The 72,089-nt window shown below is 41.5% G+C and overlaps 1 protein-coding gene across 1 annotated transcript; it reads right to left on the bottom strand.

The window, feature by feature from the left end:
- Nucleotides 1-19,488: 19,488 nt before the first annotated feature.
- On the bottom strand, nt 19,489-29,357 carry LOC148517305 (uncharacterized). The gene is given in 6 exon segments (XM_088478858.1): nt 19,489-19,601; nt 23,738-23,856; nt 24,158-25,072; nt 25,329-25,817; nt 25,994-26,109; nt 29,235-29,357. Coding segments are annotated over 6 exon segments (1,875 nt in total).
- Nucleotides 29,358-72,089: the final 42,732 nt, after the last annotated feature.

Genomic DNA, 72,089 nt, shown 5'->3' on the forward strand with positions numbered 1-72,089 from the left:
TTATGATACCTGCGCTTTGAGTTGCTTTTATTTTGTTAAGGAAAGCAGCTGCACGTGTAGGTGACCAACCTATTACGTATAACAGTAGTGTAGATATCGTGCTGCGCTCTTGCTTTTGGTAATGTTTCATATATTTAAAGTGTGGTAAGTATTCATATAGTGAGAATTGTATCACCTAATTCAACCAATAGTTAGTTATGACAACCAATAAAACATGAATCACTTGTACTGATCTTATTGGGTTAAAATGCAGATTCCAGAATTATTCATGTAGCATGCATGTATATTTACATATACAGTATATGGGAAACAATATCAGTCACAGTATAAATTTAGGCCCTCATTCAGAGCCGTACGCTCTGAGCAGAGCGCACGCTCTGAATGAGGGCCGGGCTCCATTTTCATGGAGCGTCCTCCTGGACGCTCGTATAGCTGTGGGTCACCACCCACAGGCTATACGAGCGTGCATTTTAATGGCCGCGATGGTCGTGACCATCGCGACCATCGAAATTGTGAGCCGGAGCCTGCGGTTGAGGTTTTCAACCGCAAGCTCCGGAGTGATTTTGGCTCTATCAGAGCCAAAATCACTCCCACTGACATCACTAGTGATGTCAGTGGGCCGGCTTCTGACGGGAGGCGTTCCCGTGGGAACGCCCCCGTCAGGGAGGCACGCCCCCGGCACGCCCACCAAAGGGGGCGTGCTGTCAATCAACATTGACAGCACGCCCCCTTTGATCGGACACAACGAGCGAAGGAAAGTCCTTCGCTCGTCGTGTCTGGCGCATGCGCACGACGGAGCTCCCTCCGTCGTGCGCATGCTCAGTGCAGACCATCGACCCACTTGCGAGCGGACAGCCGCTCGCGAGTGGGTCTGAATCAGGCCCTTAGTGTCTATATGCACAATAAGTTCAAATAGGGTTAAAGGTGTGCTCCAACATCTAATTCTTATGGTGATATGCTGTTCTTTGTAAAACCCAAATGAGTGGATCCGCAAAAATAGAGAATAAAAAATATTTGAAAATTTCTATATAGAATAAAACTACTCACATCCACCATTTTCCTGAAAGTATTTGTGTAAATCTGGTTGTCTTCTATGAAAATACTCAAATGAAGGAATTCTACACTGGTTTTGCTGTGATTAGTGGTGAATATCAAGTCGTTATTGTTTTGATTTATGATATCTATGAAGTTGAGTAATGACTTCTCACTGCCCCTCCATATGAGGAATACATTGTTGATGTATCTTTGCCAGAGTACGAGGTTTGCCTCAATCTTGTCATTGGACCATATCACATGGTCCTCCCACCAACAAGTTGGTGTAGCTTGGGGCAAACCTCGTACCCATTTCTGTCTATTTTTGTGGATCCACACATTTGGGTTTTACAAAGAACAGCATACCACCATAAGAACTGTGGTGTTGGAACACACCTTTAAACCCCTTTGAACTTATTGTGCATATACTGTAGACACTACAGTTATACTGTGATTTATATTGTTTCCCATATATATGTAGATATACATGCATGCTATAAATAATTCTGAAATCTGCATTTTAACACTATAAGATCAGTAAAAGTGATTCATGTTTTATTGGTTGTCATAACTAACTATTGGTTGATTTTAGGTTATACAATTATCACTATGTCAATACTTACCACACTTTAAATATAAGAAACATCACCAAAAAGAAGAGCGCAGCACAATATCTACACTACTGTTATACTTTGTGTAATGTCTATGTACCTATCACGTACCTATCACATATGAAAATGCTTTCTTTGTCAATATCACTAATAAATTGTATTCCTCTGCAAATTTTTAGAATATTATGGGTGGAAACTTTAACCATGTAGCCTCTCCAATCCTCGACAGGAAAGGTGTGTCTTCTGGCTCCCCAAGACTATATTTAGCATACACCTATTTTTCTGTGACCTATAATGTTTCTTTTGTAGATTGGCTAATTTTTATATTTCCAGTTCACTTTATCCAAATGTTTTCTACACTAATATCACACCTAGATCTATTTAGATTGTATTACAAGGATAGTTCATAATAGCTTACCATTTCACTGGCACTTTCCTGCTAAATTTGCATCTTCCTTAGAATTCCAGTCCATGCTGGAAACCGCTTGGGTAATAGTCTATTTATCAATTGGGAACATGTGGAAAATCACCATCTATTTTGGAAATCAACTAAATATGTGTTAAAGAAAGAAATTATTTATTTTATTCAGAAGTTTAGAAGGGATCAATAAGTTGCCCAAACCCTCCTGGTATCTTCCTTTCAAGCCCTTTGGGATTTCTCTTCTCTGGCCAGCAAAACCACATACCCAGAAAGTAAGCTTCATTTTGATCAATTGTAACACAAATGTATAATAGATTTCTAGCAACAGGCAAATACCATTTATTTATTAAAAGTTGATTTTAAATCGATCTGTATGGACCAACACATGTTGTATTGTACATGTTACTTCATACAGTGTATACTGTAGGTGACTTCAATTTAGGTGTTATGAATCATTGCATTGCATTACTGTCACTTATATTTCCTTCATTTTGCAACACATTATCCCAGCTTAAACTGTTTTTGGTTACTGACCTAAGTTCCTGGTTCTAGACTGTTGACCTTTGGCATTCTGCAAGAGCACCTAAAAATATAATAAAAAGTCTATGTGCAGCAACCAAGACCCATTAAGGCAACCGATTTATAGTATGAAATGTGTAATAGTATTTTATTAATCATTACAGCTATTTCTAGTATATTGTACTGTATACACTCATCAGCCATTTCATTAAAATCACTGACAGGTGAAGTGAATAACATTGATTATCTGTTAGCAATGGCACCTATCAAGGGATGATATTTACAGTACAGTATAAGGAAGCAAGTGATCAGTCAGTTATTGAAGCTGATGTGTTGGAACCAGGAAAAAATTACATAAGTATAAGGATCTAAGTGTTTTTAACAGATAATAAATTAGGATGCCTAGAAGACTGGATCAGAGCATCTCCAAAATGTCAGGTCTTGTGAAGCGTTCCCATTATGCAGTGATTAGTACCTACCAAAAGTGTTCCAACTAAGGGCAATCAGTGACTAGTGACAGTGTCATGGGCATCCAAGGCTCTTTGATGCACATGGAGAGGGAAGGCTAACCCATCTGGTCCGATCCCATAGAAGAGCTAATGTAGCACATCTTGTTGAAAAAGTTAATGCTGGCTATGATAAAAAGGTGTCAGGATACACAGTGCATCACAGCTTGTGTGTATGGAGCTGTGTAGATGCAGGGGGTTAGAGTGCCCATGCTGATCCCTGTGTACCACTGAAAGCACCTACAATGGGCATGTGAGCATCAGAACTGACTTGGAGCAAAGAATGAAGGTGGCCTGGTCAGAAAAATCACATTTTATTTTACATCATGCGGATGACAGGGTGCATGTGCATCATTTTCCTGGGAAAAAGATGGCACCAGAATGCACTGTGGGAAAAAGGCAAGCCGATGGAGGCAATGTGTTTCCCTGTGCAATGGTCTGCTGGTAAACCCTTGATTGTGGCATCCATGTGGCTGTTACTTTGACATGTTTCACCTACCTGAACATTGTCCTTCACGGCAATGGTATTCCCTGATGGAGGAGGCCTCATAATAATAATGCCACACTGCAGAAATTGTTCAGCAATAGTTTGAGGACCATGTCAAAGAGTTCAGGGTGCTGACATTGCCTCCAAAATCTACAGATTTCTATCCCATCGAGCATCTGTGGGATGTAATGGAAAAATAAGTCCAAACCATGGAAGCCACATTTCACAACTTTCAGGACTTAAAGGATCTGCTGCTAACATCTTAGTGCCAGATACCATAGTAACCCTTCAAAAACATGTGGAGTCTATGGGCCAAATGTAATAGGGTGAGAGTTTACAAAATGTGAGAGTTTAGCAGTAATCTCTCACATTGGTTGAGTTTTATCTTCAAAATGGGAAAACATCTGAATGAGATTTTAAATCTTGAGAGTTTTTTAAGTCTGAAAAAACATGCAAGTTCACTCTGTTACTTTGTTTTTGGACTCTACTACATTGGCAAAGTTTAAAAAGTGTCAGAAACTCTCACTTTTCTAAACTCTCACCCTATTACATTTGGCCCTATGTTTAAATGAATTAGAGCTGTTTTGGTAGCACGAGGAGGACCTACATAATATTTGGCAGGTGGATTTATTGTTATGGCTGTTGGGTGTAGGCATCTTTAAAATGTATTTAAATACTGTAATATCATTGTTATCTCATAATAGATGCCACTGCACAGACCCCCAGATATTGCCATTGTTACCTCATAAAATATGCCACTGTAAAGACACCCAGCAAATACCATAGTTACCTCATGAAATATGCAATTGTACAGACACCCAGATAATAAAATTGTTACCTCATAAAATATTGCATTGTACAGACACCCAGATAATACAATTGTAACCTCATAATAGATGTCACTATACATACACCCAGATTTTACAATTGTTATCTCATAATAGATGTTACTGCAAAGGTACACAGACAAAACCATTGCTACATCATAAAGAAATGCAATTATACAGACACCCTTTAATACCATTTATATATCATAATAAATGCCACTGTGAAGACACTCATATAATACCATTGTTACATCATAACATATGCAATAAACAGAAACTAAGATAATACTATTGTTCCCTCAAAATAAATGTGACTTTCTTGATACACAGATATAAACATTGATACCTCATAAATAGTTGCAATTATACAGACACCCACATAATACCATTGTTACGTCATAATGGAAGCCACTATGAAATAACCCATATAATATCATTGTTACCTCATAATAGATGTAATTATTCAGTCACCCAGAGAATACCACTGTTTCTACACAATAGATGCAACTCTACAGACTCCAAGTTAATACCATTGTTACCTCATAATAGATGTAACAGTACAGACACCAAAATAATACCAATTACCTCATAATAGATGCCACTATACAGACACCTATATAAAACCAGTGTTACCTCATACAAGATGACAATATAAAATCATCCAGATAATACCATTGTTACCTTATTATAGATACAACAGTACAGACATAGAAATAATACCACTGTTACCTCATAATATATGCAATTATACCGACACTGAGATAATACCACTGTTACCTCATAATATATTGCACTGTACAGACACCCAGATAATACCACTGTTACCTTATAATGGACGCAACTGCACAGCCAAACATATTATACCATTGTTACCTCATAATCCATGTCACAGTACATCAAGCCTGATCATGCTAATGCTACATCATAATAGATGCAATTATATAGACAGCCTGATAAAACCATTGTTACCTCATAATGGATGCCACTGTACTGTCACCCAGATAATACCCTTGGTACCTCATAAAGGATGCCAATGTACAAACACCCACATAATAAATAATACCATTTTACATCATAATATAAACAATTATGCAGATACCCAGGTAATACCATTGTTACCTCATAATAGAGTTATTTATACAAGGACCCAGTTTTATGTCATAATAGATACCACTGTAAAGCCACCAATATAATACCATTGTTACCTCATGATAAATTACATTGTACAGACACCCATGTAATAACTTTTATACATTATAAAATATGTAATTATAAAAGACATCCCGATAATACCATTGCTACCTCATAATAAATGCCTCTACATGGTCACCCAGATAATACCATGTTAGTTTATAATATACGCAATTGTACAGATACATAGATAATACCATTGTTATATCATAATAGATGTCACTATACAGACACCCATATAATACCATTGTTACATTACAACAGATGTCACTGTAGAAGCACTGTAGAATTATATATAATATAATTTTTAACTCATAATATATGCAATTATACAGAATCCCAGCTACCATTGTTACCTCATAGTAAATGCTACTAACAAATCACCTAGAAAATACCATTGTTACCTCATAATAAATATCACTGTACAGACATCCAATTGCAGCATTACATAAGATTCAATTATACAGAATCCTAGATAATATCATGTTTACCTCATAATAGATGCCACTATACAATCGCCTAGATAAGACTATAGTTACCTCATAATAAATGCTACTATACAATCACCTAGATAATACTATAGTTACCTTATAATAGATGTCACTTTGCAGACACCCTTAAGATGCCATTTTAAATTATAATAGATGCAATTATACAGATATCCAGGAAATACAATTTTTACCTCATAATAGATGCATTTATTCAAGCACAAAGATAATACCATTGAGATAAGCGGTTTGGATTTAAAAGAATCTGAATCTACCCGAACCAGGTCTCAGGTGTTCCCGCCAGCCTAAAGCTGGCCACACACTAGACCAACTTACATCCAACCAGCCAACTTGTTGATTGGTTGGAATGAAAATCTGGTAATGTATGGGAGTAAATGATGATCAGCAATTTGCTCCTAAATGCCAGAAAGCAGATGAAAATGGTCGTCAGACAAGTTTGTTAAATGTTTGATCTAAACAATTTGTTCAAACAACAGTTTTTGTCCATTTTCCGGCATTTGGGAGCAAATTGCTGATTGTCATTTGTTTTCATACCTTACCAGATTTTCATTCCAACCAATCAACAAGTTGGCTGGTTGGACAGATACTCTTTAGATGTGTGGCCAGCTTTAGATTCTAGATCAAGGCAAAACGTCATACTCCAGTCATCAGATTCTTGTGGGTTTTGGATTCTATATAAGGGACCCTTGGTGATGACTCTGTGCCATTTCATTCTGTTCTCAGGCACGCTGCTGGGTGCTGCAATGAACGCTACCAGTGCAAGTGGATGTGCTGTGTCCAGAGACTCCGGAGTCAATACAAGCGGCTGTGCTGTGTCCATGCAAGTGACTGTGCTGTGTCCAGACTTCAGACAAGTGGCTGTGCTATATCCATACAAATGGCTGTGCTGTGACCAGATTCCATACAAGTGGCGGTGCTGTGTACATTTAAGTGGCTGTGCTTTGTCCAGACTTCAGACAAGTGGTTGTGCTGTGTCCATACAAGTGGGTGTGCTGTGTCCATCCAGAAGTGGCTGTCCAGTGTTCATCCACTCCAGTGCTGCCAAAGCACATGTCTAGTGTCCATCTGCTCCATGCTGCCAATGCACCTGTCCAGTAACCATCTGCTCCAGTGCTGCCGACGCACCTGTCCAGTGTCCATCTGCTCCAGTGCTGCTGACGCACCAATCCAGTGTCCATCTGCTCTAGTGCTGCTAAAGCACCTGTATAATGTCCATCTGCTCCAGTGCTGCCAACACACCTGTCCAGTGTCTATCTGCTCCAATGCTGCCTGATGCACCTCTGCAGTGTCCATCTGCTCCAGTGCTGCCAACACACCTGTCCAGTGTCCATCTGCTCCAGCGCTGCCCGATGCACCTCTCCAGTGTCCATCTGCTCCAGTGCTGTTGATGCACCTGTCCAGTTCCCATCTGCTCCAGTGCTGTTGACTCTCCTGTACTGTGTCCATCAGTTCCAGTGCTGCTGACACCTGTCCAGTGTCCATCCACTTAATTGCTGCTGATGCACCTGTCCAGTGCCCATCCACTCCATTGTAAAAAAAGTTTTAAAAGTTTTTTAAAAATTTAAAGTCAAGGAAAGTTAAAAAAAAGTTAAAGTTTACATTTTTTTCTGCTGTATCCCACTGTATCTATAATGTACAAGTTCTGTGACTCCACAGGCCATACCCCACTGTGTATCCAAAGCATACAAGTTCTAGTTTTTGACTCTACAGGCTGTACCCCACTGTGTTCCCATAACGTACAAGTACTGTGACTCTGCAGGCCATAGTGCAATGTGTATCCATAATGTACAATTACTAGTATGTGACTCTGAAGGCTGTACCTCACTGTGTATCCATAATGTACAAGTACTGTGACTCTGCAGGCTGTACCCCACTGTGTATCCATAAGGTACAAGTCTGTACTAGTCTGTGACTCTGCAGGCCATATCTCATTGTGTATCCATAATGTAAAAGTACTAGTCTGTGACTCTGCAGGATATATCCCACTGTGTATCCATAACGTACAAGTCCTAGTCTTTGACTCCGCAGGCCGTACCCCACTGTGTATCCATAAAGTACAAGTACTAGTCTATGACTCTGCAGGCCATATCCCACTGAAAATCCATAATGTACTAGTACTAGTCTGTGACTCTGCAGGCTGTACCACACTGTGTATCTATAATGTACTACTGTGACTCCACAGGCTGTACCCCACTGTATATCCATAATGTACATGTATTAGTCTGTGACTCTGCAAGCCATATCCCACTTTGTATCCATAATGTACAAGTACTGTACTAGTCTGTCACTCTACAGGTCATACCTCACTGTGTATCCATAATGTACAAGTACTAGTCTGTGAAACTGCAGGCCATATTCCACTGTGTATCCATAATGTACAAGTATTAGTCTATGACTCCACAGGCCATACCCCACTGTGTATCCATGACATACATATACTGTGTCTCCACAGGCTGTACACCACTGTGTACCCATAATGTACAAGTACTAGTATGTGACTCTGCAGGCCATATCCCACTGTGTATCCATAACCTACAAGTACTAGTCTGTGACTCTGCAGGCCATACCCTACTGTGTATCCATAACAAACCAGTACTAATCTGTGACTCCGCAGGCTGTACTCCACAGTGTATCCATAACCTACAAGTAATGTGACTACTGCAGGCGGTACCCCACTGTGTATCCATAACATACAAGTACTAATCTGTGACTCTGCAGACCATACCCCACTGCGTATCTATAATGTACAAGTCCTAGTCTTTGACTCCGCAACCTGTACCCCACTGTGTATCCATAATGTACAAGTACTAGTCTGTGACTCTGCAGGACATATCCCACTGTGTATCCATAATGCACAAGTACTAATCTGTGACGCCACATGCTATTTCCCACAGTGTATTCATAACCTACAAGTACTGAGACTCCGCAGGCTGTACCCCAATGTGTATTCATAATGTACAAGTACTGTGAATAAGCAGTGAGTCGTGATTTTCAAAAAAAGTTCAAGTAAATAAATAAGTTTTTTAACTGTAGTTGTTTTGTACAACTTGTGTGTTTATAAATATGGATCACGACGATCAGTCAAGAGAAGAGAAATACTAGTGCTGTAGCTGCCACCACCAGTCATGATGACAATGCTAGTCCTTCAATGTCATCTACTAAATCTGATGTTCAAGGGCATAGAGGGTCTAAGCGCCTGATTCAGCAAGGAACACAGTTGCTAATATACATGCAACTGGCCAATTGTTGCATACTGCGCATGTGTATGCATCACAGTGCCCATGTGTGAACTAGCCATTGTGATCAGGACTGCAATTTCAGCAGCTATGCAGACCCATTGCAGAGTGATTGACAGGAAGTGCCATTTGTGGGTGGTAATGCGGGGGACATTGGCTGAATGCAGGAATGCCAGTGCATTTCAATGCCATTGCAGGGGTGTGCATAAGTTATCCACTGCAAAGGCCTATGCAGCCTGAGGCCTGACAGCATGCATGAAAGTTATCTCTATCGCTATTGCTTTTGCAGTTGCTTTCCGCAGTGAATCAGGCCCTAAGTTATAGCATCTAAAATAAGAAAAAAAAATATATAGTGGTAAAGACAAATACACCTCTAATAAAGGGAAACTTTGGTGCAGACAAATATAAAATTGACAACATGCCATTCACCACATTCAGTGGCAAGGAAAGAGTTTTCATTTATGAGTTGTGGTTCTGCAACTATCAGTAAGGCATCTTTTTCTGCCTGTCATGATGATGCAAACACTTTTCACACTAGTCTGTGACTCTGCAGGCCATATCCAACTGTGTATCTATAACATACAACTACTAATCTGTGACCCCACAGGCCATACCCCACAGTGTATCCATAACCTACAAGTACTGTGACTCTGCAAGCTGTGCCCCACTGTGTATCCATAACATACAAGTACTGTGACTCTGTAGTGAGTTGTGATTTTTTTTTTTTAAATTCAAGTAAATAAATAATATTATTAAACTGTACTTGTTTTGTAAAAATTGAGTGTGTTCATCAAGATGGATCACTATGATTAGTCGAGATAAGAGCAGGAGCAGCAAGCAAATACTAGAACTGTAGCTGCTGCCACCAGTCATGATGACAATGCTAGTCCTTCAATGTAATTTACTATAGCCAATGTTCAAGGGCATAGAGGGTCTAAGGGCCTGATTCAGCAAAGAATGCAGTTGCTAATATACACGTAATCAGACGATTGTTGCATACTGCGCATGCATATGCAAAACACATTTAATCTTCTACTGTCATCTAATTTAAGTAACTTCTTGTATAAAAATCTTGTTTAAATTATTCTTAAATCTATTTTGGCATGGTTTTGCACCTATCCCACATGAAGTAGAAAACCACAATCTACTCACCATTCTGTAAAAAATTGATTTACTTGCATAAAAATGCATCTGTGTACAGTTCTATAGTCAAAGGAAAATGGTGTGACCTACATCTGTCCATTGTGAAGCCCAGTACAAAAAATCAGATGCAGAAGTAAATATTCCTGCTTGTTGTCATTAGATTTTGACTGATCTGAAAACAATAAAGACATGAGTGTTCTTATGGGTCTCTGTGGTGTAATCTCTGGGGTATAATTCAACATCTCTTATAGCAAATTGAGGCCCGTATTCAATTTGGAGTGAAAAACCGAGATCGGCAAAATAGTTTTGCGGATGACGTCATTTCGCCAGGTGGAAAAGTATTGCCATATTCCATTTGAAAGACTTTCTGCCTAGGCAGAAAGTCAATGCAATGTAATAGGCGAAAAAGGTTTGCTTGTGAATAGCATGCGGAAAAAAGTGCAGAATTGGGGTTTTGGGTGTGCAAAATTGCAGGAACCCCCGTGCAGCCTTAAGACAGTCCCCCAAAGATAAACTGCGTCAAAAAATTTTGTAAAAATAGACTTATGAATACTCCAAAAAATTACTTTCATTTTGGGGGCAAAAGAAAAAAAGTTTGGGGACAAAGTTAAAAACTAGTGAAAAAGACCCCAGAGAGGACCCCAAGTATGCCCCAGGTGTTTTTTTTAATTGCAGGTGTTTGCGGCAGGTGGATTTTTTATGTAAATTAAAATAATACTTTAGCACCTTTAAAATATGTTCCCCCCACATTTTCAGGTACCCCAAATTTTCAGGTACTAGTTATTTTCTCCAGAAAATAAAGCAAAATCCTATTATTTACCACTTATGCAAATATGCAAAACAGCGCCTATTGAGACCATTTAAAAATACCAAATACCTTCAGCAGGCCAATTTGGGGGTATCCATAGTTATTCCCCATGTCAGTGCATCTTTTGGGGGGTGCCAGGCTGATTACCCCATTTTGGAGAGGACTTTCTGCCTGTTCAAGCATGCACAGGTTTTACTGCAGCCTCCCTTGGAGGGAGCTGATTCCACCAGAATGTGGGTAATTCAGGTGATAGACAATCCCTCTCACCACACATCTTAATACCTACTTGGAGGAATACTCTTATCATCAGAACATTACAAGGACAATCCATTCAACAGATTAATGTCTCAGGGCGCACCACACTATCATTCAAATATCACAGTATGTTTGGCGGCATATTACCTCAAAGTGAATTTACCCCTTTGAAACAAGGATCTGATCTTGTATATACTGTATATACTGTATAATGGTTTCATTTTCACTTTGAATTCCTAAAAATGATTGTCAATTTTCTATATTTTTCTCTCTAGCAATTAAACATATTTTAATTGCAATTAATAAAATGTATTGATGTACATCCAGACAGTGCACCAATTAGTGGTAACCTTCCTTTGTGTTGTTCACTTGACATAAAACCTACCTAGCTGAAAGTAAGACATTTTGACTAAAAGGGCTTAAGAAGACTCTTATCTGAAATAGTTATTCTCATTAATAGCATAGAGACAGTGAAGCAGTGAGTGCTAGTGACGGAAATTGGTAACATATGATTGGTTGTGTGTGCTGTGTAAACACATCATATTGTAACACTCAAAATCCATCTTGGCCAGGAATGTTGCCTGTTTCAATAGCTTGTTTAAATATTGTAGCAAAATGGTGAGGTCTGTCCAACTTCATTAACCTAATATAGCTTCCATGTGTTTACATATTTATTTATTTTAGTAATACAAAAGCTGACAGTGCCTCTACAAAGATATGCTTTAGGTTTACTGATATAATATAAAATACCATGAAAGAATAATATTGCACAATATGTTATACCATTTTGAATATACAACTTCCCATTATTGAAAAATACAATGACGTTAGGAACCATGAAGAGCATTCCCATTTGATTGGTATGTTTCTTTTAGTTGCTTAATGTGCTGTGACAAAAGGATTGAGCGGCGTGTCTAATAACGATCAGTTCAAGTCTGAAAAAATACAATTTATTTTTTTTAGTCTGCTGATTCGATGAATATTTCTACTGTTTTAAAGCAGCAGGGGAACTGACTCATTTGAACATTACTACAATAAAAGTGAATTAAATATAAGGTGAACTGGGAAAATATGAAATGTACCAGCATTTTAAAAGCATTCCGCCAACAACAGAAGATAAGTTATTATTCTTCATTTTGTTCTAAATAATAGCCCAATTTGGAGCACTTGTATATCTAGCATAAAGTACTAATAGAAAAAAAAAGTGTTCAGACATAGAACTTAGAGTTCAGCCTCTACTTAAAGCATAACTAATTTACCACTTTCACAACAGACTTTTTATATACAATATACTCTATATGTGTGTGCATAGAACCATATAAAATTATACTCTCATGATATCCATGTATTTAATGCCTTCAGACTTCTCATAATTTAACTCTTGACGCTTGATTCTTTAGAGTAAAGATCCTAACACAGCAATCAAGTGACAGAGAACTTTCAGTATATGTGGGATGAGATGACCTGATTGTCGTTCTTCTAGTAAAGTATGAAGTAAATGCATCTATACACATTATTTGTGAAACAGTGATTAAGGGGCATATTTATCATTTATTGGTTTTAGACCAGAGAATTGCAATTTCTAAACACTGCTATTCATGGCAATTAGAAATTATATACGTTATGCAGTCAGAATGCCGACCGTCTAAATGCCGACCGTCAGCATCCCGACTGTCTAATCCTGGCAAGTGTCTAATGACAGGCATTGAAATCCCGACGCCTGTCATTTTACCTATGCCAGGAGCCAGACACCCAGCATCCCGATCGAAGGCTGGTGGGGTAGGGTTATGTTAGGGCTCCCGAGGGGGACTTAGGGGTTGGCACCCCCCCTGGGAGACTTAGGTTGCGGGGAAAGGGGGTTTAGGTTTAGGCACTTACAGGGGGGGTTAGGCACTTAGGGGGAGGTTAGGGTTTGGCACCCCTCTGGGATGGTTAGGGTTAGAGGGGGGGTTAGGTTAGTAAATAGTAAATATACTTACCTGTAGGGATCTTCACTGCCGGTCTTCTAGCATAGGGATTCGAACTGCCGGAAATGCATACGGCGGTATTTCATACCGATCCTTTATATACTGTACCACCTGAATGTATAAAACTCACACACAGGGACAGTGACTATGAAAAATGCCCATATATGTAACATGGGCCAGATTCAGCAAGGACCACAGTTCCAAAGCTGCACGCAGGCAGCTTTGCAATTGCGATTCTTGCAATTATGGTTATGTAGCAGGAGTCATCACGCCTTCTGCTGCATTATGTATCCGTGCTGCATTGTCCAACACAACATCGGATACTCTGCGGATCATCGGCCAGCTGCGTGACCCATGGGTTCCCACAGCCGGCAGCCAAAGATTCGAGTAAGAGTTTGGGAAAACTCCATCAGCCTCTTTCCTCCCCCGTTTCAAGAAACGGAGGTCATCACCACCCCCTCCCTGCCCAGAAATGCCAGCAGACTGTCAATCACCCGTTCTGCACATGCGCAAAATGGGTCTGGTGCCTGCGCAGAATACAAGATCAGGAATCTGCGTTCAGCAGTGCACTAGCAGGCACTGCTGAATTACGACCTGTGTTCCGATTAAAATGATCATATCAGTGATCATTTCACTCCTCTATTCGAACATGCACAGCGCAACTGCACATGGATGGACTACTGACCACACATGTGCAGAGGTCATGGCCATGGAGGGTTCTCTTGGTATGTTTTGCAAATTTAGCCCATAGCCTACATTGGCTAATGCCATCTTCAAATGCTAAGCATTCTGAAACTTGGTAAATCTGACAGTTTCCCAGACCCCAAAACCAGATTTTGGTGGTATTTAATATTCCAGGTATTCCCTAAAAACAATTGTTTTTTGGGTGATATGCTGCAATTATTGAATGATAGATTAGCATTTTAAATCCCTAACAGCATATGCCAGCTATAACAATAATTCCATAAATGGGACCACGGTGACTATATCTTCTAAAGCTACTTTGCCTATATGCAGTAATCATATATGACTATTTATTCTTGTCTATTGTAAGGGCATTGATGTATAAAAATTCCTATTTTAAAAGGATTACTGCACTATATTCTATTTCTTTGTGTCTTCCCTGACCAAGTTCAACAAGGGAGGGGAGACATTTGCTTTTGCAGATTTACAGAGAAAATTAAAAGTGGGATCTTCTTGTATAATATTACAAATCCATAAACCATTGCTGATTATTGTTATTATACTTCTTGCCTGTTTTCAATGTGGTGATATTATGTAATAATAGAAAATGTGATAACCACTGAGCGCTCTCTATTTGTGGAATACTTTTTTCCTTAACATTTGTTTTTTGCCTAGAGATGTGTGCCGACCCCCGTGTTTTGATTTTGGCTTTGGATATGTATCTCCTCTGGTTTTGGATATGGATTGGTTTTGCCAAAACCGCTCCTCCGTGTTTTGTTTTTTGTTTTTAGATCTTGATTAAAAAAAAAAAAAAAATCATAGAAACAGGTAAAATCACCAAAAATGGGCCTGTTTTTGTTCCAACAGTAATATTAACCTCAATAACATTTATTTCTACTTGTTTCCAGTCTATTTTGACCACCTCACAGCTAACAATATTGATTTTTTTCATCTATTTAAGAGATAAAAGGTTGCATCCAGCTAGCTGGCTGTCACGATTCCTAGGCAGAATCAAAACTGATTGATAAATAGAGTTGAGAACTGTGCAAAGATGATGGCTGGGGTACCCCTTGAGAATTGAAGAATTTATAGTTGATAATTGATACAGTCACTGACTGAAGGAGGAATTGATAGTTGATAATTGGTGCAGCCACGGGCTGAAGTAAGAACTGAGACTTGATAGTTGGCCCAGACACTGGCTGAATTAAGAATAGTTGATAGTTGGTGCAACCACTGGCTGAAGTAAGAATAGTTGATACTTGATAATTGGTGCAGCCACTGGCTGAAAAACGAATTGATAGTTGGCACAGCCAGTGGATGAAGTAAGAATAGTTGATACTTGATAATTGGTGCAGCCACTGGCTGAAGTAAGAATTGATAGTTGATAGTTGGTGCAGCCACTGGCTGAAGTAAGAATAGTTGATACTTGATAATTGGTGCAGCCACTGGATGAAGTAAGATATGATAGTTGATAGTTGGCACAGCCACTGTCTAATTTAAGAATAGTTGATACTTATTAGTTGGTGCAGCTACTAACGGAAGTGAGAATAGTTGATACTTGATAATTGGTGCAGCCACAGGCAGCACCCCTGCCCAGCTATGTTGTTGATAAGTGTGGCAAACATGCATACACACAGAAAGAAACACTTTGATTTATTTTTTGGTTTTATTTTACACTGGGGAAAGCACCCCTGAATGAGGCAGCAGCCACTTTATAGATGACACAGGCAGCACATTTGCACAGCTACATGTTGATAAGTGTGGCTAACATGCACACACACAAAAAAAAACCACTTTGATTATTTATTTATTTTTTACACTAGGGGAGAGCATCCCTGATTGAGACAGCAGCCCCTTGATAAATGACACAGGCAGCACCCATGCATAGGTACATTGTTGATAAGTGCGGCTAATGTGCACACACCTACAGAAAAAAAAACACTTAATTTTTTTTGTTTTTTTTTACACTGGGGAGAGCACCACTGATGCACAGAGCACCCCCTGGACAACACAGCACCCTTTTATGGACTGCAGTGACACATGAGCCACTGAAGCCCCCCTCTTCTGTCTGCAGCACAGCTCCTATAGAGTATAGAGTGGACAACAACACAGCCCTTATGGACAACAGCACAGCTCTGGACAACAGCACAGCACAGCCCTGGACAACAGTCAGCCAGCCCCTATGGAATACAGCCAGCAGCTATGGAATACAGCCAGCCCCTATGGACATCAGCCAGCCCCTTTGACAGGTGACAATAGCAATCAGCCCCTATGCACAGCTAGTCATCAACAGCACAGTTGCTATGAACAACAAGAGCACAGCCCCTCCCTTGCTTCTTCACTATCCACAGCCAGAATGAAGATGGCAGTGAACATGGAACATTTTGTACAATCCAAAACCCGTGAGAATCCGACAGCGGGATGATGACATTTTGCCTCACTTTGAGATCCAAATCAGGTGGGAAAACTTGAGCCCACTTGGATCCGCAAAATTCAGGTGGGTTCAGATCTCTGAAATCCGAACACACTCATCTCTATTTTTGCCTACTCCCTCTTATCATATCTAATGGATGTTCCACACAGCCAGGTGGTGAGCAACCCCCATTTACAGTATAAGTCAATTTATGACCTTCTAAGGAGAGTACTGTATGTCACTGGTAGCATGACATTTCTGATCTGATGCTCACTATTGCCACTAGTAAACAAAAAAAATAAGGGGGGAGTTGAGGTATTAAAAAAGAGGCTCCAGTTGGGGCATATACTTTAATATAGACATTTTAATCCTAACCCATCCCCTTACATGTGACAGCATTAGTTAGCTAAATACCCTACTCTGGTAAAAGCTAGAGAAAATGTAAAAGTGGTTCATGGAAACCCAGTAGAGCCTGATAGTAGGTTAACATTATGGCAAGATTTATTGTACCATGTGTCCAAAAAGGTGAGGAGATTGTGGAACAATTAGTCTTTCCTTAGGCATATAGAACAACATAGTTAGGCATGGTCACATAACTGCAGGATTTATAGGTAGAGTGAACTTCTGAGAGAATTTTATAGCAATTTTTCTGGTCTGGAGTCCATAGAGATGTATCTGAATAGTGTGTATCCAAAACTGAATGTCTGTACCATGTACCATTCTCCAAGACCATAATAAAGTCTTCCTGGGGTCATCACTATATTTTAGTAGTAATAGATTATGGTACCAGATACTCAGAAGCAATACCATCAAGACAATTGCTAGGGAACTAGTACATGTTTGTAGCAGAATGGGAAAACCTAAGGAAATAGAAACTGATCAGGGTACAGCGTTTATGTAAAAATTATTTAAAAATATTTAGCTAAAAACCTCTGTTTATCATCCTCAAACTGATGGTTTGGTGGAGAAGTTTAACAGAATTCTAAAAAAATATGCGAAAGAAGGCGGTAGATTAAAATGGGAAAGTTATGACTATTTATTACCCTATTTATCACTGACTTTTATACAATTTTCAGAGAGAAGCCAGGGATTTAACTTTGATTTTACAGGGGGATGCTTGCTGGGCTGGAAGTCCCCCTAAGCCACTGGGCCCCATAGCAAGTGTAAGCCCTGCACCCTCTATAGTTATGCTACTGGGTGCAAGGTTAGCATTACCTCATGACCTATTATTTATTCACTATGCTTTGCTTTTTCACTGTACTCTCATTGGTGTAAGAATATGTCCCAGATGGATCCTAGCCTAAAGCAAATAAATTATATATGCATACAAATATCAATCATATTGTCACTCTCATTTAGTCACAAGCTGCCATCATGGCTTGTTATCTTCTCAGATTCCGGGAGTTACTGGACAACCAGGGCCACAGGGTCCAGCAGTCTTGCTGGCTGCCAGGCAATATGAACACTGAGCTGGATTGGTATCTGCAGTTGCTGGGAAACCGAGATGCTAAGCTGCCACGAGTACTGCTGTTCTGAAGGATAGACCAGCAGTGCTGCAGCTTTTGGTTATTGTCTATTTGGTTGTCTGCATTGATTGTTTGGTCTCTGTCTTGTAGTAGAGATGTGCGTCGGACAATTTTTGCTGATTTAAGTTCTAATTCGTCGTCTGGTTCTGGTCTGCCAAAACACCATGACTGGTTTTGGATTTTTTCCAAAAATTGGTAAAAAAAACCCCTAAAATTACATAATTTAGGCCTTTTTTGTTCCTAGAGTATTATTAACCTCAATAACATTTCCAGTAATTTCAACTCAATTTTGATTACCTCACAGCTCACAATATAGTTCACCAAAATAAGCCAAACTCTCGCTTGCTAAACTAAGCAACAGAGCAGCAACACAAATACTGTACACGTCAGTTATTTCTGCTTAAAAAGGTTTTGCAAATTAGTTTTATGATTAATGTATTAGCAGTAAGCAATCAAGCCAACTCACAAGTACTTTCAATAAAAAACAATCCATCACAGAAATTTACTAAGAATTGTGCATGGAATATCATTGCTCTAATGTAGTAAAAACAGTAGAGTTAACAAACAGCAAAGAAAAAACCTTCCGACCTTGGGGACCTGGACCACTGATGAATGGCACTCTGTGCCCATACAAAGCCCTTATCAATCAACCTATTTGTTGAGCAAGATAAAAACAATGATCTGCGCTATGTAAGAAAAGGGGAGGGAAAGGGGGAGGGGGGGAATAATGTAAGCAGCTTGATAAAAATTGGTAAATTTGAATAAAATATTTAACAAGCGCTAAATAAATAAAAGTAAGAGAAACAATGCATAAATTAAAACAATGTTTACAGCCCCTTTGGGGTAGTATGTTTGGAGCAGGTTGAAGGGAATGGGGACGCTATTTTCCATGTCCACACAATAAGTTCCAGATCTTGGCTTGGTGAGTAATGATCTAACACTTTCCCTACCTCTAAGTCTGCCTTCCTCGCAGACCGGGGATCTGCCAGCCAGATAGTGTGTTGCTGTGGTGCTGTTTGATGATGTCAGATGCCCGTATCTTGTGCGGTAAGCGGATGGTTCTCCCAAAAGGCTTCTTTCCACTCTGCTCCTCACTGTGCCAATGCATTTCACGCCACTGTCAGTGCTTTGTCAAGGATGGTTGGGGCGTTCCCCAGAGTGCTCCTTAAATAGGATAACTTTATTAATCAATTAAGTAGTAAACACCGGATGTACAAAACCGGAAGAGCCATCCAAAAGAGCGGCAACCACATGCTAGTGGGAATAATGCATTTTTTCTCTTACTGTTGTGAAAAATAATAAATAAAGGGAAAAGGGAAACAAGTAAAAATTATGTTCCTGGAGGGGATATATTTATAAGAAAGCTTTCAGTTCTATATCAATATTAAGGCCATAAGGCTCCAAAGTTTCAAGATTATGTATCCATTTTGTCTCTTTTTGTAGAAGTTTTTTCACAAGGTCTTCACCTATCCAATGTGTAGTGATTTTTTGTATACCCATAAATTTTAAATATTGTGGGTTGCAATTATGGTATTTAAGGAAATGTGCTGATAAGTTATGGGTGGCCAAACCTCGTCTTATATTGTATAAATGTTCAGAAATTCTTACTTTGAGTCTTCTTTTTGTCTGGCCTACATATTGAAGGCCACAGGGACATTCAATTAGATATATAGCGCCTTCTGTTTCACAAAAGATGTGATCTCTTATTTTAAAATCTTTTTTATTTTTATTTGAAATAAAGTTTAGCACTGCTTTTGTTGCTGTTTAATTCTTGCACCCTTTGCAATTAAGTCAATGAAAAAAACCTTTCATCTGATGTTCTTTCATCTTCTCTATCGGTAAAAAACTATTTGTTAATTAATTTTTCAGATTCTTTGCCATCTTATAAATGACTCTGGGTTTAGTTGGGAGTATTTTCTTCACCTCCTCATCCAACATCAGTATGTGCCAATGTTTAACTAATATATTTTCCTTTTCCCTTTATTTGTTATTATTCACAACAGTAAGAGAAAAAATGCATTATTCCCACTAGCATGTGGTTGCCGCTCTATTGGACGGCACTTCCGGTTTTGAACATCCGTTTTTTACTTAATTGATTAATAAAGTTATCCTATTTAAGGAGCACTCTGGGGAACGCCCCAACCATCCTTGACAAAGCGCCGACAGTGGCGTGAAATGCATTGGAACAGTGAGGAGCACAGTGGAAAGAAGCCTTTTGGGAGAACCATCCGCTTACCCCACGAGGTCCGGGCGTCTGACGTCATCAAACAGCGCCACAGCAACACACTATATGGCTGGCAGAGATCCCCGGTTTGCGAGGACAGCATACTTAGAGGTAGGGAAAGCATTAGATCATTACTCACCAAGCCAAGATCTGGAACTTATTGTGTGGACAAGGAAAATAGCGTCCCCATTCCCACCAACCTGCTCCAAACATACTACCCCAAAGAGGCTGTAAACATTGTTTTAATTTATGCATTGTTTCTCTTACTTTTATTTATTTAGCGCTTGTTATATATTTTATTTTATTGAGCAGTTCCCCAAAATCTCCCCAACCATAAAAACAGTGTTCCATACCTACGGGTCAGATACAGTGCAGGTTACAGTGCAGGATACATACCATGTGGGATACAGTTTGGGTTGGATACAGCATGAGCTGAATACAGGAGCTCATTTAGACCCATTCGCAAGCAGCCACTTGCTCATATGCGGCTGATGGTTAATAAATGCGCATGCGCACATTTCGTTAGTGTGCAAACTACTCAGAGCTATTTCAAGCCTGCTCACTCACCCAGCAAAGACAGCCCAGTGAAATGAATGACAGGAGAGGCCGTTTGTGGGTGGTAACAGGGGCAGGACACTAATAGCAGGGGAGTGGAGGAGTGAACGCAGGCGTGCCTGAGTGTTTCAGTGCCATTTCAGAGGAAGTCATAATTAACTACCAGCTGCATAGTACATGTCACCTGCCTGTTTTTTACACTGAAGACCTCGCAGTGCTCGAGGTAAGGTAAGGCAACCACAAGCACTGCAATCCCTTCTGATGGTCCTCAATGTACCAATATTTTAATACACTTCCTGCAGATGACATGTGCCAATGGGCGTCTCTACATATGCTAATCAGGTGTGCCTGAAAGTTCAATGCTGTTTCAGAGACGTGCATAAATAACACCCAGTGTCATAGTACACGTCACCTGCCTGTTTTTTACACAGAAGTCCTCACAGTGCTTGTGGTAAGGTAAAGCAACCACAAGTACTATGATCCTTTCCGATGGTCCTCGATGTACCAATGTTTTAATACACTTCCTGGAGATGACGTGTGCTAGTGGGAATCTCTACATATGCAAATAGGAGTCTATAGACACAAAGTGATCGCTCGCCAAGACAAAGTGGGCGTGCTTATGCCTTTCTGAGGGAGTGCCTGCCATGAGGTCACTTAGCTGAATTTGCATACGCTGGGGGTGAGCAGCTCTGGATGAGCTCCACAGTGCGGATCACATACAGGTTGGAATACAGTTTGGTTTGTATACAGCGTGAGTCAGATACAGCATGGGTCGGATACAGTTCAGGTTACAGTGCAGGTTGGATACAGAGCAGGTTACAGTGCAGGTTAAATACAGTGAGGGTTGGATAAAGTGCAGGTTGGATACACCAATGGTGCACTTACTGTTGTCAACAGTGTGGGGGTGCTGGTGGTGTAAGCAAAGTAGGGGTGATGGTGGTGTCAGCTGTGAAATCCTGTTTAAATCTCTCTATGGCTGTTGACGCCATGTGGATTCCCTGGCGTATGGCGATATGCAAATGAGGATGCACAACGTATGCAATGTTTGATGCATACGCAATACTTTCCTTTATTGTAACACCAACAGTATGCATAATAGTTGCTATCTTCATATCAAAGTACAATGTGAATTACAGTGAAATATATATATATATATATATATATATATCTCACAGTATAATAACCTTATGTGAAAGCAAGTGAACACACACACCAGTTTTTGTGGTCCAATGCACAAAAGTATATATTGTATTGAAAGTTTATATAACATTATTACTACAAGTTATATAGTGTTACAAAACAGTTCAGGAGAAAGGTCAGAGTTACAAACCAGTATACATACGTTCGCATGCGCTCCCTGGATCCAGAGTACAGTTGTCACCAGATGACTGGTACAATACAGCTACTGCTCTCTTGATCAGGGGAGCCTAATTTATACATTAAATTATGAGTGTGTATAATAGCAGGCTGTGTCTTCTTCCACTGGTCCAGGTGCGGGACATTTCTAGTTCACTGGGGGTCATTGGTTGGTTCAAACAACGGGTGATGCCTAGGCTCCTCCTTTTACAGGAGTTCACCTCTGGGTTCCCTCCAAAAAGCTAGTTCAAATCAACCATTGTTATATGCTATGTTAAACAAATCCGGCATTGCTAATATCTGCTTGCCGCAATTTGCGACAATCTATTCGCAAACACCTGTTTACTGCTAACACAATTCTGTACATTATGACCCCAAAAACGATGTTAATATGTGGTTCCATCCCTGGACTATGGGTGTCATTCAGACCCAGTCATTAGCGCCGATGCGCTCGGACCGGGTCGATGGCCCCCCACAGAGCACGCGCATGACGGCAACGGCGCCGTCGTGCGCATGCGTGAGACCCGCTACGACTGACAGCGCCAGTCGTAGCGGGTCTCGATCCAAATGGGGCGAGCTGTTGATGTTGATTGACAGCTCGCCCCGTTTGAAGGCGGGCCGGGGGGGTGGCAACCCAAATGGTGGTGCTCCCATGGGAATGCCTACCGTTTGAGAGCTTACGGCTCAGACAGAGCCGAAAGCTCTTCGGGGCTTACGACAATGGAGACCCTACCCTAGGGTCTCGTCGTAAGCCCCGATGGTCGCGATAGTCTTGACCATCACCTTATGCTGTCGTAAGGCTGTGGGTGTTAACCCACAGCCTTACCACCGCGAAGGAGGACGTCTTGAAAATTCAAGAGGTCCTCCCCTCTTTCAGACCGACCACACGCTCTGTGCGACCGGCTCTGAATAAGGTCCTATATGTATAGCTGTTTTTCTTCTCTTCAATATATATTTGTATTGTTGTGTAAACCGTTGCTTATATGTGTGACTACTATGTGTAAGTTATTTTTATAGACTGTATATATATGTATATTAGGGCCTCACTGCAAAGCTTAGTCAGTGTGTGGGAACAGGTTTTATTGTGTATGTCTGTTTGTGTGTGTGTTTGCATATATATTAAGGAACTGGGTAATGTCTGCATACAGATACAATATGTCTGTAACAAATAATTAAATCTGGCAGATAAAGTCAGCAGGTCACCTGGCTTAGATCACTTAAAATGCACACAGATAGTGATATGTGTGGGGAAGTGTAAATACTTCAAAGGCCACAGAACTCTGCATACCCTTAGCAATTGTATGTTATCTGGCCTATTGTTCAGAGGAACTTACAACATAAGATCAATTGAACCACAAAACAAGTCCCAATTGTTGATGTTTACACTCCAAATAAGCAAAGGAAAAACCTTTGATGAATATCAGATTGTACAACTCCTTGGAGTTTAACTGGCTAACCTATAATTACCTATTGCATTTAAATCTATGAGAATATGCCAGTTAATGTTAAAGTCTGGGATATAAGTGTATTTTAATATTTTTGACTTCAACAGTCCAGCCTTTGGTAGTCTCCATAAACTATCATACCTAAACAAAAAAACATATTAAATACATACAAACACTATTTGATCTAAGGTATATGAATACATATCTATATTGCAAGTCAGACATCGACTATTCAATTTGTGTTGGGGACTACAGGGGTAAGGGTAAGTCAACCTTTATACACAATCAATGGATCCTCTGGGGATCATTGTTAGAACATGGAAACTCATCTAACCTATAAAGAATGCTTGGGGAAATTAGGACTACATTTTCTATGATGTCTGGTGTAACATTTACTATACATATAATTAAGCATGACTAAACCTATTCACATTTCTATTACTTGATTGTGCTGTCGATTTCAGGATTATACACCAAATCTGCCACATTTTCAACACTGCCTCTCCTCAGACTCATTAAATTTGTATTTCTGGTTGCCCTCTTTTGCCGGGTCATAATTGGAACACATTTGAATATCATGCTGATAAGTATGATGACACCCAGGATACAGAGTAGAAGTTTGCCTACATTCGTCACCATTTCTTGTGCCCACTCTCTTAACCCAGAGAACCACTTGAGTGGGTTCAACCAGATGACCTATTAATTAGTTAATTCCTTGCCCACGACCACTAAAGTGAGGTTGTGCTTCCTCCTAAATTCCCATTTCAGCTGCAGTATTTTGTCCATTTTCTGCTCAATCACCTCCTTCGGATCATCTGTACTATTGGTGATGTAAGTGCAGCATTTTACTCCATACTGAGTATCTAAAGTTACACAGTACCCACCCGTTACTGCCGTGATATAGTTCAAAACCATCCTGTGTTGCACAAGCTCTTTTTTGTAGGCTTGCAACTCCCTACCAGTAAACCTGAAGGTGTCATCATACATCTCAGTGATATTATCAATCAAATTCGCCAATGTTTGCATGTACCTATAATTTATAACTCTTCTGGCCGTACGGGTGATATCTAAGGTGATGAGGAATTGAATCTCGGTGGATTCCTGTATCAAATTTGAGGCTAAGGGGTCTCCCCTGTCTATGAGGTGTCTTTTATAAATATGTTCATAATGAGTATGAGTATAAGGAGGGGGAGAGTTGTAGTGAAAGTCTATCATTTTATCATGTGTAAGGGTCATGATTTCTGGTAGTTCCCTTCCAAGATAGCATAAACCTTCAGAGTTCGGAGAGAGCCACTTATATGCTTTCCGTCCACATATGAAACACACATCATCTGGGAGAACATAAGGAACAGAGGGCCTGATTCAGAGCCGGACGCTCTGAAAGAGTGCTCGCTCTGAATCAGGGCGGTTTTTTTTGGTGAAGCGTCTGGGCCGCTCGCATAGCTGTGGGTGACCAACCACAGCATTAGCGAGTGGCCAGGTGATGGTCATAATGATCTCGACCATCGCGACCATCGGGGCTTGCGACGAGAACCTTGCAGCAGTGTCTCGTTTCCGCAAGCCCCAGTGAGCTTCTGGCTCTTAATAGCAGGTCTGAATCAGGCCCAGAAAGCATCATTATCATTGAACACATTATTCTGACAAAGAATCCTGTCCCCGTCTCCCCCATTTGACTGGTACATGTTTCCGGTTGCATAATATTTGCACAGTACCCTAGTGAAACTCTGCCAACCATTACTTTGTCATATCTATGCATGTACTTATATCGGAAGTATCTCCCACTTGCAATAATTATGCATACAAGTTCAGAATCGATAGGCTCATTATCAGCTCTGTGTGAATAGGTCATTGTCTGATTGTTCAAGATCACCTCCCAATTTCCTACTTTTCTGAAATTGGTTAGATTTAAACATACCAGGGATCTATTTACATGGTACTGGTGGAGCTTAAGACTAGCGGGTCTACTAGACCTCTTACTTATTCTGGCTTTGATCAAAGTGATATACCGATCCTGGGATTCTACTAAGTTCTCATCCTTTCCATCAGAACCACCTCCAGACCCATACTCGACTTCTCGGGGCCTCTCACATAAACATAATTTCCTGATAAAAATAAAAGTACAAAGGCAAAACAGGAACAAAACAATTATTGATTGAAGACACTCCATCTTGAAATAACAGTCCTCCAATAACTCTCTGATATGTTCAGGTATAGTTCAACAGTGCTATCTTTCAGTCCTCCCAGAACAGGTTCTCAAGCGATATTAGTGCGGATTCACCTTCTCTCTGGGTTAGCAACCTTCTTGCAATGGGAGGAGTGGACCCAAGTCTCTCTCTCGGCTACTTTCATTGATGTTGTGCTGGTCAACAAAACTTGGTATGGTCGCCCACCTGTCTATTAGGCAACCTGAGTGTAAAATTTTTTAACTCATAACATAGTCCCCTGGTTCAATATCATGACAGTTAGTGTTTGGTAGGTCAGGAATCACCAGCTTCAAGCTTCTTTGCTGATTTCTCAACTGCTGACTCATCTCGACAAGGTTTTGCACTGTCACTTCACTGTTACACTTCAAATTGTCCTGGGGCTCTATCATTATGTGTGGCTGTCATCCAAAAAGGATTTTGAAGGGTGATAGGTTAAGCGGGGATCTGGGAGTGGTTCTGATGCTATACAATACTAGAAGCAGTGCCTCTGGCCACAAATAATCCCGTTTCAGCCATCACCTTGCTCAATTTGTTCTTAATAGTGCTGTTCATTCTCTCCACCTTCGCACTGGCTTGGGTCGGAAGGGAGTATGAAGTTTACTATTAATGCCCATAAGCTTAAACATGACCTGAAAGACTTTACCAGTAAAATGGGTACCCCTGTCACTTTCAATAATCTTAGGGATACCATATCTATACACAAATTCTTGTACAATTTTCTTTGCGGTAAACACGGCAGTATTTGAAGCAGCAGGGAATGCCTCTACCCAGTTTGAGAATACATTAGTGCACACCATATCTGTACTAAATCCTCCCTAACCAGTGTTTTCATCCTCCACCCTTTGTGCATTGCAAGGCACACAAACTATAAGGTATTTTTAGCAGTCATACAAGATCAACAGTAAACTGTTCTACTTTATACTATTACCCAGTCCCAGTACAAAAGGTAGTTTAAACTGTTAATAGATGGTTATATGTCATCATGCAGAAAGTGTTAACATTTACTTCAGTTCTGTGGAAACAAAGCAATAATGTTATATTTTTTTAAATAAGGCATATAACAAACATTCATATAACAAACATGTTTTTCTCTGGCGTAAAGTTGGGAAAAGAAACCTTGATCATGATCATATAAAGGAAAAGAAAGAAAAGAGGAAAAAAAATATAGCGCTTAGGTTTATCACGCTTTTAAATACATCTTAACTACAGGTACCTTTTAAAACACCTTAAACTTAACTCATGTAGTAACATAAATAGTGTATGGACATCAAACATATACATATAATATATCTGGGTTCAACAACTTAAACAAAAGTTTTAGAGACAAATTATGTGATAGGGGTATGATTCTAGTATCTGGCTACATTTTTATATTATTATCATGTGTTATGAATGTAATTCAACAACTCCTTTGGATTGCTTTAATCTAGCCACTAATTGCTGACAATAATCACAAAATAATTGGTCAGGTATATGGCCAATAACTATATGCCTAACAGTTAGAGAATGCAAAATGTTAACAAACCCTGGTTGTATTGTATTATAGTCTGAGTATGCCCTTGAAATGTCACATTATTAACTGTAAGTAAATCTGTTCCCCATGGGGATTTCCAATCTTCCCAAGAGAGTCCATGAGCATGACCTATTATTTAAATGAATGCATAACAGGCAGGTAAACGTGGAGTGGGAGATTAATGAAATGATGAACATAGTTCTGATATACATACAGGCTTTGGCATACCTTGTGTACAATTTCCTGGCATAGCACCTATGCCTACAGCGAGTAACCTTTGACACATATCTAATATTTGCAAGTGTTTCTTTGTATACTTATTTACAATATCTAGTATCTGATTCTCAAGGCATTTAATAACTAGTGAGTCAAAACTGCCCACATCAGGGAATTAATGTTCACTGTCTTATGTGATGTCACACCATTCATGCACAAATTTTACACAATCAGCACCATACTTAGCAAACCCGTATAAAATTTCCGTCCCTTCAGGACATCAGGAACCTGTTGTTTCTATCTCTATTTACAATACAATAACAAAACCTTGTTTATCTCTGATTGCCTTGCTCGGCGTCTATCAGATAATATATATCAACATATATATCAACAACGACCTCCCAGATTGCCTACTTTAGCGGTCTATTAGAGAAAGTATTTCTGCGCGTCCGCAGAACATTTATTCAATGCTCATTTAAGCATACCACTTTAAAATTCAGTACTATCATGACTGAACAACAGTCTTTTCCTCAGAAAGACACAAGTCTAGACTTTGTACCTTAGTACCATAAAAGCATAAGTCTCTGCAAGCAGTTACTAAATCCAACACCCAATCAATACTTACATATAAACCATCTCACAGAGAATATGTGAAGGAGTTTCTATTATCATGTAATATAGCAATATGAACAAAACAGAAATGCCTTTGAGAAGTCAGATAGTGAACGTTGGTACCAGTTTGTAAAAGGATCAGCAACAGTTTTTTATTCTTTTTATTCTACTAATATCTAATATCATATCCTTAAAGCAAATATTATATTTTTATCATTTAATAACAGATCATAATTAATAACTAATTATAAACCATTTAATAACCTACTTGAAAGTTTACAGAAGATTACTATGTATACCTTTTAAATCATTTGGATAATTAATTCATAAATGAGTACACACAGGTATGAAATAAAGTAAAGGAAAGTCTATTTCAATAACAATTTCTTATTCAATAATATTCACATATTTGTAAAACAGTATTATCATATTTCCAATATTTCAATATGTTTTAACAATATGAGTGTATGTGTGTGTATGAGGAGATTATAAAAGGGTAGAAATATTTCTTCATGCATTTAGAACAAATCCGGGACTTACTGATTCATTGGGGAATACAATCTATCTGAAGAAGACACTTATGGGGAAAGAGAGAGAGATGGAGAGAGAGAGATGTGATAGAATAGAGAGAATCTTGTGTGAGGGTGCTATAGGGTATGTGAGAGATTGAAGATTACATGTTACATGAATTACATAACTAATATATATATATTCATGGGAATAAACACCATATAAGGGATGATACATATCTACCAGCACAGATGGTGTAATGTTTAGCGTTACTGCCTCACAGCACGGAGGTCATGGGTTCAATTCCCACTATTGCCCTAACTGTGCTCCACTGGGGCAGGGACATGTGAATGGCCAAATATTCTCTGTAAAGCACTGCGGAATGTGTGCGCTATATAAATAACTGGTAATAAATGAAATAAATAACAAATAAATCTTTGTTCTATCGATGGCACCATACTTACCTGTTTCGCTGGTCCCAGCCACTTCTCCTGCATCTGCTGCAGCCTCTCCTTTACTTTGGGAATATTGCCCTTCTCGAATGCTGAGTGCATGAGAAATGGCTGAGACCAGGGTACGGTATTCATCTCTTCATGAATCAAAGCTTTCCAAATTAGTTAGTATAGGTTACAGTTATTTTGATTTTTTTTTTCTTAGTTATACTGGTTTGTAACTCTTTCCCCTCCCACATATTGTGGCGGTTGTGCACTTGCATTCAGTCTTTCTAAAGTATCAGTTCTCTGCTCCTTACTCATTTCTCTTTGAATTTCCCCTTCTTGTTGCCACAAATTCAGACAATCATTATGTTTCATCCTCAAATTGCATGATTTTAACAGGCATATTTGATTTTGAACTATATGTAATACCTTGGGATCAAAACTACCAATTTTTTGGAAATGATACTTTACCACTCTCAGTCATGCATACCCATTCATTAACATAAGCCATTGCATACTTACCATACGCATTATGTACCCTGCGGATCCTTTCAGTCCGCCCTCAACTGGAACCACAGTTGACTCGGTCATCCTACAAGTAGATTTAGCACCCATTTTGGTGGCTTTAACAGACTACTTAATTACTTCTTTAGGATACCGGTGGGGGATTCTTTGTGAGTACTCCCACAGAACTTTTCCCCGTCAATACGCAACTGACCGTTAGACAACATGCAACGCATATAGCAGGAGTCCCTACCTACTTTGGTTTATTTCCACTAGAATTCCAGATGGGAAACATCACCACCCCATCCAGTGGACATCAACCAGGATTTTTCAACCAAGAAAATCAGTGAAATTTCCTTACTTTTACACAATTCACGCTTGTGTATTATACTCTATGCGTATAATACTTAAATGTGTGGTCCAATCGCAAGACACACAGGTACTGGTTATCTATGTGTCTTATGATTACAGAGGCTAACTAGGATATGCCCCCTGCACCTGAGGTCTTTATAGGACAGCCTTACACCTGGAAATTGATTTCAAATAGGACAAGTTTCCTGCACCTTTCAATGTGTAATTGCAATCCTTACATGCCGCCAGAACCTGTCTTTGTTCAGTGTTTTACTGCGATACCTTTCTGGTTCACACACTCATGCAATTCTCAATTAAATGTTCACATACAAAAAATAAAAAAACTATATTTTCTGTACAGAAAAATCACTTCACAGAAACACATCTTTTCCCAGAGGTTTTACACTTTGGTGTAAAATATTACAGTAATACTATTCAAATCGGATAGTTATTTTTGTCAATATACATATATATATATATATATATATATATATATATATATATATCTTAATTTAATGTATTAACCTGTTGCTAATAGTGCAGCAAATTTACACACTCTCAACCGTATTTGCGTACTGTTGCTACGTGTCTGTCACGCACGCACGCATGTGTATCGTTGCATGCCTGTGTACGCAGCTATCACACATTAACAATCAAATCTGGCAATAAAACATAAACTGTATTCTTATTGCTGTTAATGATTGGTACTTTTATATGCTTCCACGTTCCCCGCAAGCACCGGAAGTAACCCAGGCGGACAACTTCCACTGCATGCTACCTAAACGTTTAGGCGTGAATGGAGGTTTTGTTATCTCAGGCCTATGCAAGTATTATGTGTATATATGCTAACACAGTTTTATAATTTCAAACAAATAAACTTATCCGATTTGATTCAGACCTAAAATGAGTGCTATAACTTATGGCAACAGTACAAGGACATAATTTATACAGTGTGCGTAATTTCGCTGTGCTTAATTTCGCACCAACAGACCAAAGAAATAGCTTCTTTGTTGTCCCTCAGTCCGCACCAGCACCTCTTAGACTATACAAGACAGATGTGATTTAACAACATTAGATAGTTTTAAAACAAAAATTGTTTTAGTGATGCGTCTCCACCCTTTGTTGTTAGACCATCGTCTGAGTAATGCTGATAGTCTGTGAGTGTGAGATGGACCGGACAGAGCCCCCAGTTTAAATCTTTCTACGGCTGTTGACGCCACGTAGACACACTTGGCGTATGGCGATACGCAAATGAGGATGCACAGTGTACGCAATGTGTGATGCATACATAATACCTTCCTATATTGTAACACCAAAAGTATGCATAATAGTTCCTATCTTCATATCAAAATACAATGTGAATTACAGTGTAATATATATATATATCACAGTAAAATAACCTTATGTGAAAGCAAGTGAACACACACAAACCAGTTTCTGTGGTCCAATGCACAAAAGTAAATATTGCATTGAAAGTAGATATAACATCATTATTACAAGTTACACAGTGGTACAAAACAGTTCAGGAAAAAGGTCAGAGATACAAACCAGTATACATACGTTCGCATGCGCTCCCTGGAGCATTGAGATGCCTGTGGTGTTGGCAGTGGCAGCAGTGTTCTCTGTGCTAGGGTGCTGGTGGTGTTGGCAGTGTGGGGTTGGCAGTGGTGTCCTCAGTGCAGAAGTGCTGGTGGTGCATGAGTGCCAGTAGGTCCTCAGTGCATGAGTGCTGGTGGTGTCAGCAGTGCTGGTGTGCTGGCGGTGTCCTCTGTGTGGATTTGCCAGTGGTGTCGGCAGTGCCAGCTTGGGTGCCTGCAGTGTCAGCATTACCAGCGGTGTTGGCACTGCAGGTGGTGGTGTCCTCTGTGTGGTGGGGGCCGCTATCTTGTTTCTGTCTGCAACCACTCATCTCTACTTACAAGGCAGTTGGGCCTGCTCCTCCTTGCCAGTTATAGTTTAAATCTCGCATGTAGACCCTGGTGCCTGCCCGTGTTCCAGAAAGAATCTCAGTTCTACCTGACTCTGTAGACCTTGCCAGCTTTGTTTTTGCCCATGGTTTAGCTGCTACAGTGACTTCTGCCCACAATCTAGCTGCTCTTACCAACAAAGAGTGGTGACTTCTGCTCTCGACCTAGTCACTCGTCACCACCATGGAGCAGCGACGTCTGCCCATGACCAAGCCACTCACTGCCACCACAAAGCTGTGACTCCTGTCCATGTCCTTTTTGCACCTTTGCCAACTTTGTACCCAGCCACGGCTTTGCCACTCAATCCAGTCTCATTACTGTGTCCGTCAGATCTGCCTCACAGTATCAGTTCATCTCACAGCCAACTCCTTGCCTGCTTTCTAGCTGCTCAGTTAAACACCCCTCATCGATACATTGATCAGCTGATCCTGGTTGTCATCAGTGCCTGTCTTTTACCACTAGCCACATATACATCTAGTAAATACCTGAATTAACTTGTCAGCCTCTACTGTTCTGAGCATAAATCCAGGTGGCAACATAAGTGCCAGTGAGTGTATAAAGCTCTATGACAATAACATGGGGCTATAAGATCTACCCACCACCTGTTTCGATCTCTGTTGGCCTTCTGCTTAGCTACTTTTGCAAAGCATCATCCATTCTAGTCCATGTATATTACTGTTGCTGGAAGTAAACAATTAGGAAACTCTCCAGCACATGCTATTTGTCAGTGTGTCATGTCTGTTGCACTTGGGCATTGGACTAGTGGCAGTAGGATATGATCTGATCAAGGATTCCAACCACCCTAGGCTAATACACTTGTTGCATGTGTCAATAACACCACATCCACTTACAGTATGTGTGCAATTGGAGTCTCAACAATGTTCTAGGCAATTTAGGTACTTACTGTTTGGAACCAGATGGGAAGTTCTTCAGGTGAGGATAGAAGCCAGGGGGATAGGGTGGCTAGGGAACAAGCAGGAGAGTGACAGTACTAGAATTCCCTATTGAGGCCAAACCGAGGTTTGGCTAGACCTTCCCAGAGGGCCGGAGTCTAACTCACTTGGTGATCTTCACCAGTGACCCCTCAATGGGCTATGGGTTTTGCTGCACCAAATGAACAGGTCGCGGCCCTCTGGACAGGTACCTGGGAGTGGCAGGAAGACAGGTAACAATATTTACGAGAATGAATTCACAGGAAACCAGCATGGAGATAATAAAAGTATAACACCCAATTATTCTAAAAACAGTAATCTGTAGCCACTTTCATATAATAATAATAATAATAATAATAATAATAATAATAATAAGTCTTTCCTTTAGTCTAATAATATAATCTGTACCCAGTGGTGTAGCTATAGGAGGGTCTTCTGGGGCTCGTGCCCCAGACGTCTTCAGACTGGTGGTGCTGGGGGCACTGCTGGCTGTGGTCCACGTCCATTTCAGTTAATGTAGTGCAGACCGCAGTGAATTTTGGCCCTGATTCAGACCCACTCGCAAGTGGGCGTACGCATGTTCGGTGTACGTAAAAAAATATTTAAATTCAAGCACTCGCTCGTATTTTCGTACGCAGCTAAAAATCCACCCCAAACTCAGGCGACCCCTCCTCTGACTAACGAGCGTGCCAAATAGCGAGCGTACATCCCCGAAATGGCTTGAAGGGAACGCACGCACAAGTACAAACCGGAAGTGGGACTGTCAGATTCCGATTACCTGCTCGTTTTTTCGGCCTCCCTCCCTCAATCGTATCATGCCAATCAATGTATCAATTAGCTTAATTGTTTTTTTTTTTCAACACAATGCAATAAACTTTAATCTTGTCCGTGTTTGTATTTGCTCGAAGAATACGTACGGCTGAAACCTTCGCTTTTATTGTTCAAAAGACATGTTAGCCCCAATTAAACAATTGTTCTATTTGTTTGTCTCCCCACAATTTTTCTGTGGTTCATTTCTTTATTTAAATTTGCTTACGCATGTCACTGCATCAAGCCTATCATAACTCTCAAGAGATTTGTGGCCCTGTCGAACACATGACTCATACACTAACCAATAGAATTTGTCCTGTTAATTTCCCAAATACATTAGCCAATCAAATTTTTTTTGTGGTGCTTTATTAAAAATATTTGTCAAAAAAACACCATTGCCATCATGAGATCCGCTGCATTCACCAGGCGCGAACTGCTGGTGCTGACGGAGGTGATGGACAGGAGGATCACCAGTCAGCCTCCACCCATCTCCAATAGGCGCAAGCGTTCCGCATATGTGGAGGTACGTCGACGCCTGCGCTCCTTCGGCTCACGCCGACATATTGGCCAGCTGGAGCGCAGCTGGTCGGACCTGCACCGGCGGACGCCCCGCTTGCTGGCATGCTTTTGCATGTAGATTGCGGAAAGTAAGTGTTCTGGACTGTGGTTTTCAAGTTTATCTTGTGGGCCCTAACTGCATGTGCATGTTTTCATGTCTGTCCTATTGAGTCATTGTAGTCATATCTGCATGTGCATGTTTTCATGTCTGTCCTATTGAGTCATTGTAGTCATATCTGCATGTGCATGTTTTCTTGTCTGTCCTATTGAGTCATTGTAGTCATATCTGCATGTGCATGTTTTCATGTCTGTCCTATTGAGTCATTGTAGTCATATCTGCATGTGCATGTTTTCATGTCTGTCCTATTGAGTCATTGTAGTCATATCTGCATGTGCATGTTTTCATGTCTGTCCTATTGAGTCATTGCAGTCATATCTGCATGTGCATGTTTTCATGTCTGTCCTATTGTGTTTATTTTTTTTTTATTTTTGGTTTCCTGTTGAAACTAACCACAATATTTTTGTCATTTTTTAGGGGCACAGCAAACACTATGGCGGCATCGCCACACAAGACGCCGGTCCCGGCCCCTCTCTCCAACCCCAAATTCCTCTATTACCCCCTCCTCCCCAGACCCTGTGGCCGAAATTTCAGGCCTACTTCCCCACCAGCCCAATTCCCCCTCTCCTCCATCCATCCCTCCTCCAAATACCCCCTCCCAGGATTACGAAAACACCTTGCCCCTCGGGTTGGGGAATGTAGCCACCTCCGAGGTGGTCCAGGGAGTGGCTTCTGGCTCTGTCGTTTTGGAGAACGGTATGTTTTTAAAGTTTATTTTGGACACCACAAACTGTTTGTATGTAATCATGTGTCGTCCCCATTTTTTTTGACTTTTTGTCGCCTTAGGGTATTTTTGGGGGTTGTCTTTACCTGTTCCTGTTGATGTCACCATACACATATCACACCTGTGTGCCTTTTTTTAGGGCCCTTGTATTTTTGCCCTTAGACATTTTGGAGTGCTGGGTTTTATCCGTGTAATGTTTTTTTGGCCCACAAGCTTGTAAGTGTTGGTTTGCTTGTTTTGTGTTTTTTTACAATGTTGCTTCATTATCGATTTATTAATCCCCAAACTTTTGTCACCCACAGAGGAACAGAGGCTTCGGGAAGAGATAGTGAATTGTGTGGGCCGTATGCGGGAGCAGGTCACCGGGCTTATGCAGGGCCTTGACCATCTGTTGGTCCTCCTTAGGAATTAGGTTTTTTTTTATTTTTTTACAAATTGTTTCTTAATAAATCAGTTTTAAATCAAGCTCTGTCTCATGCGTTTGGAGTAAATCCAAGATTCTTTACACTGACATAAGTAGACTCTTCAAGCAAGGTTTGCCACAGAATCTCACTTCAGATTGTGTGTTGTATTTTGAATGCAAACAGGCACAAGAAACACCTCCCAGTACCAATGTCATTTTCCTTTTTTGTGGTGGTCAACATGATAGTTTACACCATTTTTCAGGTTCCAATTTGGTGGCCAAACTGCTTCGGACAATCTTACGAAGGCAACTGATTGTACACGATTCCTTGTTGTGTTGGTTAGTACTCCGAAAACATATTACATTTTAGCTCCACTTGCTTCATTACTGGGTTACCCCTTAGGTAAAATTAACGTTTGGGAGTTTGTTTACACTTGCTTCTAACGTGCCCAAAAAGGAAACAAATTACACTCTCCAAATATTTATTCACAACAGAAATCAAAATACAAAGTGGTCACTCACAAACAAAACACACAGTGATAATCAGAAAAACACCACATACCAAAAACACTAAACAAACACACAACAAATCAAGAACTGGTTGACAAAGGTCCATGCCCACATGATTTCAAAAATATGGCGTTGCAATATTGGTGTCAGAATATATTCCCGAAGTTTCAACAGAAAGGTTTTAGAAGGGTAGCAGGAAGTAGTCATCATGGGAGTGCCAAAGATTATGCAAACAAACAGAAGATGGTGCAAGAATTAATATCAAAAAAGATGAACGTTAAAAAACCGTAACACATTGGGTATACACACTGTTGTTTGATCAATAATTACCTAAAATATCGGGCCACCACATCATCGCGTATGGCCCCCCCACATACTGACCTCCGACCAACCTCGGGGGGGCCATCCTCAGGTAAGGCATCCTCTGGCTGCATTGGAACACCACTCCTTATGGCGATGTTGTGAAAGATCCCACACAGGACCACAATTTTCGAAACCATATCCGGCAAATACATGAGCTCGCCACCAGAGAGGTGGAGGCATTGGAATCGGCCTTTTAAAAGGCCGATACAGCGCTCCACCACTTGCCTGGTGGCTGTAAGTGCGGTATTAAACTCACTTTGTGGACCTGGTGTGGGAGCCAAATAAGGAGTGAGCAGCCAGGGCATGCAAGGGTATCCACTGTCTCCTGTGAAAAAGAATAGACAACATCAGGATCGCTGTGTATCAAGCTTAACATTGTTATGTACTAAAGATCTCCACTTACCCAGAAGCCATGCATCACCAGCTTGTAGGTTGGTTAATTTGTGCCATATCCCTGATTGCCGGATGACGAAGGAGTCATGTGCACTTCCTGGTAATTTTGCATTCAGGGACAGGATCTGGAGGGAGGCATCACATACCACCATTCCATTCAGGGAGTGATAGTGTTTCCTGTTTCGAAATATGGCCTCCAGCCGTGCTGGAGGCTGAAGTGGTATGTGAGTATCATCCACAACCCCTATGATGTGTGGGAAGCCAGCTATTTGGTAAAAATTGGCCTTGGCCACACTAAGGGCACCCATATCCTAAGGCATTTGAATAAAATGATGGAGGTGCTTGAAAAGTGCCTCCATCACTGCCCTCATGATCCGGGAAAAGGAGGATTGTGAGATGCCCGCCACTATTCCCACCGTTGTTTGAAACGATCCTGAGGAACAGAAATGTAACACCGCCATAAATTGCGTAAGTGGTGGTATTGCTGTAGGACTGTCAATTTGCCGCTCAAGAACACTCTCTATTAATGAGAGAGTGTCTATGATGATTTTGGGAGGAAGACGGTAGCGTCTTAAAACCTCATCATCGGGCATTCCAAAAAGGGTGACACATGTTCGAAGTATCTGGGGCCTTGCACGCCTACGATGCCTACGCCTGGGACGAGATTGAGGTTGGTCGGCTTCCGGGAGCATGGCCAGAACAATCCGCCCAAGATCAACCTGAAATGGCAAGATTGGAATGTAAGGCTTTGGACCCACCCCAAAAGAAAATTAAAAACAACTTAGCTTGATGATACCATCCATTGCTGCTTACATGCCGGGGTATTGTCATGATACGTCCAAACTGAAATTAATCACAAAAATAATTTGACAAATTTCACTCTGTGCATTTTTGTTTCTAAATTTTGTGCTAGACAAAACATAAAATATGCGAAACACACATTTGGCAAAAGAGCAAAACGACATTGCACACAGTACATCAAAATGGGTTGAAATGTTTGCCAAAAAAGCGAAAGGGCAACCACAAAAATTTTTTCAGGATTAATAAGCATTTAAAAATGCTCTAATTAGTTCGCAAATACAAGTCACAATAGTAAGTAGTAAAAATGCGCTAATTAGTTCGCAAATACAAGTCACAATAGTAAGTAGTAAAAATGCGCTAATTATTTCGCAAATACAAGTCACAATAGTAAGTAGTAAAAATGCGCTAATTAGTTCGCAAATACAAGTCACAATAGTAAGTAGTAAAAATGCGCTAATTAGTTCGCAAATACAAGTCACTATACAAACTGAGAAAAATGCGCTAATTAGTTCACAAATACAAGATAAAAAATGTACTTACCAAGAGCAAATATATAAGAGTCCAAATCAAAAGGTCTTTGGGTCCGAAATTAATAAAAAGCTAAAATATATGAAATTATGGATCCAAAAATTAAAAACAAGAAGAAACACAATGAGACAACAATTGATCAAAAGTTAGACTTCACAAAACTTACCAAATCAAGAAACGAGGCCAAAAAAACAAAAAAACAAAAAAGAGAACGGAAAATAAAAACGCAAATCTAGCAAACAAAATAAACTCCAAACGCCAACTCCTTTATCCGCAAACAAGAAACTCCAGCCAAGGTAACCTCCAACAATCCAAAAACGCCACCTCGACTCGAGACACACCAAGCCATAAATAGTGTTTCGTTTAAATTAAGGAGGGATCATAGGAACGCACAAACAATGATGCGGCCGCAAAATAAGGACGCATGTATAAATACGTCACGAAAACACATTAAAATTCTGGTGTATTTCTTGTTTGGACCTCAGACATGGCGACAGACCAGGGAAACAATGCCCAAGAGTCAGGCGGTAAGTCTTTCATGCATTTTGTATCAATGATTAATTTGAAACATAAGATTGGGCAAGTTGTGAATTTGTGAAATCTGAAAATTTACACAAATAGGTGAGGAGGATGACATGGAAGAGGCTGCTGGGCCCAGTATTCCGGCCAAAGCTGCCAAAAAAAAAAGGCAGCCATATTTCACAAGAAAGGAGATGGAGGTTTTGATCCAGAAGTGTGTGGACATCCTGCCACAGGCAGACAGGAATATGAGTCTAAGCCAGAAGGGGAGAATGTGGGAAGAGGTAGCCGTTGCTGTCAATAGGGTGGGCGATTATGTCCGTCTAGCCCGGGATGTCAAACGGCGGTAAGTAAACACTTGCCCCCCCTAAAAACAAACACCATTTTAAACAAAAGGATAATGGCTTCCATTTTTTCCCACAAATGGGGCGACTTCAAATATCGCCTAAAGCAAAAACTCGCGGACAGGGCTAGGCATGCAAGGGGGACAGGTGGGGGTCCCACCCCTGTGTCATTGGAGTTGACGGATTTAGAAGAGCTGGCACAGGGGTGTGTGCAGCCTGTGGAGGTGTTTGGCGTGTCCAACATGGATACGGACATGCCAGACTTTGCGGCTCCTCATGTTGTCCCAGGTAAATCTTTTGATGTCACCAACTCTGAAATGTTATTGTGCCAATATGTAGATTATAGTGTGAGTCTTTTCTCTTTTTTCCTAACAGAGACACAGGCGGATGAGTCTGCTCCAGAGGGGAGCCTTGGCCGCCAAATTTCTGCTGGCTCGGCAGGGGAGGAACCAGTACATTTGGCTGAGGACCCTGCAGAAGCCAGTCCAGGGCAATCCCCCTCGCAGGCAGTGTCCCTCCTCACAGAACTCAATTTCAAATCGGATTTCCATACGGAGATTCTGCAGAGGATGGACGCCAGTCTGCTGCGGGTGGCTGAGGCCCTGGAGCAAAATGCTGCGGCCAACGTGACCATTGGTCAGGCCCTGGCGGAAAATACCAGGGCCAACATCCGCATCACCAATGCCCTGGAGCAGCTCGTTTGCCAGCACATGGTGGAGCAGACCTCCCTTCCTGCCGGAACATCAGGATCCTCCACCTCTGGCACAACATCAGCCAATCCTCCAAATGTGCCTAGCCCTGTGCCTAGTCCAGAGGCCACAACATCTGCCTCTGGACAGGCCAGCCCGATGACATCCCGGACCCAGTCTGGCTCCCTCCCTCCCCCATCCAAACGGGTGAAAAAACGGTGACAGCAATGGCGACTTTTCCCACAATCCTTCTGTGCTTGGCTCATATTCCTTTCTGGTCAAAACTTCCCTCTCCTTTCTTGTGAAATGTTTTTAATTTTTTGTTGTATGTTTATGTCAACAGTTATGTTGGGCCAATTTGTTTGATTTTGGGACAGATCTTTGCCAAAAAAAGATGTCCCCAAATTTTTTATTAATTTATTTTTTGTTTGACCAATAAATTGACACCAAAAATCTGACATTGGATTGTGAAATTATTGTACAAATGGGTTACATTTAATCCTGGACCAAAAGGCCAAAACTTGCCAAAAAAAAAAAAAAAAATGGGCTCTTTAAGGAACGTTTAAAAATTCATATAACGAGGCAAATTCAAGAGGCAAAAATAAAATGGTGAGAAAATTAAAACATGATGACATTATTGTTACAATAGGCCCTAACCACCAAATTGAGGCCAAAATAAACCCCCACAAATGTATGCAAATTGATTGTGTCATCCTGACATTAGCAGCTCTGATTTCCACCTGCGTACGGTTTTGTGCTATCCCAAAAAACTGATTTCAAAACACATACCAAGCCGGTTTTCAATCCAACACTAATTGCTTTTCAGCCCTCCCGCGATTAATCGCAACAACATCGTGGAGTCCCGGGACGGAGGAGAAGGCCATCGCCAATGTGGTCGAGTAATCCAGCCCCTAAGCTGTGCGAGCATTTTGAAGGGAAAGAGGATCATCCAGTGACGTATGAGTCGGTCCGAACACATTTTACGCTCGCATCTGCTAATGTATGTACGCCCCAAAAACGCCTCGCCACGCCTGCGTTTTTCCATCTCCACCCCCGTCAACACCCAAAAACATCCTGTTCTGTCAATCACATTTGACATGTCACTTCCTGTACGCTATTTGATGAACGAGACCAAAAAAGCTCGCAATCTGCCGTACGCACATGCGCAGTGTTACACCGACGCATACGCGGTTATTCAACATCGGAACGCAACGAGCGTACTGCTGTTTGCGAGTGGCTCTGAATGAGGGCCTTGGTCCGCACTACACAGTAAAACTAACACACGGCCAGTGGCACCAGGTAGTGCATTTGTATTACCCAGTGGCAGTGTGTTTTTTTTTATCAGCCAATGAGAGTCAGACAGACTCTTATTGGCTGCTGCACCCATGGCCAGAGCCGGGGTGGAGCTCACTCATGAGCTCCACCTTCTAATTTACACAGTTTGTGAAGGGAGAGATGTCATGACGTCTCTCCCATAGTGCTGAGCAGGCCAGGAGGACAGAGGAGTGGATGGTGGTAGGTATAGGAGGCTGGATTCGGGTAAGTACTTTTTTGTTTTTTGTCGGTGTCTGTGTATATCTAAGAGGCACTACATAATGGGGTCCACTACTGGGGTCATACATAATAGGGACCACTAGTAGCAGCACTGTATAAGGGGCCCTACTGGGTGCACTGTATAAGGGAGACCACAACTGGGGGCACTGCATAGGTGGGACCACTACTGGGGGCACTGTATAAGGTACACTGCTGGAGGCACTGTATAAGGGACACTACTCGGGGCACTGCATAGGGGGGGCACTACTGGGGGCAATGTATAAGGGACACTACTGGGGGAACTATATAAGGGTGCACTACTGGGAGCACTGTACAAGGGGCACTACTGGGGCACAACTACATGGGGCACTACATAAGGGACACTGCTACTGGGGTCATTGCATAAGGGGCACAACTGCAGTGGGAATTTCAAGAGGGGATCTACTACTGGGACCATTAAGGTGCATATGGAATATTCCTGGAGTGATGAGGAATGATGGTATGCCACTTTTCAGTAGCCATGCCACTTGTAGCATGTGGCAACACCCACTTTCCCATTGCACCCATATCGTGGGGGTTCCATTTTTCATCTTTCCCTGTGCTCAAAATACCTTAGTTACGCCACTGCCTGTAATACTTTTTATTCACTAAAATAACATGTACCCCTTTTAGTAAATTATTAGTAATAATATGTGTTTCTTTATTAGAATAGTATAGTGTTAGAATACAGTATGTGTCCCCTTTTTGAATACAATTGGCCAAATGTAATAGGTTGTCAGTTTTAGTTTCAGAACAAACTCGCACCTTCTTGCATTTTTTTAAGGTACGAGTTGGTGCTGGGATTGCAAATATAATAGCCTGCAAATTGATAGCCCGGAGCTATCCCCAGCACCCCTGACCATTGGGTGCCAGGTTAATAGTGTAGTGCTGTGTAAAAATTTGAAATATTGTCTTTAGCTGTGCATAATTAACATAATTTAGCATAATTTAACACAACCCAGCAAGCCTGGAGAGCCACAAGTACCTGCATGTGGGGCATTACGGGCCCGCTGGTACCTATAGTTCCACACACAATGTCAGTAAAAGTTTACAATAACATACATGCACATTCACACTACCTGACAAGCATACTCACCTAGTTTCCCTGATGACATCATATCCCATTATCCAGTAGGATTCCATAGGGGTACCTATATTAAAAAATCCATACTCACCTTGTGGTTACATCATTGGATACAATGTTGCGGTTCCCACCATAGACTTCAATGGAGATTTCTCACCATTGAAGTCTATGGAGGAGACAGGCTGACCACACACAGCCAATCAGCGAGCAGCTCCGACGGAGATGCCCGCTGTTTGGCTGGTGGCACCTACAATCAATTGGCCCCAGTCATTCGCATGGAGGAAAGGTATGTGTAAACCCATACCCTTTCTCTTGTCCTGCATGGTTACCCCCCAGGGATCCCCAGCCTGGGCTGACTAGTGGTCAGGGATAATTCTTTTGCAGTGGAACCCGGTGAAAGTGTTTCCATGGCTGTGGCATTAACCCCCTGCTAGAAAGAGTCCTGTGCTGGTTCTGGAAATTACAGGGGACCCCTACTTGTTTTGTCCCGTTTTTACACAACCAGGAGCAGCTCAGAAAAGCCCTGTGCTGGTACTTAATATACAGGGGCCCCGTACGCATTTTGGCTCCGCATTTTTAGAAACAGGATAGGCTTTATATAGTCTGGTGCTTGTTATGCTTCTGGGGAGGGGGTGCACGTCTTTTTTATTTTTAAAAGTGTTTTTATATGTATACACAGAAACATGCACATATCTCTTGGATATGTACATGTTTCTGTGTTACTCTGACCTGCTCAGGGTTAATGAAAAAACAAGGGGTTAATATTTCACAAAGCACTAAAACCAAAGAACTCTGTTGGGGTGCACCCCAACAGAGTTCTTGGTTTTAGTTCTTTGTGAACTATTAACCCCTTGTTTTTCACAATCCTAATATATTACTCTGGGTAGCACCACCACCCCACATCATCAGCGGTATCTTTGAATCACAGTATTTATCAGAGGTGGCTATAGCATATCAACCATATAGCATTGATTTAGATCTACTTAGGATCGGTGCGGTGTACTTTCTTGTCCACCCTTTTTTTCTTCCCCATTTTTTCTGCTTAGGGTGAACTCGCTATCCTGAAGCTGGTCTATTATTTGGTGAGTTTTGGTAAACTTTTTTGGGTGAGTTTGAAACTCGCACCCTATTACATTGGGCAAGTTGTATGTTTCAAATGGGAAAACATCTGAATGCAAATTTGGCGAATTTTAGTAACAGCAAAAAAATGCAATTTCAAATGAACACCCTATGACACTCTATTACATGGGCGAGTTATGAAAAAGTATGAGTTTACCGCAAAACTCGCAATTTATCAAAACAGACACCCTATTTCATTTGGCCCGATGTGTCCACATCAGTATACTATATAAAAAATATAATGTCCACTTTAGTATATTTCGAATATAACAACCCATAATGTGCATACAAGACTTTGAGCCTGATTCATAGATGTACGCAATTGTGATGGTTTGGGTACATCTCCAACCTGTTCTGCACATGTACAGAAGTGGTCCAGTGAGATCGCTCACAGCCCCCCCCTAAGCTACACCCTTATGAACAGGTTGTGGCTGTTTTGGGGCAAGAAGTGGGCGGCACTGGACAGCATTCCTAACAATGGGGGTGCTGTTAAGATTTTATGGGAGTGCCAAGGCCAGTGTTTGCACCTACAGATGCTGATATTCTGGCCTCGGCAGTTCAGATAAGGCAGCCAATCTGAGTAGCCTAAAGCCAGGAACTCACTAGACAATGTGTTACCCAATCCAATGGATCAAGCAGACATTTCATCCACATTGGCCCTTGTGTTCCCACTTTGACTGACCATGTACGCTCCCATGGGGTCATTCATCGCATAGACAGATCAAGCCTCTATGCTGCTCAATCTGTCAATTTGATGAACTACCCCATGCTTGTGCAGGTAGTGGGTGAACAACATACTGTATTGTGCGGTCATTCGCCAGATCATGCATTGACAAATTACTGCACGATATGTCATTGCATCATGCATCAGCCAGATACACTCATTGTCAAGTTTGTACCCAGCATTAGGCTTACTCAGATGGCCGATGCTGAACACAGCAGTTAGAGCTGTTCCAGTACACAGTGTAAATCATTGCAAACACTACTCAGACACAGAGGAGCAGCGCCCAACAGCCTTACAGCTCTGTGTCTCTCCCGAGTGACTGTTGTAGTTGTGTAACTCAGTCAATCGGAGCACGGATGAGCAGACAATGCTAAGGACAGAGCTTTCTGATTTCTTGCACCCTCCTTAGCATTACATGCACACAATAGCAGATCTAGTAACCGAAAGATGACATGTAGTATGGCCAAGAAGTACTATAGGTACCAGTCCACTCCTGCATGGGTTCCAGCCCCTGATGGTAGTGGGAAGAGCTCCTAAGCAGTGGGGCCCACTGGGAATTGACATGTCACCCTGACTGGGCAGTACAAATATTTTAATACAAATACAGAACATCCTAGTACATGACATAGAATACAAAGAGCAGCCAAGTGACCATAGTGGAATACAGAGAGCATTACAGAAATGGCCATACAGTACAGAGAGTATACCAGTGACCACAATATAATATAGAGTATCTTAGTTACTTCAATACAATACATGCATACCTCCCAAAATCCTTTTTTGTAAATTTGGTACCCCAGTAGAAACATGTATGTGAAGAGGGGCATGGCATGTCAAGAAAGGGGGCATGGTATCATAGCATGCCCCCATTTTCATAATTCTGAGGGATGCCTAGCACTACCAGACATGCTGGGCTGTCCCCAGGCTCTACCCGCACTGTGAAAAAATGTGCATGGCTTCCATTGATCACTGCTCCGCTATGCAGGGCAATGATGAGTGTGCTCTCTACCATTTAAACCCCCCTGTGGGACACAGCAGTGGGACAGTCCCTGAAAAGCGGGACAGTTGGGAGATATGTACATGATGCATGCTAGTGAACACTATACAATATAGAAACCAGATTAATGCCCACCATATAATACATACATTTTGTTACCACCACACTTGAAAAAGTCCTGTCCAAGTTTCCCATGTTAACACCCTCTAGGAACTTGTATATATTCTATATGAAGATGTAGATCACTTCTTGTTCCATATGTTGAAATCATCTCCTAATATATTTTCTCTTTTTGCTGTATTTCTAATATCATTTTGCAATTGTTTATGCTCCATTTCAGGCTACACGACAACTGATTATTTTAATCATACATAAATTGAATAAGCACAGCCAAAAGACTTTCAGTAATCAATGAACTATTTACTGTTATCATTAATACATCCTGCATCCATAATGCATCCATTTAATATTAAAACCCCTATCAACTAACAGAAGGTAAAAGCTAAAATAGCCTTATTTATTGCAGGTGATGCTTCACACATCCCAAAAAATGCTCATTATAAATTTAGTGTATAGTACTTTTTACTTAACCAAACAGGTTGTATATAAACATAAAGATCCAGTGTTGAATAACCCAGGCAATACATGAACTTTGATGGTAGATCAGACATTGTACATATATGCAATCCACTGGTTACATTTAAAAGTACTCTTGTTGAGACTAAGGGCCTGATTCAGAGATGTATGCTAAACCGATGGTTAGCAGACATCTCCGATGTTTGGAGGACTGTTTATGTGCAGCAGGTGTACTGCGAATGTTCAGCCCTCCGACTGCGAACCCGCTCGCAGTGTGTCCCAACCGCAGCCTGATTGACAGGCTGCAGCATTTGGGTGGCGAAGCAGGGGCACCCTGGCAGCATTCCCAGAAATGGGGGCGTGTCACCAGAGGTGTATCTATAATGGGTGAAGGGTGTGCGGGACACACCCTGCACCCATAGTATTACTTACCTCTCCAGAGTCCCACGTTGGAGCGAGGGTCCGGCGCTGTAAAAATGACTGGCAGCAGCCATTTTCCCATCATTTGTGCATTCGCAGTACAGGGAAATGGCAGCTCAGTGCGCTGCTGGCCACCTGACAGAGAGGAGGAGGCCCATGTCTGAGACTGCACATGGGCCCCCTCCTCTCTAGAAATGCCCCTCCGTGTTGCCCCCATTTTCTGGGATGGATGAGGCCAGAGTCTGCGTGGGTGCATGCAGACTTCCCGGCCTCACACCTGCAGGAATCAGCCAGGCTGCGGAAAGCTTTAGGTCCCGCAGCCTGGCCAATGGAACATCGACAACAATCGCGACCGATGGTCACCATTGTTTTATATCAGTACCTATAACTATCAGTTTAGGACATGATATGTATGGTAAAGCCTTGCAAAAGTTACTTAAACATTTTCCTTAAATACATATGTACATAAAAAATAAATACTGTATAAATGCATAGGACATCATGAATCAGAAATCAGCCTTGTCACATATGGTTTAATGAGAGGGTGAGATCATACTGATAACAGTCAGCAAAAGTGATCTGAATTTAAACAAATGTTCTTTAAAAATAAATCTAATAAAACAAGTATCAACTAAGCTACTGAAATCAGTGGCAAACGCAGGATTTCTAGAGGGGGGTTTCCAAATGGTTGATTTTAGAGCGAGTGTGGCCAGTCCATGAAGAGGGCAGAATTAGTACTTAACCAGCTTTAATATGCATCAAACAATGTGTATTGTGTGTCATAATTCCAGTATATACAGGATCACAGTAAGTCATTTGATGCGGCAGTAAGCCATCCTGCCTGAGCTAAATGTTTTTATTTTAGATGTGGGTACCATTCCAGAGTATTAGAGCAAGTCCGGGAGTCTGGAGGAGCAGCAGAAGAACCTAGCACTGCCCTGGACTTATATGTAGATATTGGGCTCTATAGCAGTGCATCCCTAGCAGTGCAGGTTTTCCAGATCTCCTAGTTGGTGCACAGGTTATTTATTACTGGCTGATACATGTTAAAATATTCACAGGTGGTGCTAATTATTTAATTTGTGATACTGAGAAGTACATGTAGCACTAGTAAAATTCTATTCTATTACTATTTCTACTGTAGTCATGGTATGTGCTGGGGAGGGGGGTTTCCAGGCATAAGGAAACCCCCCCTGCGTTTGCCTATGGAAATTGTTACTACTATTATTGTAGTATATCTGTAATATGGAAATATTACTTTTCTTTTGTTCCTGGCAGAAAGGCTGGCGTTCTCGGGAAAATCATCGGTCATAGCTTGAGTATAATTTTATTATTTTTTCTTATTAAAAAGATACCAATCAAATCTGACCTTTTTCATAGCAGTTGCAGTTGCAAGTCTGTCAATGCGGACAAATCATTTTTGTTGAAGGTTTGTTTTCATTATTATTTGAAACAGCTCATCTCTTAATATCTCCCTATCAGTCTACTGTATGTGTTTGTCTAACCACAAAATAAAACCCGAGGGTGATGTAATACAATGAAACTTTTAGAGCGCCAAGAATGAGTACTGCATTAAGTTTTCAAAAATCAGCTCTATAAATACTAAAAATATTCTTGACCCTGAAAAAGTCTTGAAGCAGCCTTAATAAACCCTCACATACCATATTTGTAATTTACAGTATATAAATTTTTTTCTTACTGATTTATTATAGTGACATATTTGACAATATAAAGGTGGAGTGGACCTGTAAATAACTTATTATTGCAAGCTTCAGCTACTAATTTTTGGTCCACTTTGCATTCGGAAATTACTCTATCATTCACCAACAATGCCCTCTTACCTCTCAAATTTTTAAAACTAATACTTATATATATGCTATAAATATATACATGATACAGTCTTGCGTGGGTTACGCAGGCTTGCCCTAAACCCCAAAGTACAGTAAGTGAACAAATTTAAAGAAATTGTAACCTACCGTGTGCGCTACAAGGAATAGGGGATAACTTTGTACAATATATTATGTATCGATACTGACTTGTTAAGCATACAGGAACTCCCATTGAACATGTTAAAATGAGTGTATCTAGGTTTAGCTGTTCCCTCCTCTCTGATAGGATTAGTGGCACAAAGCAAAAATCGAAAGGTTAAAGGAATCCATCATATCTTTCTTGGATCCTGCTAGTGATAGACCATCCCACAGTTAGTGGCATCATTTAACCATGAAAGCTTATTAGAACATGAATAATAAGTGTTGAAGTGTTTTAAATAAATCCGAGCCAGTTTGTGAGGTCTCTGGGATTATGGAATGTGCAGTAAGTGAGTGTTTTCTCCTATCCCTTTTCTACACTGAGCTCTGACAAAACAAGTGAGTACAGTTTTGCTTACATGTTTTATATCAAATCAATATAATTGTTCATATTAATGCTGTACAAATATTTGAACTGAAATCCCAGATTTCTGAATTTCAGCACAATGTTATCCTCTTGTTTTTTTCCAGACACTGGGCCTGATTCAGAGATGTATGCAAAGCACACGGCCACGGCATCGTTGTACTCAGCGCCTGCATGGTAATATGCTATTGCTGCAGGAGGTGTCATGTGTAAATAGATGCCTCCTGTTGGCTTCTCTGATTCGCTGCAGCTTCCGCAGATGCAGCATCAGATCATCTGCATGAACATCAGTCATTTGAGTATCCCTCATTTTATTTAGGATGACCATGAATTTCACACTGCTGTAGCCAGTGAAGTTGCATCCATGGACACAGCCACTGGCTTTCACATACCCAGAAAATGGAGGCATCACTCCCCCATTATCTGCAACACTGCTTGTCACCTTGCTCTGCCCCCAAAGAGTCCCCTATCAGGTTTGAGCACATCTCTGAATTAGGCCCTCAGTTATTTAATTTTAATTCATGTGTTCTGATTTTCTCTTTAAGAGGGTGAAAATAAAAGATAAAAACATTCTTAGAGTAATTTTATTACATTTTTTTTGTATATTTTGTTACATTTTAAACAATTTTGTATAACATCAGGGGGTATTTTATTAAAGTGAAAGTTTTTAGAAGTGGAGATATTGTCCATAACAACCAATAAGATTCTAGCTATTATCTTCAAGAAGGTGCTAGTTAAATGTTAAGTAGAATCTGATTGGTTGCTATGGGCAACATCTCTACTTCTAATAACTCTCACTTTAGTAAATATACCCCGATGTCTTCATGTTTTACTAGGAGCTTTTAGGTCACTAGAAATGTGGTAATCATCTACCAAATGTATAAATATACAGCATACTTACAAACTATACTATACAGTATTGTACATTAATGCAACAAAATTATAGACTGTTTATGCAAATAAGTTTGAAAATTCTTGTATGCCAGCTGATGGCTCATTATGCGTACAGTATTAAACCATACGGTGCTGTAGCTGGTACTACATTTACTCTGTAGATGCAGATCTGAATATATTTAATCTTTCCACCTTTTGCCACATTTAACGTAGAGGAAACTTTTTTGTCTAATTAGCCTTGTCAAATGTGCTGTAAAACATATTATTAACAAGAAAAATAAGTGTTTTGCCCTGATGCACAAATTTGCTTGAATTCAATAGAAACCCAACTTTTTAATTAGATGGTAAGTCACCATTATTATTCATATGTTGAATACCTGATCCAAACCAAGTTGTGACACAATCCATTGATAATAATTGTACTTATGCAAACAATGAAGTTCCATTGTAGTAGGAGTTGCAGCTACTGCAGGGAACACAATGTAAAATACCACTAGGCCAATGGTTCTCAAACTCGTTCCTCAGGACCCCACACAGGTCACATTTTCCAGGACACCCAGTAGGAGCACACGTGTATTCATTACTCACTGACACATTTTAAAAGATCCACAGATGGAGCTAATTATTTCACCTGTGATTCTGTGAGGAGACCTGAAAAACATGCACTGTTTGGGGTCCTGAGGACGAGTTTGAGAACCTGTGCACTAGGCTATTGGAAGGCATTACTCACTGCTAATGGAGATGAGCAAAATAAAAAAAAGACAATAAGCCTATACAGTATCGGATTGGGGCATGAAGGGCCCAAAAGGGGAATGCAATGTTAGGGCCCCACTGAAAGGAGGCGGTACAAAGCTAAATGGTTGTGGCCAGCCAGCTAGCTACCAGAGGAGCATAAGTTAAATAAAAATACTGCATATGTCCAGAGCCATATTAAGAATAAAAAATTAACAACAATACTGCTGAAACTGGTACTCTGGTTATAGTTTAAACCAGGTAAGTAATAATTTGTATGTCTTGTCCCCAGAAGGCATAAGGATTAGAATCTGTAGTTCTAGTCACCCTCTGCTAGCTTGGATACAGCTGTCAACATTGTAAGGTCTGAAATTTATATACAGTAAGGGAAAAACAAATTTTTAGTCCCATTACATTAAGGTGCCAGAGCCTGCTTAATTTTTTTTGTGTGATTCTGGAGTATCTACACTTTTTAATGGAGAATGCAGGCACAACTGTCTGAAAATTCAATGACTAAGTATTGCTGCCTGTACTACACTACCTCACCCATCACAGAGCCTTGCAATCACCATTATACTATACAGAGAGCATCACAGTGACCGACATATGCTGCAATAGCATCATTGTCCATCATATAAAGTAGAGAATATTAGGGGGACCACCATATAATTCAGAGAACATCACAGTGATGTCCATATTATGCAGAGAACATCACAATAACCACCATATACTGCAGATAGTATCGCAGTGAACCTATATAATGCAGAAAATGTTGCAGTGACCCCCATATAATGCAGAGAACATTTCAGTGGCCACCATATAATTCAGAGAACTTCACAGTGACCATCATTTAATGCAGAGAACATAGCAGTGACCTCCATATTATACAGAGAACATTGCAGTGATCCCAATATACTACAGAGAACATTGCAGTGGCTACCATATAATGCAGAAAACTTTGCAGTGACCCCCATATAATAAAAAGAACATCACAATTATCACCATATAATGCATTGCAGTGACCACCATATAATACAGAGAACATTGCAGTGACTGCCATATAATGCAGAGAGGGTTGCAGTGTCTGCCTTACAAAGCTGAGAGAGTCAGAGTTTCTGCCAAATAATACAGAGTATTGCAGTGCCCAACATATGATAAAGAGATTTCACAGTGACCACCATATAATGCAGAGAGTGTCAGAGTAACCGTCATATAATACAGAGTGTTGCAGTGCCTGCCATATAATGCAGAGAGTGTTGCAGTACCAGCCATATAATGCAAAGGTTATCAGAGTGCCCATTATATAATGCAGTGTGTTGCAGTGCCCATTTTTTAATACAGAGAGTGTTGCAGTGCAGTTTATAATGCAGAGGTCATCAGTGAACCACTAACAACACAGATGATATGTATAAACCTTACACACACACACACACAAACACACACAATATTAATATGAGTCAGTATGAGTGGTGGCTCATGTCTTCCCGCCTGACTCAGATTCCACTTTGATGCAAAATATCATGCTCACAGGTTTTGTATACTGTATAAGGTGCTGTGGATGGGACTCAGCACCATTTCTTTGTCAGGTACACTGATGTATGCTGCACTTAACTATAGGCTGTGCAGTGTATAGACTCACAAGTGCCTGTGCTGATTAGTGAATTTGTAAAGGGGAGTGCATGCTTCTGTATACTGTGGTGCACTCTGCTACATAGGCTGTGCTTTGTCAAGACTTCAGACTCACAAGTGGCTGTGCCACTTAATGAATGTGTATAGGGGGATGCATGCTTCTGTATGCTTTGCTGTCCTCTGCTGTATAGGCTGTGTCCAGATTTACAAGTCACAGCAAGGAGCTGTGCTTCTTAGTCAATGCCTGTGTATAGGGGGTGCATGCTTCTGTATGCTGTGCTGTACTTTGCTGTATAGGCTCACATCACAAGTGGCTGTGCTGCTTAGTCAATGTGTATAGGAGGCACACACTGCTGTCCACACTCACAATTCAAGTCACAAGAAGTGGCTGTTCTGCTTAGTCAATGTGTATAAGGGTGCACGCTGCTTCACTCTCCTGTATTGTCAGTGCTGTGTCCATCAGTAAGACATTCACATGTATAATTTATAAGCCCTGTGGCTCTACTCCACACTGTTTCAACAGACCTGCACCTGCGACATTCACAATAATAAATTAAATAATTGTACTGTTTGGTGTGCTTTGTTCACGTGCATATATATAAGGTCTGTGGCTCCAGACCATGCCGTAATAGAGCTGTGACATCATAAAAATAAATTGTATTGTTTGTACAGTTTGGTGCCCTTTTTTTACCTGCATATATATAAAGATCTGTGGCTCCAGTCCATGCAGGAATAGAGCTACACCATCAAAATAATAAATTAAATAATTGTACTGTTTAGTGCACTTTGGCCCTCATTCAGAGCCGCTCGTTAGCGGCAGTACGCTCGTTCCGAGCGATGTTTGCACATCTGCGCATGCGTACGCTTTTTAGTACGCATGCGCGAACCAGTCAGTGCGGGCGAAAATCCTTTGTACGCTATATAGCGAGTGCCTGCTATTTTGAGTGACAGAATGAGGCGTATGTGGGTGGTAACAGGGGAAGGTGCTTGAAAATGGGGAGTGGAGATCCGAACGCAGGCGTGCTTAAAGGTCAAAACGGGCGTTTTATGGGTGTGTATATTTAAAACAGCAGCGTCATTGACCACGTTACTGGGTTATTTTATAGCCAGAACTGCACGCAAATTTGTGGTAGCAAACACCAACCACAAGAATAGCGAGCAGTTCATACGCTGGTCGATGTACTCGATTAATCTAATAAATAGCGGACATGACGTAGGATGCGTGCGGCCAGGGGGCGTTTTTAACAAATAAACGAGCGTATGTTTTGCTCGTTCGTTCAGACTTAGAGGTGTGAACACACTGCAATGTGCGTACGGATCATTTAAATAGCCACCCCTTGATTTTAAACGAACGACCGCAAATAGCGTGCGGCTCTGAATGAGGGCCTTTGTTCACATGCATATATAAGGCCTGTGGCCCCAGTCTACACAGGAATAGAGCTGTGACATTAAAATAAATTGTATTGTTTGTACTCTTTGGTGCACTTCGTTCAGGTGCATATATAAGCCACATAGTGACCGGTAAATTGAAAAATGGCTAACGTTATGTTTAGAGAAGAGAAACCAAATACTGTCGCAGCAGATACTGCCACCAGTAATGATGATGATTCCAGTCCTTCATCGTCATCTACTAAAGCCGTACAGTGCTAAAGAAAAAAAAACACATCTAATAAAGTGAAAGTGAGGTGCAGAAAAACATAAAATTGCCAACATGCCATTCACCATACGCAGTGGCAAGAAAAGGCTGAGGCCTTGGCCTTTATATATGAATGGTGGTTCTGTGAGTCAGTGAGGCATCTTCCTCTGTCTCTCATGATGATGCAAGACCTTATCACTCAGGGTGTAGAAGAGGTGTGAAAAAATAAAAACCACTAAGGCAGTAGAACAATCTGTGCATCCAGAAACAGAACTGTTACAAATCCCTGAGGAGAGTCTAAGGGTTATATTTATTAAAGTGAGAGTTTTTAAAAGTGGAAATTTTGCCCATAGGAACCAATCAGATTCTAGCTATTATCTTCTAGAATGAGCTAGTTAAATGTTAAGTAGAATCCAATTGGTTGCTATGGGCAACATCTCCGTTTCTAAAAAATCTCACTTAAGTGAATATACCCCTAAATGTGTTCACAAGTCAGACGTGTGAGCCTCATTTTTCTGATACTGTTGTACTCATAGAGAAGCCGCCTTCTACCATTCTGCTCCCTCTTCAAATGTGTGGATGAGCAGCAGAAGTATAGCTGATGCCATAGAATTGAGGATGTCACTGGGGAAGTGCAAGAGGATGAGGGGGATATTTGTGTGGCTGTTACCAGCACTAATGAGGATGTTGATGATGAGTATGTTGTTTGTGTAAGGACCAGTGGAAGCAGCTCTTAGTCATGATAGGAGGAAGGCTATTATAATGCCTGGGCACAGGAACAACAAATGCACCTCTTATGTGAGGAGTTATTTTTACCCAAAGTCTGACAACAATTGTCAAGCCATCTATAGCATTTGTAAAACCACATTAAGTTGAAGTAGGGACGTTACCCATTTAGGAACCTCCTCCCTGTTACATAATTTTCAGTGAATTCAGGAAATTTTTTTGACATCAGAAACTGGTGCTAAAAAAAATAACAACAAGCAGTCCAGCATCAGCTAGCTCCATTCTCTTAACAAGATCCCAGAACCTGCAATCTCTGCCACCAACACCTTCATCCTCAATATCCACAGTAAGGATTGTAGGTAGTCCTGCATCCAATTTGATAAGGCTAGGTGACTCCTCCCCTATCCAGGATTACTCAGAATTCTTGAGCGCTTCACCTGCTGCTGGGAATGGATCTTCATCCCAGAAGTAGGAAAAGTAAACTAGTATTTAAAAAAAAACAACTAACTGTGGGCCTGATTCACCACAGATTGCAACTGTGCTTATGCATGCAATCGGCTGATTGTTGCGATCTGCACATGCATATGCATCACAGTGCATGAACCAGTCACTGCAATCTGGATCGCAATTGCAGTGACCAAACAGACCCATCACAGAGTGATTGACAGGAAGAGCCATTTGTGAGAGGTGTGGGAGGTGATGGGAAAACACAGGCGTGCCATTGCATTTGAACGCTGTTGCATGGGTGTTCATAAATTATCCACTGCAATACCTAACACAGCTTGAGTATACATAGCAAGCAATAAGGTTAACAACTTCTGAGTAAGGTCAGAACTTGTGCAGGTGTACGTGAGGTTGCAATTGTACTCAATGTTACTGATGCGAAAACACAACTAAAAGTGCCAAGGAAAACAAAACATGCAATGGTCATGATAGCAGGTGCTATCCATCACAGTGATTAAATGCACGGGTGCAGAGATTACCACTAAGCAAGTTATCTAACAAAGGTATGAACGCAATGATATTTTTGTATTGCATACCTTGTAAAATAGTTTAAATAAACAAAAATGGCAGCTGCTCAATCAATCTAGCAGTACTAATCAGGTGCATGAAAGGGAGGGGTCATACGAAGTAGAAAAAGGAGGGGTATTTAACCCCCTATTGTACCTCAGCACACTGAATAATACCTGCAACAATATATGAAGACTATATGGTCATAGAAATTCAGAGATATTAGTTGCATGCATTTCCAAATACATGGGAGGCTGCTGGGCCCCGTCACGGCTTCTCTGTTACCAGCAGTCCCTAACACTAAGGGGTTCACGTCCGGGGCGCAGTGCACCCCAAAAAACGTCCAGCCCAGGACCCCTCCAGGGCATCACACGAAAATGGAAAAAGAGTGACAGTGCAGTGTAAAGTATAGCTGTGTGTGAGTAATCATTAAGTGTGGAATGAGAGGTTAAAATATATGTGAAAAAATACATGAATAATAAACAAACATAAAAGGTGATGTGAAAAGCAACTATGTGTATTAAGTGGTGATGCCCTGAGGAGGCCCAGCCAGACCAGTCCCGGGGGCCCTACGCCCAAACGCTCACCCCAAATGTAAAATATACCAATTATAAGGCCTCATGATAAAGACACATATATAATTTTGTCAAATGTAAGGCCTCATGATAAAGGCACATCCAAATTGAGAGCCAGCTTACCTGGGAGTCACCCCTGGGAACTCCAACTAGCACTACTAGAACCAGCATGCCCTACTAATGCTGGCTCCTTCATGCAACTCATAACAAACAAACAAAAATGGCAGCTGCTCAATCAATCTAGCAGTACTAATCAGGTGCATGAAAGGGAGGGGTCATACTAAGTAGAAAAAGGAGGGGGATTTAACCCCCTATTGTACCTCAGCACACTGAATAATACCTGCAACAATATATGAAGACTATATGGTCATAGAAATTCAGAGATATTAGTTGCATGCATTTGCAAATACATGGGAGGCTGCTGGGCCACGTCACGGCTTCTCTGTTACCAGCAGTCCCTAACACTAAGGGGTTTACGTCCGGGGCGCAGTGCACCCCAAAAAACGTCCAGCCCAGGACTCCCCCAGGGCATCACACGAAAATGGAAAAAGAGTGACAGTGCAGTGTAAAGTATAGCTGTGTGTGAGTAATCATTAAGTGTGGAATGAGAGGTTAAAATATATGTGAAAAAATACATGAATAATAAACAAACATAAAAGGTGATGTGAAAAGCAACTATGTGTATTAAGTGGTGATGCCCTGAGGAGGCCCTGCCATACCAGTCCCGGGGGCCCTACGCCCAAACGCTCACCCCAGATGTAAAATATACCAATTATAAGGCTTCATGATGAAAGCAGCCTCCCATGTATTTGCAAATGCATGCAACTAATATCTCTGAATTTCTATGACCATATAGTCTTCATATATTGTTGCAGGTATTATTCAGTGTGCTGAGGTACAATAGGGGGTTAAATCCCCCTCCTGTTTCAAAATAGTTTAAATGAAACGTGTTGTTTTCTTTGTACTGTACAATTATATTTTCTTGAAAGTTTTAAGCATGTCAGTAGTAAATGAAAATTTTTTCTTTAAATGTTTTTTTATTTAGTTTACTTTAGAAGTATACCTTAATTTTCTTGTTCAAAGTATGATTGTTTAGAATCTATGCCTTTTTTGGGTTATAATGTAGTCTATTATAATTTGGTGCACCAGACATGTATACATCAAAACTTTGCTAAAATCAATTGCAAAAGTGTCTATATAAAATGTCATACTTACACGGGGGTGGAGCGATTCTGTTCATACACAACTATTACACAATCAACAGTCATCTATAAAACCATTCTCCCTAGGCAGAAACACCATTTGTCAATGAGATCTCTGAAATGCAAATGACTGCACGGGCATCAGGTAAGAAACCTGTTCAAGTGTTGAGTGGTGATTCGGATCTGACATACAGGGTGCTGTAACTTTGTAAAATCATAACTAGTGATTTGTCAGAAGCAGCCATTTTCATTTAGATAGTCATGTATGCATACTGTAATAATCATCTTTGCCATCATGAGAGCTGCATGTTTCAGTCGGTGGGATCTACGCATCCTCACCGAGGTGATGGACCACTGGCTGGGGCATGCAGCACCCTATTTGAGGAACCGCACGAAGATTGCGGCACAAACGCAAGTCTGTCGGGTTGGAATCCCGGCATCGGTTGTCCGACATGGGTGAAAATTCCGATCGTCCCAAAGGTAAGTATAGACTAACCTAATTCCCTCTCCTAACCCTCCCTTTGGGGTACCTAACCCTAACCTTCCCCTCAGTGCTTAACTCTAATCCCCCCTCTAAGTGCCTAAACCTAACCCCTCCTTCCACGCCAGCTAAACCTAAGTCCACTGGGTGGATGCCTAACCCTAAGTCCCCCCAAGGGGTGCCTAACCCTAACCTCCCGGGGGTGCCTAACCCTACGCCCCCCCTGGGAGCCCTAAAACTAACCCTCTCCCCCCGCGGATGTCCGCACCCGGCATCCCTTTGATTGGGATGCCGGGTGCAAGTCTCCCGGCATAGGTAAAATGACAGGCGTCTAGATTTAGATGCCTGTCATTTAATTCTCACCAGGATAAAGCAGTCGGGAAGCCGACTGGCAGGATTAGGTATGCCAGCTTCCCGACTGCATACCCATACTGCGAGGCGCATAGGTGCCTCAAGTGGAAAGGCTGCAGCCACACGTTTGTGCAGCTAGATAGGCTGTTGTCCGACCTGAGACACCACTAGCTGGACCTCCTTGCCTGCTTGCGAGCCTTCAACACAGGCAGTAAGTATGCATAAGTTGGTGTATGCACAGAAACAGACAAATCTCAGGTGCACAACTCCAAATTAATAATAATATATATAAATGCAATAAAATTTTGCAATCAATAGAGGTTTTTAGCATAATCATGGATAAGGTTATGGGCCTACCCACCATATCCAGGTAACCTCTTTCGGGTAGGTCCCTAACATACTAGGGTTCAAATCCAGAGCGCAGGACCCCCCAAAACTGGCCCAGCCAAGCCGCCCAGGGCACCACCATAGTAAGAAAACTGCAGTGTAAAGAGATAGTTAGGAGCAGCTGCATGATGGTGTGACATGTCTGCAAATGTATGACCGCACCTTGCAGGAGTGCTGTTGAGTAATACTATTTTCACATGTGTGCTGTTAGACTTATCTGTAAGTTTGATGCTTTCATTTTGTTTTATCCTGTGGCCATTTTGATTGTCTTGGAAGTGGTGTACTGTGTTGTCCAAGTGCATTTCATGTCATAACACATTAATGTCATCTATAATATGCTTTGGAATTGATAGTGCTTAATGGCATATACGTGTGTGTTTTATATTAAACTTGCATGATATGTAAAATTTTATTTGTACATATTCTGTATATATATCATGGCAGTATCACCATAGGTGGCACTGGTGAGAAGCATATTCTGTCTGGGGCAAGGGAGATCCAACCACACAGACTAGAAAAGCATTGTGGGAAGATGCCTAATGGCTGCCTTGTGGATAGAGCACAGGTGTGGGCTGATGAGAAGGCAGACCAGTCAGCTGCTGTGGGAAACAATCTATGTGGGATTGTGGCATCATAGAGCCCAGTGAAGCTGAGAGAGCCATTGGAGGCCAGGAGGTCTGTGTCTGGACCCTGCAGGAGGCAAGGGGGGACCAAAAACTCTCGGACTGTGTGACATTGGAGCAGTAAAGCAGCAGGCAGAGGAAGCCAGGGCCTATATCTGTATAATACAGGGAAGGCCACCAGGACTGTTATTCGCAGACTAGCTGCACCATTGAAAGAGAGGGTTCAAGAAGTGAGCTAGTGCCCTAAGAGAGGGCTAGGTTGTTTATTTTCTATTCTTGTTTCCTGACTATCATGCTGAAGTAAAGCACCATTTCCTTTATTTTACTGGAATGCAGTGTGTGGACCCTCATTAAGCACTTAAACACTGCACCAATCCACCCTCTGCCAAGCTAATTAACCCCAAGCCATCACATTTGGTGGAGAATTCAGGCATAAAGATTGTATGCATACAGATTCTACGCAAAAAGATCTGCACAGAAAGTGGATTATAGCAGCTAATTGAAATATGGATGTTTACTGCACCTGCATAGTGGACTCAACAGTGCAATGCTCATCAGGCTGGTGAGTGAAGATAAGACTGTTGTTTAAACAAAAAAATTGTCCACAAATGTACACTATTGCTGCAAGCATATTGTCTGTGAAGAGAAGTGTGTACTACCTTAGCATTGGAAGGATTAAAATAAATTGTGTGGTTTATCCTAGTGAATTGCTCATGCTCATTAAATCAAGGTGTGGTAATAAGAGAGCAGAGGTTCCTATTGAGACTGCTTGATACATGCTGGTAATTGTAGTGCCACATGAAGAAATCTGTTTTGCTGTGTTAAAAATACTTGTGAAGACAAAGTGATACAGTGAAAACAAAAACAAGTTGTTTCTGTGTATTTTTTGTGGCAAGAATCATGGGAAACAAAAATAAATATTCTAAAAAGTTTCATTCTCAATCTAGAGAGATGGAAAACCAAGGCTGGAGTTTACAGTCTGAATGTAAAGATGTCGGTGTGTGTGGTCAGTGTATGGTGCAAGGTCCGTTCAATGAGGGCTATATCAGCCTGGAAGAATTTGCCAATATGCGTAAAGTTTTGAATGAAAGTAATGCGTATTTTGCTGGGAAGGTTGATGACTTAATGGAACAATTAGCTTATGAGAGAAATGTTCATGAACAAACTGAAAAGAAACTACGGAGTGAATTGTCCTCTTTGAAAATGGCATTTGAGCAACAAGAAATAAAAAAAACATGAAGTTCTTAAAGAGACAGACCTCAAATTGGCAGCTATGTCTGAATGCCTAGATGAAGCTAAAATGTTCCAATGTGTTACAAAGTATAAGAATGATGTGCTCCTAGCAAAGAATGATGTATTAGAGCAGGATGTTGTGGAATTGCAGCAAAAGTGTGTGGTACTTCAGCAGGAAGTGGAAGAATTGAAAGAAGGTGTCCAGATATATCAGAGTGATGCAGAGCGTGCACAAGTGAAAGTGGTGGATCTGGCTCTGGTGTTAAAAAGAAAAGACTCTTTAATTGTGTCCACACAAGTAAAACTTAAAGATTGTGAATTGGAGAAAAGTTCTCTGGCTGAAGAGTTCTGTGAAGTAAAAGAGAAGTATCTCCAAATGATGCAGACTCACGCTCAGTGGGAAAATGACAGTGAAGGAAAAGTGGATGAGAGTCCTTGCAGTGACTTCCAGCTTACACTGATAGCTGAGGGTGTGGTCCTCCCAAAGAGACACGGGTGCAGAGGGCAAAACCCTGTCTGAAGTTGATGATAAAGAACTGACATATACAGATGGTGATCACATGACCTGTCAAGCAAAGGTACAGGATATACAGAAGTCTATGGAGATAGTGATGGCTTCAAAGGATGAGACTCTCTTGTTGCCGAGTGTTCAGTGTGGTGAGAAGGTGACTCAATCAAACAGTTTTGCAGGGCAAAGCAGAACCTTGGAGAAAGTTAATTCTGGGAGTCTCTTAAAGAATCATACTCATGTAAGTGAAACAATGTCTTCATGAAAGCATGATATAATTTGCAGTGCTGCTGGATTTGTCTATGAGCAAGTGGAGTGGTCTCACATGATAAAGCTTGAAGCAAGTAGTCCAGCTAAAGTGAACTGGAAAATAAAGACCTCTGTGGAGAGTGAACTTCAACCTGTGCTGGTGGAACATGTTGAAATTGTTCATTAGACTTTCAAGGGGCCATTGGTGAAATTTGCCAGTAGCCAATGCAGGGCTTTAAGGCTTAAGGTTAAAGATGTGCCTTTAATAGGTTTAAGTGGCAAGAGTAAAGATGAAGTATGTCAAGTTACTTCAAGTTCTGAATGCCTGTTGCAGTACCCAAGGGTGAGCCTCAAGTACTGCATAAAGGAAGCAAGTACCACCATTGGTACCATAAAGTTAGGAAAAAAGTAAGGAGAAAAATTACCTCCGGAACTTGGAGGATGCCACCCCCAGAGATCGCAAGAGTCTGTAGGACCATGGATGCAATGGATTTCCCTCATGAGGAAAGTGAAGAGGGACTTCGCAATGAGAATGCCTCGTCCCATGTAGCTGACCCCAGGGGTTTCAAGCTGGGGAGGGGGATATGTGGCAGTATCACCAGATTTGGCACTGGTGAGCAGCATTTTCTGTCTGGGGCAGGGGAGATCCACTCACACAGACTAGAAAAGCATTGTGGGAAGTTGTATAAGTGCTGCCTTGTGGATAGAGCACAGGTGTGGGCTGATGTGAAGGCAGACCAGTCAGGCTGCTGTGGGAAACAATCTATTTGGGATTGTTGCAGCCAGAGAGCCCAGTGAAGCTGAGCGAGCCATTGGGGGCCAGGAGACCAGTATCTGGACCTTGCAGGAGGCAAGGGAGGACAACAAACTCTTGGACTGTGTGACATTGGAGCAGTAAAGCTGTAGGCTGAGAAAGCCAGGGCCTATATCTGTATAATACAGGGAAGCCCACCAGGACTGTTATTGGCAGACTAGCTGCACCATTGATAGAGAGGGTTCAAGAATTGAGCTAGTGCCCTAAGAGAGGGCTAGGTTGTTTTTATTTTCTATTCTTGCTTCCTGACTATTATGCTGAACTAAAGCACCATTTCCTTTATTTTACTGGTATGTCGTGTGTGGACCCTCATTAAGCATCTAAACACCGCACCAATCCACCCTCTGCCAAGATAATTAACCCCAAGCCATCATAATATATATATATATATATATATATATACACTGTATACAGATGAATATATGTGTATGCATATGTGTATTTAGCTGGTCCAGAATAAATAAAATCTACAAACGGCACTACTAATGCAAATTACTGTATTCTGGCCCTGATTCAGAGCCAGATGCTCTGACAGAGCGCTCGCTGTGAATCAGGGCTGGTCTTTTTTCTTGTAGAACAGCCTCCTGGCCGCTCACATAGCTGTGGGTGACCACCCACAGCTATAGCGAGCGGCCAGGAAGATGGTCACGATAGTCAAGACCATCGCAACCATCGGGCTTGCGACGAGACCCTTGTGGTAGGGTCTCATTGCTGCAAGCCCCAGAGAGCTTTCGGCTCAAACAGAGCCGAAAGCTCTCCCACTGACATTACTTGTGATGTCAGTGGGGCCACCCCCAGATGGTAGACGTTCTCATGGGAACGCCTCCATCTGGGCAGCCACCACCCCGGCCTGCCCACCAAAGGGGGCATGCTGTCACTCAAAATCGACAGCACACCCCCTTTGGTATGAGACCCGGAGCGACGGATTACCCTTCGCTATCCGGGTCTCGCGCATGCGCTCTTGGCCACCATCGATCCAGTTGCGAGCGCTCAGCGCTCACGACCTGGTTTGAATCATGCGCTCTGTACAATTTAATACATATCTTCAGCAAAGTCAGCAACATTTCAGGATCCCTTCAGACCACATCCTCAGGCTGCTGTGTCTGTAATAGTAATCATAGCAAATAACACTGTGGTACTGTGGAAAAATAACAGTGAACAGTAAGTGACTCTCTAGTGAGTGAAAATAAAATGCAGTACAGGTATGTACAGTATGTCAGTGGAAATACTGTAAATGGCCACAGTAGTAGCGCCTTTGACACACACCCACCCAAAGTACCTGTAGGCCAACCAAGATTTATCAAGCCTTGGACAGTGTTACAGTGGATTGAGATGAAGCACCAACCAACCAGCTCCTACTGTAACTGCCATTTTTGCAAACTCAGGCTGTAATATGGCAGTTAGGAGCTGAGTGGTTGGTACTTTAATTCCGGGAACTTTATCACTCCCTGTCCAAGCCTCGATAAATTAAGGCAATAATCTCCACAGTTCAGTAGTAGCACCATTTACTTAAGATATCTGTATGTATTTGTATAAATGACACAACTGTCACACACCAAGTGATTTATTTTTAATCTTGTAGTGAAGATTTTAAAAAAATAAATACAGTAAATTGTCAGGTCTTGAACCCAGGATACCTGATCTGCAAGGCACTCAAACAAACCTCTAGCCCACACACTCCACCCTTGTAAAAAGCTGCACCTGGTGGTGAAGAGACTTGGGTGGCTATACATACAGAGATGGCCCTGTAATTTGTACAATACAATGTCTACTGCATAGTGGATTAGCAAAAAATGCAGCTCCAGAGTTGGCATACAGTAGCATAGAAATGTTAGATGGTGGGAAGTTGTGGCCACTGTATTCAGTTCAGAAGCTTTGGATAAGAATGCTGAAATTTAATTGCTCGTTCTTTATGCAATGCAGGGTGTGCAGCTTCTTGGTCAACAAAGATACTGTCCCTGTACATGTACTATTTGTATAAATGGCACAACTGTAACACACCCAGTGATTTATTTTTAAACCTGTAGTGAAGATTTAAAAAAATAAATAAAAATAAATAAATAGTCAGGTCTTGAACCCGGGACGCCTGATCTGCAAGGTGCTCACCCAATTCTCTAGCCCACACATGCCACCCTTGCTGAGAGCCGCACCTGTTGTGTATGTGATGTGACATGTGCAAATTACAATAGGAATTTTGTCTACAATGTCAATAGCGGGCTCAGAATGCGGCGGCATTGAATAGAAGCGAATAGAGGTGGGGGATGGTGGTGAACCTTACAATTACTGTAGCTCAGTGAGGTTGAAAAGTAATGCGTGATGGTGGGGGGAGGTGTTGAAGGGCCTTGGGTGGCCATACACACAGAGACGGCACTGTAATGTGTACAAAACAATGTCTACTGCATAACGTTTTAGCGTAAAATGCAGCTACAGTACGTAAAAAGTGAATAACAAGGCAGAATTCTGCATGGCTTTTAAAAACTGTACACAAACCTTAGTGGGACCCGAACCCTTGGGAAAGGGTATAGCAGTCATCAACGATACCACTAGTTCCCATTAATGGAGCAATCACCACCCAGCGGTGAAGCTAGGTAATTGTATGCTGTGGATTCTCTTGCGCCTTAGTGCGACTTAGTTTGTCGACCTGTGCTATTTTTATGGCGCGACTAGGCTGCTTGTATGGTGTGATAGCAGCAACAAAGAGTGTGGCTACATCTGTATATATATATATATATATATATATATATACACACATATATATATATATACACACAGTATATATATATATATATATATATATATATATACTGTGTATATATACAGTATATATATATATACAGTTAGGTCCATAAATATTGGGACATTGGGCCTGATTCAGACCCACTCGCAAGCGGGCGAACGTACGTTAGGCGTACGTACAAAAATATTTAAATTCAAGGGCTCGCTCGTATTTTCGAACGCATCTAAAAATCCTCCCCAAACTCAGACGACCCCTCCTCAAACTAATGAGCGTGCGAAATAGCGAGCGTACATCCCCAAAATGGCTTGAAGGGAACGCACGCACAAGTATAAACCGGAAGTGGCCATGTCAGATGTCGATTACCTGCTCCTTTATTCTGCCTACCTCCATCAATCGTATCATGCCAATCAATGTATCAATTAGCTTAATTGTTTTTTTTTTTTCAACACAATGCAAGAAACTTTACTCTTGTTCGTGTTTGTGTTTTCCCGCAGAATACGTACGGCTGAAACATTCGCTTTTATTGCTCAATAAACATGTTACCCACAATTAAACAATTGTTCTATTGCTTTGGATCCCCGCATATTTCCCGGGGTTCATTTCTTTATTTAAATTTGCTTACGCATGTCACTGCATCAAGCCTATCATAACTCTGGCCCTGTCGAACACATGACTCATACACTAACCAATAGATTTGCTCCTGTTAATTTCCCAAATACATTAGCCAATCAGAAATTTTTTGGCCACTTTATCAAAAATGAATTTTAGGAAAAACACCATTGCCATCATGAGAGCCTCCGCATTCACCAAGCGCGAGCTGCTGGTACTAACGGAGGTGATAGATAGGCGTATCACCAGCCAGCCTCCACCCATCAGCAACCGGCAGAAGCGTTCCGCATATGCGGAGGCACGGGCCCGCCTGCGCTCCTTCGGCTCACGCCGCAACATCGGCCAGCTGGAGCGCAGGTGGTCGGACCTGCAACGGCGAACGCCCCGCTTGCTGGCATGCTTTCGCATGCAGATTTCAGAAAGTAAGTTTTATGTATTTTGTTTTTCATGTTTGTCTTTGGGGCCCAAACTGCGTGTGCATATTTTCATATCTGTCCTATTTATTCATTCTCCTCATATTTGCCTGGCCATGTTTTCCCTCTATTTCATAATTATTAATTCTCCTCATATTTGCATGGCCATGTTTTCCCTCTATTTCATAATTATTCATTCTACTCATATTTTCATGGCCATGTTTTCCCTCTATTTCATAATTATTCATTCTCCTCATATTTGCATGGCCATGTATTCCCTCTATTTCATAATTATTCATTCTACTCATATTTGCATGGCCATGTTTTCCCTCTATTTCATAATTATTCATTCTCCTCATATTTGCATGGCCATGTTTTCCCTCTATTTCATAATTATTCATTCTCCTCATATTTGCATGGCCATGTTTTCCCTCTATTTCATAATTATTCATTCTCCTCATATTTGCATGGCCATGTTTTCCCTCTATTTCATAATTATTCATTCTCCTCATATTTGCATGGCCATGTTTTCCCTTTATTTCATAATTGTTCATTCTACTCATATTTGCATGTTTTTTGTTGTTGGGGGGTGATTTTAAATTGTTTTTTGGGCAGGATTTGTGCTGAAACTAACCACAATTTGTTTGCCATCTTTTAGGGGGACAGCCAAGACTACGCCGTCACCGTCCGGCCAGACGGCGGTCACGCCCACTCTCCCCAACCCCCAGCCAAAACTCCACCCCCAATAATTCCCCTATTCCCCACTCCTCCCCAGCCTTCCAAGACCCTCACCCGGAAATGTCGGGCCTCCTTCCCCTCCGTCCCACTTCCCCCTCTCCTCCAACCACCCCTCTTCCAATTACCCCCTCCCCGGAGTCCGTAATAACCCCACCACGATCTTTGGGGAATGGAGGCTCCTCCGAGGAGGACGATGGTGGGACTTCCGGAGCTGCCGTTTTGTCAACCGGTATGTTTTTCTTTCGCCTTTTTTTAAAGCACAAACTGTTTGTATGTAATCATGTGTCGTTCCTTTATTCGGGGTTTTTGGGTCGACTTTTGTGGATTTAGCAGATTTCCTTTACCTGTTCCTGCTGATTTCAACATACACATATCACACCTGGGTGAATTTGTACATAGGCCTTGTATTTTTTGCAGCCCCCAAATTGTTTGGTTTTGGGTGTTTTTTTTTTTGGGAGTGATTTCGATGTATTTTAAAATTTAGAATGTGGTTTCCCTATTGTTGTATTAATCCACACACTTTTCTCACCCACAGAGGAACAGAGGCATCGTCAAGAAGTCCAAGACTGTGTGGCCCAGATGCGCCAACATATAATTGGTGTGGTCATGGCCCTTGACCGCCTGTCTGGCATCCTTTGCCAATAGTTATTTTTTTGGTTGTTTTTTTTCCAATTAAATTGTATTTTTCAAACATACGTTCCGGCTAATTCGTTTTTTGAAACCCAAAGATTGTTTACCCTGACATAAGTAGACTGTTCCTGCAAGGATTTCCATTTTTTTAAAGTAAGATTGTGTTTTGTATTTGTATGTAAAACAGCCACAAGAAACACATAACAGTCACAATGTCATTTCCCTTTTTGGGTGTAGTGTCAATTAGATATTTCTACATTTTACAGGTTCCTAGTTGGTGTGCAAGCTGCTTAGGCCAATCTTACAAAGCCAAATGATTGTACAGGCTTCCTTTTGGTGTGGGTTTTGAACCTGAAAACATATTTCATTTTAGCTCAACTGGCGACAGTACTGGATTACCCCTTAGTCAAATGTACCGTGTGTGAACCTGGTTACACTTGCTGGTAACGTCCAAAAAAAGGAAGAACATTTCACTCTACAAACATTTATTCACAACATAACTGATAAATCAAAGTGGTCACTCACAAAAAAAGCACACAGTGATAATCTCAAATACAACACATACCAAACAAAAACAAACCAAAAACAACAAATCAAGAACTGGTTGACGAAGGACCATGCCAACATGATTCCACAAACATGGCGTTGCGATATGGGTTCCATAATATATTCACAAAATGTCCAGATCCAGGATTGGTAAGGGTAGCAGCAAGTAGTGAGCGTTGGAGTGCCAAAGATTATGTGAAAAAACAGAAGATGGTGAAAAAAAAAAAAAAATTAGAGGTTCGCAAACAAACCCAAACACATTAGGTATAAACACTGTTGTTTTGTAAAAACTTACCTAAAAAATCTGGCCACCACATCATCGCGTATGGCCCCCCCACATACTGACCTCCGACCAACCTCGGGGGGGCCATCCTCAGGTAAGGCATCCTCTGGCTGCATTGGGACACCACTCCTTATGGCGATGTTGTGAAATATCCCACACAGGACCACAATTTTCGACACCATATCCGGCAAATACATGAGCTCGCCACCAGAGCGGTGGAGGCATCGGAATCGGCCTTTTAAAAGGCCGATACAGCGCTCCACCACTTGCCTGGTGGCTGTAAGTGCGGAATTATACGCACTTTGTGGGCCTGGTGTGGGAGCCAAATAAGGAGTGAGCAGTCAGGACATGCAAGGATATCCACTGTCACCTGTGAAAAAGAATAGACAACATCAGGAACACTGTGTATCAAGCTTAACATTGTTATGTACTAAAGGTCTTCACTTACCCAGAAGCCACGCATCACCAGCTTGTAGGTTGTTTAATTTGTGCCATATCCCTGATTGCCGGATGACGAAGGAGTCATGTGCACTTCCGGGTAATTTAGCATTCAGGGACAGGATCTGGAGGGAGGCATCACATACCACCATTACATTCAGGGAGTGATAGTGTTTCCTGTTTCGAAATATGGCCTCCAGCCATGCTGGAGGCTGAAGTGGTATGTGAGTACCATCCACAACCCCTATGATGTGTGGGAAGCCAGCTATTTGGTAAAAATTTGCCTTGGCCACACTAAGGGCACCCATATCCAAAGGCATTTGAATAAAATGATGGAGGTGCTTGAAAAGTGCCTCCATCACTGCCCTCAGGATTCGTGAAAAGGAGGATTGGGAGATGCCCGCCACTATTCCCACCGTTGTTTGAAACGATCCTGAGGCACAGAAATGTAACACCGCCATAAATTGCGTAAGTGGTGGTATTGCTGTTGGACTGTCAATTTGCCGCTCAAGATCACTTTCTATTAATGAGAGAGTGTCTATGATGATTTTGGGAGGTAGACGGTAGCGTCTTAAAATCTCATCATCGGGCATTCCAAAAAGGGTGACACGTGTTCAAAATATCTGGGGCCTTGCATGCCTACGATGCCTACGCCTGGGACGAGATTGAGGTTGGTCGGCTTCCGGGAGCATGGCCAGAACAATCCGCCCCAGATCTACCTGAAATTTAAAGATTTCAATGTATGGCTTTTGAACCACCACAAAAGTAAATTAAAACAACTTAGCTTGATGATACCATCCATTGCTGCTTACATGCCGGGGTATTGTCATGATACGCCCAAACTGAAATTAAACACCAAAATTACTTGACACATTTCACTCTGTGCATTTTGGTTTCTAAATTTTGTGCTACACCAAACTTAAAATATGCGAATCACACATTTTGCAAAACAGCAAAACGACATTTCACACAGTACATCAAAATGGGTTGAAATGTTTGCACAAAAAGCGAAAGGGAAACCTCAAAAAAGATAAATGATTATTAAGCATTTAAAAATGCACTAATTAGTTCGCAAATACAAGTAACAAGAGTAAGTAGTAAAAATGCGCTAATTAGTTCGCAAATACAAGTCACAAGAGTAAGTAGTAAAAATGCGCTAATTAGTTCACAAATACAAGTCACAAGAGTAAGTAGTAAAAATGCGCTAATTAGTTCACAAATACAAGATAAAAAATGGACTTACCAAGAGCAAATATATAAGAGTCCAAATCAAAAGGTCTTTTGGTTCGAAAATAATCAAAAACTAAAATAGAAGAAATTATGGATCCAAAATTTTAAAAAAAGACGAAACACAATGAAACAACAATTGATCAAAAGTTAGACTTCACAAAACTTACCAAATCAAGAAACGAGGTCCCAAAAATATAAACCAACAAAGAGAACGGAAAATAAAAACGCAAATCTAACCAACAAAAGAATCTCCAACCGCCAACTCCTTTATACGCAATCAATAAACTCCAGCCAAGGTAACCTCCAACAATCCAAAAACGCCACCTCGACTAGAGACACACCAAGCAATAAATAGTGTTTCGTTTCCTGCACAAATTAAGGAGGGATCATAGGGACGCACAATCAATGATGCGGCCGCAAAATAAGGACGCATGTATAAATACGTCATGAAAACACATTAAAATTCTGGTGTATTTCTTGTTTGGACCTCAGACATGGCGACAGACAAGGGAAACAATGCCCAAGAGTCAGGCGGTAAGTCTTTCATGCATTTTGTATCAATGATTAATTTGAAACATAAGATTGGGCAAGTTGTGATTTTGTGAATTCTGAAAATTTACACAAATAGGTGAGGAGGATGACATGGAAGAGGCTGCTGGGCCCAGTATTCCGGCCAAAGCGGCCCAAAAAAAAAGGCAGCCACATTTCACAAGAAAGGAGATGGAGGTTTTGATCCAGAAGTGTGTGGACATCCTGCCACAGGCAGACAGGAATATGAGTCTAAGCCAGAAGTGGAGAATGTGGGAAGAGGTAGCTGTTGCTGTCAATAGGGTAGGTGATTATGTCCGTCTAGCCCGGGATGTCAAACGGCGGTAAGTAAACCCTTGCCCCCCCTAAAAACAAACACCATTTTAAACCAAAGGATAATGGCTTCCATTTTTTCCCACGTATGGGGCGACTTCAAATATCGCCTAAAGCAAAAACTCGCGGACAGGGCTAGGCATGCAAGGGGGACAGGTGGGGGTCCCACCCCTGTGTCATTGGAGTTGACGGATTTAGAAGAGCTGGCACAGGGGTGTGTGCTGCCTGTGGAGGTGTTTGGCGTGTCCAACATGGATACGGACATGCCAGACTTTGCGGCTCCTCATGTTGTCCCAGGTAAATCTTTTGATGTCACCAACTCTGAAATGTTATTGGGCCAATATGTAGATTTTAATGTGAGGCATTTCTCATTTTTCCTAACAGAGACACAGGCGGATGAGTCTGCTCCAGAGGGGAGCCTTGGCCGCTGAATTTCTGCTGGCTCTGCAGGGGAGGAACCAGAACATCCGGCTGAGGACCCTGCAGAAGCCAGTCCAGGGCAATCCCCCTCACAGGCAGTGGCCATCCTCACAGAACTCAATTTCAAATCGGATTTCCATACGGAGATTCTGCAGAGGATGGACGCCAGTCTGGTACGGGTGGCTGAGGCCCTGGAGCAAAATGCTGTGGCCAACGTGACCATTGGTCAGGCCCTGGCGGAAAATACCAGGGCCAACATCCGCATCGCCATTGCCCTGGAGCAGCTCGTTCGCCAGCACATGGTGGAGCCGACCTCCCTTCCTGCCGGAACATCAGGATCCTCCACCTCTGGCACAACATCAGCCAATCCTCCAAATGTGCCTAGCCCTGTGCCTAGTCCAGAGGCCACAACATCTGCCTCGGGACAGGCCAGCCCGATGACATCCCGGACCCGGTCTGGCGCCCTCCCTCCCCCATCCAAACGGGTGAAAAACGGTGACAGCAATGGTGACTTTTCCCACAATCCTTCTGTGCTTGGCTCATATTCCTTTCTGGTCAAAACTTCCCTCTCCTTTCTTGTGAAATGTTTTTATTTTTTTGTTGTATGTTTATGTCAACAGTTATGTTGGGCCAATTTGTTTGATTTTGGAACATATCTTTGGCCAAAAAAGATGTCCCCAAAATTTAATTTATTATGTTTTTGTTTGAGAAATAAATTGAAACAAAAAATCTGACATTGGATTGTGAAATTATTGTACAAATGGGTTACATTTAATCCTGGACCAAAAGGCAAAAACTGGGCCAAAACAAAAACAAAAAAAAAATGGGCTCTTTAAGGAACGTTTAAAAATTCATATAACGAGTCAAATTCAAGAGGCACAAATAAAATGGTGCGAAAATTAAAACATGATGACATTATTGTTACAATAGGCCCTAACCACCAAATTGAGTGCAAAATAAACCCCCACAAATGTACGCAAATTGATTGTGTCATCCTGACATTAGCAGCTCTGAGTTCCACCTGCGTACGGTTTTGTGCTAACCCAAAAAAATGATTTCAAAACACATACCAAGCCGGTTCTCAATCCAACACTAATTGCTTTTCTGCCCGCCCGCAATTAATCGCAACAACATCGTGGAGTCCCGGGACGGAGGAGAAGGCCATCGCCAATGTGGTCGAGTAATCCAGACCCTAAGCTGTGCGAGCATTTTGAAGGGAAAGAGGATCATCCAGTGACGTATGAGTCGGTCCAAACACATTTTACGCTCGCATCTGCTAATGTATGTACGCCCCAAAAACGCCTCGCCACGCCTGCGTTTTTCCATCTCCACCCCCGTCAACACCCTAAAACGCCCTGTTCTGTCAATCACATTTGACATGTCACTTCCTGTACGCTATTTTAGGAACGAGTCAAAAAAGCTCGCAATCTGCCGTACGCACATGCGCAGTGTTACACCGACGCATGCGCGGTTAGTCAACATCGGAACGCAACGAGCGTACTGCTGTTAACGAGCGGCTCTGAATGAGG

This window comes from Taudactylus pleione, unplaced genomic scaffold (assembly GCF_031769625.1).
Source record: "Taudactylus pleione unplaced genomic scaffold, aTauple2 ptg000223l, whole genome shotgun sequence".
Lineage (NCBI taxonomy): Eukaryota > Metazoa > Chordata > Amphibia > Anura > Myobatrachidae > Taudactylus > Taudactylus pleione.